At 40.7% G+C, this 72,089-nt stretch overlaps 1 protein-coding gene, 3 pseudogenes and 2 gene segments (V, D, J or C); 2 read left to right on the forward strand and 4 right to left on the reverse strand.

Annotated features, from left to right (window-relative positions):
* Window positions 1-20,928: 20,928 nt before the first annotated feature.
* Window positions 20,929-22,724, reverse strand: LOC148096591 (Ig kappa-b4 chain C region pseudogene; annotated as a pseudogene). Its single transcript, XR_015717145.1, has 3 exons — window positions 22,658-22,724; window positions 22,365-22,472; window positions 20,929-21,413 (listed from the first exon to the last, which is right to left on the reverse strand). The product of XR_015717145.1 is annotated as an Ig kappa-b4 chain C region pseudogene (transcript).
* A 6,412-nt stretch (window positions 22,725-29,136) lies between these two features.
* Window positions 29,137-31,885, reverse strand: LOC148096592 (uncharacterized). The gene is made up of 4 exons (XM_087835444.1): window positions 31,852-31,885; window positions 31,524-31,778; window positions 30,783-30,890; window positions 29,137-29,521 (listed from the first exon to the last, which is right to left on the reverse strand). The coding sequence occupies exons 1-4, from the start codon at window positions 31,883-31,885 to the stop codon at window positions 29,196-29,198; spliced, it is 723 nt and encodes a 240-aa protein (XP_087691570.1). The 3' UTR covers window positions 29,137-29,195.
* A 4,494-nt stretch (window positions 31,886-36,379) lies between these two features.
* LOC148096593 (immunoglobulin kappa variable 6D-21-like) lies at window positions 36,380-36,945 on the forward strand. The segment is given in 2 exon segments: window positions 36,380-36,449; window positions 36,638-36,945. Coding segments are annotated over 2 exon segments (360 nt in total).
* Window positions 36,946-46,826: 9,881 nt separating this feature from the next.
* LOC148096594 (Ig kappa-b4 chain C region pseudogene) lies at window positions 46,827-48,197 on the reverse strand (annotated as a pseudogene). Its single transcript, XR_015717146.1, has 3 exons — window positions 48,189-48,197; window positions 47,943-48,024; window positions 46,827-47,250 (listed from the first exon to the last, which is right to left on the reverse strand). The product of XR_015717146.1 is annotated as an Ig kappa-b4 chain C region pseudogene (transcript).
* Window positions 48,198-50,077: 1,880 nt separating this feature from the next.
* On the forward strand, window positions 50,078-50,673 carry LOC148096595 (Ig kappa chain V region GOM-like). The segment is given in 2 exon segments: window positions 50,078-50,157; window positions 50,339-50,673. Coding segments are annotated over 2 exon segments (360 nt in total).
* An 8,351-nt stretch (window positions 50,674-59,024) lies between these two features.
* LOC148096596 (Ig kappa-b4 chain C region pseudogene) overlaps window positions 59,025-72,089 on the reverse strand; it is a 47,285-nt pseudogene continuing 34,220 nt past the window's right edge. Inside the window, exon 2 of the transcript XR_015717062.1 lies at window positions 59,025-59,489. The product of XR_015717062.1 is annotated as an Ig kappa-b4 chain C region pseudogene, transcript variant X3 (transcript). The remainder of the gene's footprint in view (window positions 59,490-72,089) is intronic.

The following is a 72,089-nucleotide window of genomic DNA, read 5'->3' on the forward strand; positions in this document are numbered from 1 at the left end:
AATCATCACATTCTCTGTAAGATTAAAGTCAACTATTGAACGGCGTATATTTTGAAGTAAAGGCTTTAAAACCAAGTTAGTACAAACATCACTAATGTCACATAACTTTCCCGACATGTGGCCAACAGCAATGTTTTAATGTTCTTCATTATAAAAACATTTGCGCATAAATAAGTGACATAATTTTCAGTACTTACTTCTGAAAGTTTACTCTTCGGCGGCTCCGCTTGTGCCGTTTATTTCGGCAAAATTATCCACACCACCGCCGCGCTATGAGATCTGGGATATGTTGGGCCATGAAGGCTACACCGACCCATCCCTAAAATTCAGGGACGCATTTGAGGGCCGCATTTCGAGCAGCCTTCGTCGTGTCGCTGTGACGTAATCGGCCTTAAAATGCGGCCTTTAAGGCTGCAGACCCGGTCATTGGTACTTCCTGGCTTGTTAAGTTACTAGGTAACAAAAGCTCAACACTGCCCCTAGCGTCCTGGAGCACTTCCGTTGTGTTTTGGAATTTGCATGTGCTTTGGAGTTTGCAAGTGTTTTGGAGTTTGTACGTGCTTTGTCTCTAGGGGCCACCGTATTTGTGAGTAGATAAGTACAGTATTTCTTTTCTTTTTTTTATGTGAACAAAATCAGATTGTGTCTTACAAGGATAAATGTGTGTGATTTTATCTTCAGGCAACACTGTCTTATAGTTAGCATGTTTTTTTTGTGGCATTTTCAGCATTTTTCCCATCATTGGATAGTAAAACAGTGAAGACAGACAGGAAAGTGGGAAAGACACACATTAAAGGGCCACAGGTTAGACTCAAATCCAGGCTGCTGCCCCCTCCCATGACCCACTGAGCTAAACTGGCACCCTGCACAGTCCTGATTGACCAACACTTGGATTGGGGTGAGGAAATCTCCCTTCCAAAAAAATTGTTCTTTTGAAATAAATTACAGTGGACATTGTGAAAAACTGATTAACTGATAAACAGCATCAACAATTTGAGCCAAGTAGCTGTTGTATGCTCCAACGTGTCCAGAATTCTGCTGCCCGTATTATTACTAGGACTTCCTCTACCCACTACATCTCCCCAATCCTGAAGCAGCTTCACTGGCTCCCGGTTAAATTTCGCATCCATTTTAAAATAATCATTTATACATTTAAGGTTATTCATTCTTATTATTATTATTATTACCAGTTAACCTAACCACAGTATCTGCATGTCTTTGGATGTGGAAGGAAACCGGAGAGAGCCCACAGAAACACTGGAGGAACCTGCAACCTCCACAAAGAAAGTCCCCAGCCTGGATGAACCCAGGACCATCCTGCTGTTAAAGCAATAAGTGTTAAAGCTATAATGAGAATCACACAATGATTTTTCCTAAGCTTTGCTGTCATGTCTTAAATAAAATAAATGACCTCACTGCGGGTTAGCATAATACTCGATAAAACACAAACTGGAAAAACACAGTATTTATGACATGGAAGTGAAGTCTCCCTGTAGTCTTCCAAAGAATATAAGAGCATATTTTAATTTTAATTTAATTACATTTTAATTGCAGCAGCTTCTTCAAACTTCTTTCCTGTGGTAGAAAGGTGATTACTTGGGTTAAGATACCCCCCACCAAAAAAATTAAACCAAAACAAAAATGAAAGGAAAGAAAAAAGCTTGAAATATTCCCAAAATTAACTGTGATAAACTGATAGATCCACTTATAAATGATTCTTCAGATCAACTGAATCTGTCTTACAGTCAGATGATTTCCATAGAGAGGCACTTTGCATCAGCAGCACCATGCTCCAGTGCTCTGGGAGAGTTTATAGTCCTGAGAGTTGAACACTGGATGACTGACAGCTGTCCTTCATCACAACAGAAGCCACAGAAATCCTCCTCATCAAAAACATGACTTTGATCTGCGTCCTCATCTGGACTCTCCTCTGCTGCTGCTTCACAGGTAAAGTCCAGAGAATCAAACTCCTCTCCTCTATCAACATCTGTCCCTCTGAAATGAAGCCCACAAAACCATGAAGCTGCTTTATGTTTTTGTCTCTGTGTCCTCAGAGTCCAGAGGACAGATCACAGTGACTCAGCCTGGAGCAGTGAGCTCTGCTGTGGGAGCAACTGTGAGCATCAAGTGTAGGACCAGTCAGGATGTTCATAGCAATCATTTACACTGGTACCAACAGAAAGATGGAGGAGTTCCTAAACTGCTCATTTACCTTGTTAGCAATTGACAATCAGGGATTCCAGCTCGTTTTACAGGCAGTGGATCAAACTCTGACTTCACTCTGACCATCAGTGGAGTCCAGGCTGAAGATGCAGCAGTTTATCCTAACACTATCCTAACAGTCAGTGGGTGTTCACACAGTGAAAAACAGTCGTACAAAAACCTCCCTCAGTCAGACTGAACAGAAACTGCAGCTGCAGCTGGAAGATACTGCAGAGACTGATACAGTTCACTGAAGATAAAGGCAGAGGTGGAAGAAGAACAGCACATAAGCAGCAGTATCTACAGAACAGTGTGGAATATTCCAAGGGAGACAGGATAGATGTATCTTCTTCCATGAAATAACCTTTTGTCATTTCTTAGTATTTGAACACAAAGATAACAAAATGAACAAAAAACAAGACTAGATGCGCCTATAACTGAAGAAGAGGTCAGAGCTGTGATCTCATCAATGAAAAATGGGAAATCGCCAGGCTTGGATGGCTTCCCGATTGAGTACTATAAGAAATATATTGATATTTTAGCTCCAGTCTTGCATAAAGTTTACCTTGAGGCACTAGAAATAAGCTCCTTACCGAGTACATTTAATGATGCACTAATCTCCCTTATTCCTAAAAAGGATAGGCATATATCAGACCAAGTGTGGAGTTTTGGTTTTGGCATTGGTGGGGACGAATGATTCAACCACCGAACTCTGCCCCGTTTCTTTTTGTTCTCCTTTTTGTCTTTGCTTCTCCATAAAAAAGGAGAAATATACTTGTCTACATATGCTATTCTACATGCTTTTAAACCATTTAAAATTACAATTCATAGTTTTATATGTGAATTATATAATGTTAAATTACTATTAAACAAAAGTATTTTATACTTTAGTTTACTTCAGCCATATTCCATATAAATCAGGTATCATACAAAAATAAAAATAGCTTCAAATACAGTCATGACAATAAAAGAATATGACTTTAAGGACTTAATAACGTCTCTTATACATTAGCACTGTATAGGAATTTCTTTTACTTATGTATTAATCACATTATTTTAACAAGTCTCACACTCATACAGTAAGACAAATGGTGGGGGTCTAGTAAGGAAGTTGGGGGAAGCAGACAGCTCCACAGGAAGAGTCTTTTGTCTCTTCGAGGACTCTGGGAGGTAGCAAGAGAGTGTGAACCTTAAGGTGTGAAACAGCTGTGTACTGCCTTTTGTTCCTGAAGAAGGTATTTAACTGAGAGCCATGTTAGGCTCAGAGAGACTCTGCAGACCGTCTGCCCCGCGGTCATGTAGGCTCTCCACAAGCTTGGTTGTCAGTTCTTTGTGTGTTTGGATTAAAGAATGTTAGCTACCGCTCACCGCTCGTCTGCAGGCTTTATTTAAGTGGAAAACTTCCACAACAGCACTAAGGGAACACTGAATGACCTGCTGGTTTTTGTCCATAAAACTACTCATCTAAGATTACCACAAAGTAAAAGATCTCTCAGCAAAATTATGCAACGTTTTAGGCACTATTGCCCCGATCAAATCAATGCTTCAAACAACTCAATGTCCACTATGTGAAGGAGCCAAAACACACGCCTGCTCCTCTCGTTAAAGTTAAATGTCACCATTATTACTGTCTGTCCGGAAACAGGCCGGGGGTGTCCAAATTCAAAGACTGCGTCCACCTGAGGACCCGGTGTTTTGTCTAGAAGTAACTGTCTGCCAAAAACTGACTTCTGGTATTTGCCAAAAACTGATTGCTTGTATTTAAACTGCTATAAATAAGTTGTTGGTCTATAATATGTGAAACATATGTCACATGTATCCCTCATGAATGATATCAAGTCATCTTTAGCAACAAACAACATTCCTGTAACAAGGTAGAAGCTGTATTCAGTTTTTGGCAGGGACTTTTATGTATCCTTTATTTATGGAGTTAAAAAAGTTCTTGTTGACTTTACAAAGGTCTCTTTTAAGAGTAATCTGGCCAAGAGGACAGGTGAAATTGCAGTAAATGCAAAAATAATTGTGTAAACATAATTTAAGTGGACAAAAGGAAGCTGATTGATTATAATGTAAGTACAATAACACGGTTACAAATCTACTTGAGAAACAGGTAATTTTTTCATTTTATATATAACCCTTTGTAATACCTGTTCATCAAAGTCTATTTAGCATCATACGTAACAACATTACACATAAAAAACACACACAAACATTGGAAATCACTTTTTGGCACAACGCCGGCTCAGATATATAAAGTTTACACAGCTACATTCTCGCCTGAAAATATGTTAAAAGTTTATTTTGCGACCCAGAAATAGTAATAAGAGTAATATTTAAACTAAGTAGCCATTGTTGGAAACTGGAATTGGCTGGGCCAATCTGGGATATGGTTTTTCAATTTTGTTGTCCGGGTGGAAAATCGGGAGAAACTGGGGAGAATGGTGGCTCCGGGAGATTTTTGGGAGGGGCACTGAAATTCGGGATTCTTCCGGAAAAATCGGGAGTGTTGGCATGTATGTCCTAGCATAGCCTGTAACGTTATTATGACGGACACATTTTATGAGTGAGCTTGACTTTAAGTGACTTACAGGTTTCTTTGAAAAATACTTTCTTATATCCAGGTTCTTCCTTTTTGCTGCCGTCCTCCTCTCCTCGCAGCGCATGTTTGCCGCTGCTAAAACTAAACAGAGCTCCCTGAGAGGCACAGCCAATCACATTGGCCATATTTATCACATAATGTAGGACTCCAGTAGATAACGTAATTTAACTCTTTCTGCACCGCTGGGTGAATGAGATGTTGACAGATCGTGTTTTTTTTCTTTCTATCGGGTTTGTTTTTCTTTACTCGAAGAGATCAAATTATTGGTGGGGACAATCGCTGGGTATTGGTGGGGACACGTCCCCTCTGTCCATGCCAAATCTACGCCCTTGTATCAGACCCAGCAAATTACCAGCCAGTAAGCCTTTTAGGAGTTGATTGCAAAAGGTTTTGGCCTTCCACTTAGATCAAATATTACCAGATATCATCAATGGTGATCAGGTTGGTTTTATTAAGAATAGGTCTTCAGGTGATAACATTAGAAGACTTCTATTATTATTTCAAGCTAGCCCCAGTTGCGGCCTTCTCGCTTGATGTCGAGAAGGCTTTTGACCGGGTTGAATGGGGCTTCCTTATGACAACCCTTGCAAGGTTTAGGTTTGGGCCTGGATTTTGTAACTGGGAGATTTGAGATTTGAAACTAAATCAATGCAGAGTCAAGAGTTACCCCAAGAGTCCAGACTAGTGATGGTAAATTTGATTCTTTTTACTGAATCGAGTTTGAATGAGTCACTTACCAAAATGAATCGGGTTTTTGGAGTCACTGAGTCAGTTTCCCAGAGAGTGCAAAAAATTTACATTTTCACTCAAACTTAATTTGTTTCTCTTTTCATGTAAATCCTACTACTAAGATGAGTGACTGAAAAAGAAAAACAACTATTTTTATAGAGCAAAAAAGAGCAAAAAAAAAAAATTAAGATTACTAAAGGGAACATTCATTTTATTTATTTTTTATTTTATTTTATTAGTATTTTCCTCAAATGTGTCAAATAGCTATGGAGAGCATCCTCACACAGAACATCACATCCTGGTTTGGGAACAGCTGTGTGAAGGACCAAAAAGCTCTTCAGAGAGTGATCCATAAAGCAGAACGCTGCTGCAGGATTGCTCTCCCCCCGCTTCAGGACACCTACACCAGGAGATGCCGGACTAGAGCAGCGCAGATACTGAAGGACCCGTCCCATCCTGGAAACAAACTGTTCCAACTTCTGCAATCTGGAAGAAGGTTCTGCATCATCCGGGTGAGGACAGAGAGACTCAAGAGGAGCTTCTATCCCAAAGCCATCCGGACCCTAAACCATAACTGTTGTTTTTTTCCCACAATTTTAATTATAAGCGGGATATATTTCTACTAATGAAATTAGCTTGCAAACAGCAACAGGGATGAGTCAGTGAGTCAGTTGGGGTTGTGAATCATGATTCATGAGGCAGTAAAGTGATTCTCGAGTATTGAACGATTCGTTCATGATTCGCACATCACTAGTCCAGACAGACAATTTAAATGTGATTAAATGGTGCAAAGGACACAAATCTGTCCAGGTTAAGTTAAGTTCAACACCAAACCATTCTTCAAAAAATACTTATATTCAATAACATGTGAGCTGATCGATCCAAGTCCCTGTGTGAGTCAGTCAGATGATTTCCATAGAGAGGCACTTTGCATCAGCAGCACCATGCTCCAGTGCTCTGGGAGAGTTTATAGTCCTGAGAGTTGAACACTGGATGACTGACAGCTGTCCTTCATCACAACAGAAGCCACAGAAATCCTCCTCATCAAAAACATGACTTTGATCTGCGTCCTCATCTGGACTCTCCTCTGCTGCTGCTTCACAGGTAAAGTCCAGAGAATCAAACTCCTCTCCTCTATCAACATCTGTCCCTCTGAAATGAAGCCCACAAAACCATGAAGCTGCTTTATGTTTTTGTCTCTGTGTCCTCAGAGTCCAGAGGACAGATCACAGTGACTCAGCCTGGAGCAGTGAGCTCTGCTGTGGGAGCAACTGTGAACATCAAGTGTACGACCAGTCAGAATGTTTATAACAGCGACCGTTTAGCCTGGTACCAACAGAAAGATGGAGGAGTTCCTAAACTACTCATTTACTATGCTAGCAGTCGACAATCAGGGATTCCAGCTCGTTTTACAGGCAGTGGATCAAACTCTGACTTCACTCTGACCATCAGTGGAGTCCAGGCTGAAGATGCAGCAGTTTATTACTGTGTAGGTCAGCATTATATCAACAGTCAGCATCTGTTCACACAGTGAAAAACAGTCGTACAAAAACCTCCCTCAGTCAGACTGAACAGAAACTGAAGTGACTGCTGCAGCTGGAAGATACTGCAGAGACTGATACAGTTCACTGAGGACACACACACACACACACACACACACACACACACACACACACACACACACACACACACACACACACACACACACACACACAGAGTGATAGAGTGAAAATGTTATTGTTGCTAAACAAAAAAGAATTTGGAAATCTATCTGTATCTCAGTCAATCAAATTTTGACCTTTGACCTCTGCTTCATAGCAGCTCAAATACATGTGAACCAATTCCTGAATATTGCTCAAATACATGTGAACCATGTGGCGTGAGGGACTGTAGCCTATAAGTTCTTATTGTTAAATGATAGTTATGAGATGGTGTGTTTCAGGTGATTTTACAGAAAAACACCAAAATAATGTACTGCATTACTTTAAAAAAGTACTCTGCATAATAGAATACTTTAAGATACCTACCTCAACACTGATCACGGCATTTGACTCATTCTTATATTGCGCTTTTCTACTCCACCTGAGAACTCAAACTGCTTTATATAACAAGCTACAACATGCTAAAACATTCATTAAACAGCATGCAATGACTTTGCATGAATAACGGCGGTGTCGCTCAATATTCTCAGTAATAAAATCATAATCTCTAAGTTCTTATCAATTCCCCTTCGCACTTATTCTTTAACATAAACTTCGCTTAACTTCATGTATTCAAAGTGACTTAATTCTACTGACTCATATTGACTTTCTACAGAGAGCACACTGGTTTCCAATAAGAATCCTGGAAATCATTATTTAGAGTTTAATATTGACATCACCACAAAAGTAAGACAAACACTCGATTCTTATTTAATGTAGATTTTTTTTATTCTTTAAAACTTTAAACAAACTTTAAACTTTAAACAAAACAATGAAAAATGAGAGAAGAAATTGGAAAAAAAAAAAAAAGCTACAGAATGCAGTGTGAAAGTAAGACCAGCATAAAAGTCACATATAGTTCAGGACTGGGAACACTGGTCTCTCCTGAGTGGCTCTGAGACCAGAGTGTGGGAGCCCTGGGTGGCCTCACAGGTCACAGAGCCCACCTTCATCCAGTGGTCTGCAGGGAGCCTCAGGGTGCTGCTCCAGCTGTAGAGGCCGTCGTTCTCCTGCACCACGGGGCTCCTGCTCTCCTCCCAGCTGATGCTGCCACTGCCATCCACCTTCCAGGACAGCCTCCAGTCTGAGGGGAAGCCCTTGTTGGCCAGACACATGAGCGTGGCCTTCCCCTGTTTCAGCTCCTCACTGGAGGGACCCAGCACCTTCAGGGCGGGGCGGGTATCACCTAGGAAACACCAATCAGCTTAGAGGACAAGAACCACAATTTGAATTTCTCCGTTAAGAAGTTTCTGTCAGGTGTTTTTTCTGCTCCACCAGTCATTAACTCACACATTGTTTCACTTCCCTTTAAGAAACCTCTCATGCATATCAGCACAGAGAATCATCACACAGTTTGACCTGAAATATGTTCAAACTACACTGGAAATAAAAGAAGCAGATGTGGAAACATTTACAAAACAAGTTTAGCTTCAAAATCATCAGTTATCTATAACACATCACTTGTTGGAGATAAGAAACTTAATAGCACTACTTGAATGATGTGGATTAATTGTTTTTACTGCTTACATGATTTTAATGACATTTGAAATGATATCTGCTACAACAGAAACACCAGACGTGCTGCACACTGTCAAATGCCCATCTTCAAATAAATAACTGCAAAGTGGGGTGTGCGTAATTTTTCAGCCCCCTGAGTCAATACTTTGTTGAACCACCTTTTGCTGCAGTTACAGCTGCCAGTCTTTTAGGGTCTGTCTCTACCAGCTTTGCACATCTACAGACTGAAATTCTTCTTTGTAAAACAGCTCCAGCTCAGTCAGATTAGATGGGCAGCGTTTGTGAACAGCAGTTTTCAGATCTTGCCACAGATTCTCGATTGGATTTAGATCTGGACTTTGACTGGGCCGTTCTAACACATGGATACGTTTTGTTTTAAACCATCCCATTGTTGCCCTGGCTTTATGTTTAGGGTCGTCGTCCTGCTGGAAGGTGAACCTCCGCCCCAGTCTCAAGTCTTTTGCAGACTCCAAGAGGTTTTCTTCGAAGATGGCCCTGTATTTGGCTCCATCCATCTTCCCATCAACTCTGACCAGCTTCCCTGTCCCTGCTGAAGAGAAGCCCCCCCAGAGCATGATGCTGCCACCACCATATTTGACAGCAGGGATGGTGTGTTCAGAGTGATGAGCAGTGTTAGTTTTCCGCCCCACATAGCGTTTTGTATTTTGGCCATTTTGGTTTCATCTGACCAGAGCAGCTTCTTCCACATGTTTGCTGTGTCCCCCACATGGCTTGTGGCAAACTGCAAACGGGACTTCTTATGGTTTTCTGTTAACAATGGCTTTCTTCTTGCCACTCTTCCATAAAGGCCAACTTTGTGCAGTGCACGACTAATAGTTGTCCTATGGACAGATTCCCCCACCTGAGCTGTAGATCTCTGCAGCTCGTCCAGAGTCACCATGGCCCTCTTGGCTGCATTTCTGATCAGCGCTCTCCTCGTTCGGCCTGTGAGTTTAGGTGGACGGCCTTGTCTTGGTAGGTTTACAGTTGTGCCACACTCCTTCCATTTCTGAATGATTGCTTGAACAGTGCTCCGTGGGATGTTCAAGGCTTGGGAAATCTTTTTGTAGCCTAAGCCTGCTTTAAATGTCTCAATAACTTTTTCCCTGACCTGTCTGGTGTGTTCTTTGGACTTCATGGTGTTGTTGCTCCCAATATTCTCTTAGACAACCTCTGAGGCCGTCACAGAGCAGCTGTATTTGTACTGACATTAGATTACACACAGGTGCACTCTATTTAGTCATTAGCACTCATCAGGCAATGTCTATGAACAACTGACTGCACTCAGACCAAAGGGGGCTGAATAATTACGCACACCCCACTTTGCAGTTATTTATTTGTAAAAAATGTTTGGAATCATGTATGATTTTCGTTCCACTTCTCACGTGTTCACCACTTTGTGTTGGTCTTTCACGTGGAATTCCAATAACATTGATTCATGTTTGTGGCTGTAATGTGACAAAATGTGGAAAAGCCACTGTAACACCACACAGTTTACACGAGACAATTTTATTTCTTATATGAATGTTATTTATTTTAACTGTCACAAACAGGATGTGACAAATGATAATAATAACAACTGTACTGCATTAAAACATTCACAGCAGGTGGGATATCCAATCTTTAAGTGATGACGTATGAACCCTGCTTCTGGATCCAAACTATTCTGCATTTTTTAAGGCTGTTGTGTTTTTAACATGTCTGTTCTCTAAAACCCAAAAGATGAATTATGGATTTGATCAACTGGTCTCTGAATGTAATTGACACCCTTTCTCAACGAGAAGTCTGGGCTCATGATAAGAACCATGATAACAGGGTCCTTGCTGATCGGAGCTGGCTTGGCCCTGACTTATCGAAGAATTAAGAAAGCGGACCAGCTGTTCCAACCCCCACAAGGCTGCCCGCTGGGGTTGAAACGATGGGACGAGGCGTGAGTTTCTCAAAATGGGCTCATTGAGTGCAGCACGGATAAGATCTTGGAGAAGCTTACGGCTGCCGTGAACACTCAGAATAAGTTCTGAGCACAAACTGGATCACATCTTGGAGAAGCTCACTGCGGTCGTGAGTGCCGCCATTGCGTGCAATAGGTCGGCAGCCTTAACATGAAATTTCCCCTTGTGGGACTAATAAAGGTATCTTATCTTATCTTATCTTACATTTTAACTGTCATGGTCCGGGTGAGTGCGGGGTTTTTCCACTGCTGGGCTCCACCTTCAGGCGGAGACTCCCATCAGCCTTCACACCTGACTGCAATCAAGTCACCAGCATTTAAGACCAGCACTCACAACAGACCTCTGCCAGATCTTCAGCTAACCCACGTTAGTTCTAGGCCGCCAAGCTCTTGAGAGTTTCCCTAACATCTGCATTTCTACTCAGTGTTTTCTCTCTGTCTTAGTACCTGCCTGGCTGTCACGCTTTACAAACAGGAGAGATGCATCTCTGTCTGGACACTGGGTTTCTGCTATCAGGTTGCACTCCCTTCATCGTGGCCCTTCATCTGCCTCCCTGCCAGGGCCGTTGCTCCAAGTATATTCAGCCTCCCCCGGACCCCCTAGACACCCTCCTTGCACGACGTCTGCGCCTGCAATGCATAAGCCATAACCATCATAGTTTAATCAAATGGCTGTGATTCACTAGACTGCCACTGACTGGCTGTCTCTTCACTTTTCTTTTTTTTCTGTGCCTGTCCCGTTTGGCTCTTTTGCCATCAGAATTATTGTCTAAAGGCGAAGAAAGATGCCCAGCGGATTTACTTTACCAAATTGACCATCCCAGCCTTGCTGCAATGGTCCATTTGATTCACCTTTTATTGTTTATTTTATTTTCACTTGCTGAATATGGGACAGACTTGACTGGGGGAAAAAAGAGGAGAAAGAAAGAGGGAAAGAAAAACAGCTGAGAAGAGGGACGGGGGAGAAAAACCAACAGAATAAGCAGAAAAAAAATACATATATCGATCAACTGGATCACCTGTTGAGAAAGAAAAAAGAAAACAAGCAGAAGAAACATAACAACATAATAAACAACATCACGATGATCTATGGGAATATAACAGTAAATACTAAATATTAAACATTATTGTGCAGCACGTAAGATCGACAGCACACAGTGTGCTTTGCTGTAGGAGCCAAAAAGGGTGTAGTTTGTGTGTGTGAGCACCCGTGTGTACACTTGTGACCATGGACGCGCTTGTTTTTTAAAAGGTTCCTTCATGTAATGATCTGCTAGAGGGTGTGGGGGGCCACAGCCCCGTCCTCCAGGGCATGAAGCAGGTATGGAGGAGATCAAGACTCCAGAGGCCCCCAGAACACAAGAGACCAAGGAAGACCAACAGAGGGGCAGCTGCGCCACTGTCCCAGAAAGAGCTGAGGAGAGTCCCAGATGAGGGGTCACTCAGCAGCTGCGGAGCAGAAGCCAGTGGGGTTTGCAGTGATGTGCCCGTGAGCTCCGCCGGCAGCCAGCTGTGCCAGAGTGACCAAGCCCCAGGCCGAGAGGCCGGGGGCACCCCACCTCCGAAGTGGCCCGAGAGAGCCCCAGGCTCCAGGCCCCGATAAGCAGCCGCCAAGGAGTGAGCCGGTGTGTACCTGGACGCCCATCCCCGGACACAAAATACCACCAACGCACCGATGTCTCAGGGAGTCCGCCCCCGGCAGGGGAAGTGGTGGGGGGAGATAGGCCTCCAAATCTTGGAGGACCTGAGATGTCCCCAGAGAGGTGGCGTCTGATACCCAACCTGACATATAGACACAGACATACAGGCACACACAGATACAAACATCCATTCCCACCCTCATGCTCTCATATGCACTTACTCCACACTCAACCAACGTGGAGACAGACATAGAGAGACACTGTACACACAATCACACTCCCCAAGCGTACTCTACGAACCGGGTCTAGGTACCCTTGCCCCTGGAGGGGGGGAACTGCACCCAGACCCAGGTGGTGTTACCCTTTTCCCTGCGGTGGGGAGAAGCAGACCGCCCCGACTCCGCAGCAGCAGGGAGGCCCCACATTCCAGACCCCAGTCGGACGGCCAACTCCTCCTTCTAGCCCCCCCGCTCCAGCAGAACGCACATCCCTCCACCCGCTCATTGTAGTGTTGATGCATGTGTGTTCTAAGGTGCATTTAAAACCCAGGAGGGCATGGAGCTACCTGCCAGAGAGCAGCAGGTAAGCGCATAGTCCCCCCTGATAGCCCTCAATGTCTACGTGTATTTAAAATTGAGAGGTGGGCAACGATTCCAGGGGTGAGGTGTACACCCTGATAGTAATTTGGATTCCGTGTAGCGTGCCCACCCCCAAGATCCTATATGTATGTGTAATGAGAGTGTGAGTAATGTGAATGTCTAAGTTGTGGGATAAAATTGAGGCAGAGGCAGCCAGAAGGGGACGGGGACTGGGGGGGGGGGGGGGGGGGGGGGTTACCTCCTCTGCACCCTGGTGACACACCCCTACTCCAAGGCCCTGCATGTGTGGGTGGTTGTGGTGGAGCGGGAAGAGGGAGGCAGCTGGAGATGGGGAGGGAAGGAAGGGAGGGGCAAGTGACCTCTCCCTTGGGGCAAGTGACCCCTCCCTTGGGCCAGCTCCGCCGCTGACCCCAGTAGGCACCCCCATACTCCGCGACCCGCCAGGGAAAGGGGGCCCAGGCCCATCCAAACCGGTGCCCAGTGAAGCAGCGCCGCCCGGCCCCACAGAGCCCGGGACAGTCCACCCAACCCCACCACAGAGAAAACTGCACCCACCCCATCATCCACTCATCTTCCAGACTACATAAGACAATAGACGCCCAGGCTGAGATCTTCCTCCACCTCTCCTGTATCTCCCCCTCCTGCAGAGAGAGTTCCTGAAGAGAGGAAAGCTCCTGCAAGATGTGACAACCTCCCCCACCAGTTGAAGAGCCCCCCAGGTGGCTCGACGCACCGGCGGCACCCTGTGCCAGGGCTGGGCGCCCATACACCCACCCGCCCACAACCCCGGCAACACACCAACCAGGACCCAAGCCCCCGAGGCCCGGCCAGGGCCCCAGGCCAGAGCCGGAGCGCCCCCAGAACCTCACGCCTGCCCCGGACCCACCCAGAGGCAGCCAGGCTACCAGATCAGTAACCCACATCTGTCAGCACAGACCCTCCCCTAGCCCCGCTGCATGCAGCCACGAGGAAACCATCACCTAAGAGCCAACAGAGCCCCTAATTGGCCATGACCGCTACCCCGGGTTGAGCCCCCCAAGGAAGATGCTCCTGGGGAATCCCCCGACGCCCTAATCCTGTCCCTACCCCCTGTCTCTTCTCATTATAGTGACTCTGTGTAACTCCACCCAGGCCGCTGCCCCTTTTTCCCTCCCCAGGATCTGTACTTAAACTCTTGCATCTAGTCATAGCACACTGTCTGAGATTCAGGTTTCATAGTTCACAGTTCATAGCCTTTATAGTTCCTGCATTGTAATTAAACTAGGCACTGTAAATAAAGCACTGTTTTCACGTCAGTTTTGCCTACTGTTTTGTGATGACCCTCCTCCGAGATCCCCCCCTATCAAAGGGAAATACACCGCTCTGAAGGTGCTGCTGCGGCGCTACTCCCCCTCCGATGCAGAGCGGGCTGAGAAACTCCTCTCTCTCTCTGGCCTGGGTGATGGTACCGCTCTCGAGCTCATGGAGAGCACGCTGTCCTTGCTAGGAACGGATAACGGTGGATTCCTCTTCACTCACGTCTTCTTTGAGCTGGCCTTGACAACTCCCCGCTGCTGGGTGCGAAGGATTCCCAGTCACTTGCAGAAGAAGTGGATCACATTCTCCTGGCTACCAGGAGCTTTGGCATCCAGACGATAATTCCCGACTCTCCCGCGCCCCCACCGATTCTCCCGGGGGCCTCCAACTCATCGATAGTGGCTAGGAATGCGGTGTCATGGAAAAGGGTTGTGTTTTTACCATCAGCGTGACAGCGCTGTGCCACCTTTGCAGTTTTAAGGCCCAGGGAAATGAGCCCGCCCGTGCTCTGTAGCGGCCGTGACCGCTGGCGATAAGGACAGGCTGCACTTCATGGAGGACTCATGCTCGGGGAGACGTTTTCTGGTTGACTCCGGCTCCCAGAAGAGCCTCGGGAAGGCTCGTGTCGTCTTTGCATACCTCCACAATGGTATATTATTTAATCTTAAAAAAAAAAGGAGATTTCCCGCGTACCACCAGAGAGAGCCCAAGCACCACTTGTGGTATGTGTACCACAGTTTGAGAAAGACTGCCTAGATCATGCACAGAACCAGTTAAAATGATAATATTGCTGAGCATTACACACTACATCACAAATCAGAAAATAACATGTTGAGGACATGAAAGTCGAGTCGTTCCCATCTCACAGGTTGTCCTGTTATTCTACAAAACCTTTTAACAAGTGATATCTGCGCTGTGGTCATGTTTAACTTTCCAACCTGTGGTCAGCATCATGCATCAATGTGAATCACTGCAAGGTTTTTTGTACTGAGTGAGTTTTTAAAAACTAAAAATAACTTTTACAAATTGTTCCTTTTCTTTCAATTTTTTAAATGTCTTTCACTTTTGAGTCCATGTTTACATGCACAGGTGTAGTTTGAAAAACATTGACTTTTCTATTTATTCTGGCCTATTTTTTACATGTGAACAGCACTTTAATTTGTTGACAGGTCATTTTCTAAAACTTCTTTCAGGGTGAAGATTCTCAGAAACTCTGTTCATGTGTTTGTGAGTAGATAAGTACAGTATTTCTTTTCTTTTTTTATGTGAACAAAATCAGATTGTGTCTTACAAGGACAAATGTGTGTGCTTTTATCTTCAGGCAACACTGTCTTATAGTTAGCATGTTCTTTTTTTTTCAGCATTTTTCCCATCATTGGATAGTAAAACAGTGAAGACAGACAGGAAAGTGGGAAAGACACACATTAAAGGGCCACAGGTTAGACTCAAATCCAGGCTGCTGCCCCCTCCCATGACCCACTGAGCTAAACTGGCACCCTGCACAGTCCTGATTGGCCAACACTTGGATTGGGGTGAGGAAATCTCCTTTCCAAAAAAATCGTTCTTTTGAAATAAATTACAGTGGACATTGTGAAAAACTGATTAACTGATGAACAGCATCAACTATTTGGACCAAGTAGCTGTTGTATTCAGTCAGTTCATTTCCATAGAGAGGCACTTTGCATCAGCAGCACCATGCTCCAGTGCTCTGGGAGAGTTTATAGTCCTGAGAGTTGAACACTGGATGACTGACAGCTGTCCTTCATCACAACAGAAGCCACAGAAATCCTCCTCATCAAAAACATGACTTTGATCTGCGTCCTCATCTGGACTCTCCTCTGCTGCTGCTTCACAGGTAAAGTCCAGAGAATCAAACTCCTCTCCTCTATCAACATCTGTCCCTCTGAAATGAAGCCCACAAAACCATGAAGCTGCTTTATGTTTTTGTCTCTGTGTCCTCAGAGTCCAGAGGACAGATCACAGTGACTCAGCCTGGAGCAGTGAGCTCTGCTGTGGGAGGAACTGTGAACATCAAGTGTACGACCAGTCAGAATGTTCATAGCTCCAACCTTTTAGCCTGGTACCAACAAAAAGATGGAGGAATTCCTAAACGTCTCATTTACTATGCTAGCAGTCGAGATTCAGGGATTCCAGCTCGTTTTACAGGCAGTGGATCAAACTCTGACTTCACTCTGACCATCAGTGGAGTCCAGGCTGAAGATGCAGCAGTTTATTACTGTCAGAGTTTTCATGTTATCAACAGTCAGTATGTGTTCACACAGTGAAAAACAGTCGTACAAAAACCTCCCTCAGTCAGACTGAACAGAAACTGAAGTGACTGCTGCAGCTGGAAGATACTGCAGAGACTGATACAGTTCACTGAGGACACACACAGACACACACACACACACACACACACACACACACACACACACACACACACACACACACACACACACACACACACACACACACGGCATTGTCAGTGACTCAGTACAATAAATCCCTATGACAGTAGCTTTCTCATCTTTCAACTAAAATATTGTGTTCAAACCAGTAAATTAATTAAATCTTCACTTTTCTAGTCTTGTTTCAGTGATACTATAATTGTGTTTTGACTTTAAAAAAAACCTACTGTTGATTACGGCCGACCTGGACTGGAGACAGAATCAGAATCAATCAACTGAACATCCCATCTCGTCACTTGTGAACATGATAAAATGTCCACGTAATCATAAACTTAATTCAATTATGGAGTCGTACATCTGGACTAAGTAAGTTTTCTCTCAGGATGTTAGGCTGCCCGTAAACATGTTCTCTTGTCTCTTTCTTTTGAATCTGTGTTTTGTTGAATGTTCTTAATTAAGGTAAGGCACATTTTCCTGATGTTACCAACTTCCACCACAAGGTGGCAGCATCATAAAGAACAGCAGTTACTACTTCCAGATTTCACCAAGTGCATCTTGGTCTATGGCAGGGGTCTCCAACTCCAGGCCTCGAGGGCCGGTGTCCTGCAGGTTTTAGATGTGTACTTGATCCAACACAGCTGATTTAAATTACATCCTCAACATGTCTTGAAGTTCTCCAGAGGCCCGGTAATGAATTAATCATTTGATTCACGTGTGCTGACCCAGGGTGTTATCTAAAACCTGCAGGACACCGGCCCTCGAGGCCTGGAGTTGGACATCAGAGTTTCTGTGTGTTTGTTGTTGTGTTTTGTCACTCCTTGGTGGCTGCTTGTCGGGGCCTGGAGCCTGGGGCTCGCTCGGGCCCCTTTGGGGGTGGGGTGCCCTCGGCCTCTCGGCCTGGGGCTCGGTCACTCTGGTACTTATAAACAGTACATTTGCATAATGACTGGAACCAGCCCACTGAAGGAACAATGGGCTGTGAGGCCAGTTCCTTAATCATAATTAATTACTGTTTATAAGTTTGGGGAAACCTGCAGTCAGCTGAGACTGAAGAAGTCACTTGGATGAGTAACGAAACGTTTCTCCCAGAAAACGCTACGTCCAGATGAACAGAATCAACTTTTGGAGCTTCCCAACACTGCAGACACTACATCACGAAACAGAAAGTGACATGTTCAGGGCATGAAACCGAAGTCTTTCAGTCTCACAGGTTGTCCTCTTATAAAAATATCAAATGAAAACAGATGAATGATTCTGAGCTGTGGTCATGTTTAACTTTTGCATCCTGCATCAATGTGAATCACTGCAAGTTTTTTTGTACTGACTTTTACAAAACTCTAAATTAGGTTTTGCAAATTGTACCTTTCCTCTGATTTTTTTTAATGTCTTTCATTTTTGACGCCGTGTTCAAATGTGCAGGTTCTTTTTTGGGGGAAACTTTTCTGTTCTGTCCTGTTGCTTACATGTAAGCGGTTCTTTGATTTGCTGACAGGTAAGTTTCTAAAACTTCTTTCAGGGTGAAGATTCTCTGAAACTGTGTTCATGTGTTTGAGTAGACAAGTACATCATTTCTTTTCTTCTTTTTTTTAAGTGAACAAGTGGAAATCAGATTTTGTCTTAAAAGGACGAATGTCTGTGTCTTTATCTTCAGACATTGTTTGCATGTTTTGTTGGCATTTGGCAACACTTGGGGTTATATCACAAAGTACTGCTCTGGTTTGATCATGAAACATTTTCTTGCCTTTCTCAGTCAATGGACATGTTTTTGTAAAAGATTGCAGAAAATACCCAAATTTAAAAATCCTAAAACACAAGAAAGAAAACATTTCATACTCAAAAGTATTTCTGTACAAAATATAAACAACATTTCAAACCAATTATTTTTTTTAATTGATTCATGACCTGATCAAGATAAAGACAACTTAACTATTCAAAGAAGAAAAAGGAAATATCATTTCCAAATAATCAGTTTTTTGAAATAATTTACAGTGAACATTGTGAAAAACTGATTAACTGATAAACAGCATCAACAATTTGAGCCAACTGCTTGTTGTATTCAGTCAGATGATTTCCATAGAGAGGCACTTTGCATCAGCAGCACCATGCTCCAGTGCTCTGGGAGAGTTTATAGTCCTGAGAGTTGAACACTGGATGACTGACAGCTGTCCTTCATCACAACAGAAGCCACAGAAATCCTCCTCATCAAAAACATGACTTTGATCTGCGTCCTCATCTGGACTCTCCTCTGCTGCTGCTTCACAGGTAAAGTCCAGAGAATCAAACTCCTCTCCTCTATCAACATCTGTCCCTCTGAAATGAAGCCCACAAAACCATGAAGCTGCTTTATGTTTTTGTCTCTGTGTCCTCAGAGTCCAGAGGACAGATCACAGTGACTCAGCCTGGAGCAGTGAGCTCTGCTGTGGGAGCAACTGTGAGCATCAAGTGTACGACCAGTCAGGATGTTCGTGTTTATAACAACAACCACTATTTAGCCTGGTACCAACAGAAAGATGGAGGAGTTCCTAAACTGCTCATTTACTATGCTAGCACTCGACAATCAGGGATTCCAGATCGTTTTACAGGCAGTGGATCAAACTCTGACTTCACTCTGACCATCAGTGGAGTCCAGGCTGAAGATGCAGCAGTTTATTACTGTCAGAGTTTTCACTATCCTAACAGTCAAGCTGTGTTCACACAGTGAAAAACAGTCGTACAAAAACCTCCCTCAGTCAGACTGAACAGAAACTGAAGTGACTGCTGCAGCTGGAAGATACTGCAGAGACTGATACAGTTCACTGAGGACACACACACACACACACACACACACGTGCACACATTTTTTGCATAGCAAGGAAAAGTTGGAGAAAGTCTCGAGAAACAATCTCTCATCTTGCAAAAATTTATTTCTCTGAAACGAAGCTGACAAAACCATGATGTGTACGATTATGATAAAGAAAGCTGAGCAGTGTATTGAAAAAAGCTTGGCTATGACCTTTGAGCTCAGCTTGAAAATAGATCTGTGAAGGTTCTCAGTCATCCAGGTTCTCGTACTCTAAGGAGCCACCAAACCTACAAAATGTCTTTGGGGGCAAGACATCGTTCCCTCAATGAGGATGACAGTGTGGAAATAAGTGTGCAGTCAGTTATTAATACTAGTCTTCTATCTGGGTGTGTTTCTGAATATTCTGAACATGCTGTAGTGGAGATTGATTTCTAAACTGGTCTTTATTTTAAAGATGAGGAAAAAAACATTTTTCAGCTTTTAGCTAGTGGAGTACAAACCCAAGTGCAAAACCACCGTGTAAAATAACAAAAGGATTCATACAATTTGTATTAATTTGTGTTCATGAGTTCATTAACAAAATGTCAGATTTTCCAGTCTGATAACTCAGTCAGTGTAATGTACTATAGTCCATGTTTAGCTCGTGTGTTTTAAAGGAGATCGGAGCTGCTATGAAATCACAACAGATATATTTATATAGCGCTTTTCAAGGCTTTACAATTCCACTATTCATTCACTCTCACTCACTGGTGGAGGCAGCTACAGGTGTAGCCACAGCTGCCCTGGGGCAGACTGAGAGAAGCGAGGCTGCCATATCGCGCCATCGGCCCCTCTGGCCATCACCAGGTGAAGTGAAGTGTCTTGCCCAAGGACACAACGACAGAGATTGTCCGAGCCGGGGCTTGAACTGCCAACTCTTGAGCCACCATAGCCCACAGTTCAGGTTTGTGTCGTAGTGTTATCCACCCTCGTTTCTGTTTGTAGTTCACCCATCGTAAATAAAACGCTGACTCACATCAAGCCAGTTATTACATTTTGGGTTCTTTTCTCCCACACACCACACGACTGCCGCCGCAGCCGTGACGCAATCTTTCTATTGGATATTAAGTATCGGAATTTCAGGAGCGGGACCACGCCTCCAAACACGCTGCGTCCCTGTGATTGGTGGAGAATACAAAAGGCTGCTATGATTTAATTGTAGAAATACAGATTGGCTACCTAAGTGGAGATGACATATAAGATGCCATGCTGTCTGTGTGTGTAATAAAATATGGGTGAAATAACTGCATCAAGACTAAAAATAAGCAAATATACATTACATATGGGATTCACTGTATAGTCAACAATTTCAAATTATATAACACTCATTGTTATTTTGGTTTTGTTTATTAAATGTTTATATTTTAAGGTGTATTTGTTAAAGTCGAGTACTCAAAGAACATGTTTACTCATTAACATTTATTCTTTTTAGAACAGACACTAGACACAAGAGGATGAATGCAGAGGTATTTGTTATAATTATTTTAATTATGAAATGGAAATTTTTCTATTGTTTTTTTTTTAATATGAAAAGTAAAAGTAACAAAGAGATAAAGGATGATACGACACACAAGCAGAGATCAGTACCCCAAGAAAAACTGCATCAAAGACTCAGTGATTGACATCAGGACTGGGAACACTGGTCTCTCCTGAGTGGCTCTGAGACCAGAGTGTGGGAGCCCTGGGTGGCCTCACAGGTCACAGAGCCCACCTTCATCCAGTGGTCTGCAGGGAGCCTCAGGGTGCTGCTCCAGCTGTAGAGGCCGTCGTTCTCCTGCACCACGGGGCTCCTGCTCTCCTCCCAGCTGATGCTGCCACTGCCATCCACCTTCCAGGACAGCCTCCAGTCTGAGGGGAAGCCCTTGTTGGCCACACACATGAGCGTGACCTTCCCCTGTTTCAGCTCCTCACTGGAGGGACCCAGCACCTTCAGGGCGGGGCGGGTATCACCTAGGAAACACCAATCAGCTTAGAGGACAAGAACCACAATTTGAATTTCTCCGTTAAGTAGTTTCTGTCAGGTGTTTTTTCTGCTCCACCAGTCATTAACTCACACATTGTTTCACTTCCCTTTAAGAAACCTCTCATGCATATCAGCACAGAGAGAATCATCACACAGTTTGAGCTGAAATATGTTCAAACTACACTGGAAATAAAAGAAGCAGATGTGGAAACATTTACAGCAGAAGTTTGGCTTTAAAATGATTAGAAGTCTGAATTATAAATAACTGATGAAGTGGAAACAAAGACAGTCCCCCGTGTCATTACACCAAAAATGTTCGTCGTTTAGACATTCTATTGACAAAGTCATACAACTTACCATATATATATATATATATATATATATATATATATATATATATATATAGGGTTATCTAGACTAAAATACTAAATTTTGCACTACAAGGGCCTGATTTCCACTTACGCGGACAATTTAAAACTAATGTCTTCATATGTGACTCTCATTTTTCTTAGAAACAAAAATCAGGTTAAGGAAAATCTGGTAATTCTTTGTTTTTACATTCATTGGGTTCCAATCAGCCCAAATATCAAAGAGAAATTAAAAATGCATCCCATGGAAGAGTTCGGGTCTTAGGAGGTTAAACATCCTATTTTTGGTTAACAAAGAAAACGTTCATTGTTCAAATAACAGTTGATGTTGTGAAAATTCTGAAACTAATACCAGGATAAATAACTTTTTTCTTCTCTATAATAAAAGTTATTTCTATTTCAGTTTGACAGAAATGGAGATAAAAAAAAATATTGACGTTGCAGAGCTAATCTGAATTAGCCCTGTTAAAGAGGGCAAACATGTTTCCTGAAACAATTTAAAATAAAAAACACATTTCTAACAAGTAATAAAAAACTAATATTTATTAATAAACAGTTTAATTAACTTACTTCCAACATCCAGTCTGGTTCCTCCACCAAAAGTCCACCACAGTGATACAAACTCATTGAGCCGTCGTACAAAAACCTCTGACTGTAGAGAGACACGGCTCTCTGACTCTGAAACAAACAAACTCAACTAAATCATTCACTGTTTGCACAGCAGCCATGACTCAGCTGATACAAATATTAGTTTAAATACAGTTAAATCCAAACATGTTCGGATGATGACACATTTTTACAATTTTACTTTGTACATCAACAGTAACAGACTTAAACACTTCAGACTTGACTGAAATCCAGACCTTCAAGGCCCATAAAACTGCTTATCCACGTCGAGTTTTGTATCAGCTGTTTAGGAATCTCAGCCATATTTAGACATCGTCCCACATTTTCAGAGGCACACGATTAATTGGACAAACCAAGATAATTGTTAATAAAACTGTTTTTAATATTTGGATGAAAATCCTCTGTAGACCATCACTACCTAATGCCTTGAATACATGGAGATCACCAAATGCTGTGTCCTTCTTTGAGATGCTCTACCAGGCCTTTACTGAAGCCATCTTCAATTTCAATTTCTGATCTGACCATTGAAGAATATCCTATTTCTTTGCCAGAGGAAGTCGTGGGTGTTTTTACAGTTTTCTTTGAGCCATTATCCATTTGCACTGTGAAGGGTCGTCCAGTGATTGTGCAGCACTTGGTTGAATGTGAGCAGAGAGTAAAGATGTGTACACTTCATCCTGCTACCTGTATCAGCATCCACATCATCAATAAACACTAGTGCCCCAGCTACACTGGCAGCCAGTGTCAGTGCCAAAACCTTGGCTCCACCCTCTTTGACAGGTGATGTGATTTTCTTCAGATCAGTTTTTCTCCTTTGTAATCCAATCGTGCTGAAAAAACGTCATCTTGGAACTGTTCCTGCTCTTTTAAATGTTTAACTGGCGAAGTCTAATCCAGTCCTCCAGTTCTTCGGGGTAACCAGTGGTTTGCAACCAGTAACAGTTTCCTTTCATGAACATGACTCTTGATCTCCTGACAGTATACTTTGAGTATGATACAACTACCTGAGTTGGCTGTAGCTCAGAAGCATCTGTCCAGTGCATCTGAGTCTGAATGTTTGTAAGTGTTACATAGAAAGCACCTACATAAGAAAAGCATAGAAACAATTCTTGTATTTCTTTGTGGGTGAATGAGACACGTTGTGTAAAGAGTAGCCCAAAGCTCAGATAGAGCTCTGAGTGCTCAGACTACAACACAAAAGCACTGTAAAAGAACCGGTCCATGTCCCTCCCAAAGAGTGTTTTAGACCCATCAATGGCTCCATAGTTACATCAGGAGAAGACTTAACGTCGACCCCACCCCCAAAACTTCTTTTTTCTCAAAACATGTTGGCCGATTGAAATGACACCTATGAATTTACATTGTGATGACTGCTTATGTAATCTTGTTAGAGTTAGTGTGAAAAAACACAAACAAAGGGATGAACTGAAAAAAGAAGCTTTATTTGCTAAAACACAAAACTCTGAAAATAGGAACAAGGAGTAAAGTGGGAGTAGTGTGGGCCTCAAGGAAACACGGAAACACATCAGGATAACGAGGGGACGGGCAACAGATGGGAACACAGGACGAACAAATGAGACATAATGAGATGAGGGGGAAGCAAAACTATATACAATACACGTGAGACAAGGACTACCAAAATAAAACAGGAAACACAACATAGAGACAGAGAGCGAGGGACAGCAAGGGGGTAACATTATGGGCTGGAGAGAAGACACAGACGAGACCAAGACAACCAGGACACGAAAGGGAACAGACTAAATAAATAGAAATATAAACAATTAAAGTAGGAAGCACAAATCAAGACTAAGAAACAAAATCACCACAATAATAAATAACCGAGGTCCAAAAAAAAAACAAAAACACTGGGTCAAAGACACAGGACACTCCTGAATAGTAGCGCTTGACAAGATCATCAGGCAGGTGTGTGATTGCCAGCAGGTGTGTGATTGCCAGCAGGTGTTTGTGGCCCAGAAGTGGAAACTCTTCTCAAAGTCCTGATGCTGCACAAAGACGAGAACACCAGAATACACACACACAGTGATAGTGGAGGCAGAGAGCTGGTGGAGGAGAGAATGGCAGAAATAGCAGGTCAGACTGACTAGGACAGAAGGACCATGACAGTCTGCACGGAAAATCTACAGGGGTGTCGAACTCCAGGCCTCGAGGGCCGGTGTCCTGCAGGTTTTAGATCTCACCCTGGGTCAACACACCTGGATCACATGATTAGTTCATTGCCAAGAATCTGGAGAACTTCAAGACATGTTAAGGAGGTCATTTAGCTATTTAAATCAGCTGTGTTGGATCAAGGATACATCTAAAACCAGTAGGACACCGACCCTCGAGGCCTGGAGTTCGACGCCTGTGATCTACACCTTCAACTTTCTTCAGATGTTAAACAGGAACCAAACCAAAACTTTAATTAGAAAAGTGAGAGGAATAAACTACATAACAGAGCAGATAAGAGACATGGAAACACTGGGGAGGCTATAATACTACTAATACTACTAATAATAATAATAACAAAATCACCACAAGGTCCAACGTGAGCAAGACCTGAAACATATCACGAGGATAACTGTAAAGTCAAAACAGGAATCTAAAAGCAAACACAAGACTCAAACAAAGTTCATAAGCACTAGCACAGTAATGAAATCAAAGCAGGATTAAAAGTGCAACTCTGGGAACATGAAAAACTCAACATTGATCATCTTCTCTCATCACAAGAAGGTGGTCCAAAAAATATAACCAGTATTCCTGTTCCTTTAAATCAGGGGTCTCAAACTTGAGCTGTGAGCCACTGCTGACACTGTGATCTCGTTGAAGGGCCAATTTAGTCTTCAAGTAGTCAAAAAACACCAACCAAACAAGAAAACACCACAAATATTTCTGAAAATGTAGTGTTTTTTTATTTTTTTATTTTTTAATTTTTTAAACACATTGGTGCTGTCTTTCTGGTTGTTTTAAAGAACTTATTGTAACATTGCACTCAACAGCACACAAACCCTCCCTAACAAAAAAAGGAACTTCAAGGGCCAAATTGTGTTGTAATTCTTCATGTTAGTAAAGATGATGAAGAATTAAAGGTGATTTTGTGGTTGGTTCTACTCCACTTTTAAATGCACAGAATTCAAGGGCCCTTTGCACATCTCATTAAAAATGATAATAAAATTTTCTTTGTACCTGAAAAATGCATCACTGACAAAGAATTATTTAACAATTTATGATTAAATATTCAAGGATCTGTTTTCACAGTGATGAAAGGGCTCTATTCTGTTTATTTGTACTGAAAAACTAAACTTTTTCATTTCAGAAGCTGATGAAAGTAAAACTGTGCAAAGAACAAATAATTACATGTCCTTGATTCAGATGATTTCCATAGAGAGGCACTTTGCATCAGCAGCACCATGCTCCAGTGCTCTGGGAGAGTTTATAGTCCTGAGAGTTGAACACTGGATGACTGACAGCTGTCCTTCATCACAACAGAAGCCACAGAAATCCTCCTCATCAAAAACATGACTTTGATCTGCGTCCTCATCTGGACTCTCCTCTGCTGCTGCTTCACAGGTAAAGTCCAGAGAATCAAACTCCTCTCCTCTATCAACATCTGTCCCTCTGAAATGAAGCCCACAAAACCATGAAGCTGCTTTATGTTTTTGTCTCTGTGTCCTCAGAGTCCAGAGGACAGATCACAGTGACTCAGCCTGGAGCAGTGAGCTCTGCTGTGGGAGCAACTGTGAACATCAAGTGTAGGACCAGTCAGGATGTTCATGGCAACAGCTACTTACACTGGTACCAACAGAAAGATGGAGGAGTTCCTAAACTGCTCATTTATGTTGCTAGCAATCGACAATCAGGGATTCCAGCTCGTTTTACAGGCAGTGGATCAAACTCTGACTTCACTCTGACCATCAGTGGAGTCCAGGCTGAAGATGCAGCAGTTTATTACTGTCAGAGTTTTCATGTTATCAACAGTCAGTATGTGTTCACACAGTGAAAAACAGTCGTACAAAAACCTCCCTCAGTCAGACTGAACAGAAACTGAAGTGACTGCTGCAGCTGGAAGATACTGCAGAGACTGATACAGTTCACTGAGGACACACACACACACACACACACATGGTGAAAATGTCATTGTTGCTAAAGGAAAAAAAAGTTGGAAATATATCATTTTTTTTAACAAATCATTTATGACCTTTGACCTCTGCTTCATACGAGCTCAAATAAATCTCAATTTCTAAATATCGATCATTATTAAAAATCACATTTCTTTAAGAAAAAAAATCTAACACTAAATTCGCCAAAAGTCAGTGAGTCATAATTATCTGCACAATTTAGCAAATACTTCAAATAGAAACTTTAAGTCCAAATCAGTCAAATGATCAAATTTCATCTTTTCTTTCTCAGGTTTTTAGATTTTCTCTTTTTTGCTGTTCAACACTGCCATGGTCCAAAGACCTGTTGACTTCCTATTTATGTTTTTTGATTATTAATATGATTTGTTTCATCTATTTTGTGTTTTCCAGTCGCATCTCTTCGTCCCTCTGTTCCTTATGTTCTGTCAACCCGTGTCTCAGAGCTATTCTCTGGTTTCCTGTTTTATTTGGATTCTGCGTTCTGTGTGAGTGTATTCGTCATGTCTGATTAGGTTCAGCAGTGTCTGCCTTCTGTGGTGTATTCCCTCGTTACCCTCTGTGTATATTAGTATGTGTTCTAATAATAGCACTGACACATGTTCACATTCCTCAAATTGAGTTATTAATATTTAAACAGGTTATAGTCAAAGGTCAGCTGCCAATCTCAGAGTTAACCAACTCTGACTTTAAACTTCGGAGTTCAAACTGCTTTGTTCCTGAAAGCAGTTGAAAAAACTGAGTTGAGATGGAATCTTGAGCTCTCAGTTTGAGAACAGATGAAGGTAAATTTATTGAACCATTTACCTCGACTTAAGCACATACCTGTGTACTGAACAGCCCTCGTCAGTGGATCCCAACACCAGTATTTGACCGTAACAGGTGAGCCTCAACTTTAATTTGTAAAGAGACAAGACACCATGAGAACTGACATTACAATACTTTGATTTTACAAAAGTCAGCGTCTTTCAGTTCAAAGTTTGATAGGCAGCTATTGCACATTTAAAACAAAAAAAATAAAACAACAACAACACAAACACAACGCAGCAACAAGAAACTATGCAGTATCTTATAACTGAATACTTAAACATGAATGCACAACAACCTTTCAAAAGAACATTTCTAGATGATTTGTTATTTTCCTTCCAATACTTGAAACATTTTCTGAACATCACTTCTTGGTGCATGGCTTGTTGCATGCATACCCCACCTGTCTTAACGGGACTATAAATACAACTATATACAATGAACAGTCACATTTGTAAAAACAAAAACCTTTTATACTAAACACTTTTAAAATGTACAATTTTGAAGAAGCCCAGGTTCAATCCCATTTAATAACACTTAGAATAACACAACTTCATCCCAAAAGGCCACAGGTTTTAACCACAGCTTTCCAGCATCAGTTCATGTAAATGCAGCTACAGCTTTCCAAATCCCAGGGATCCTTTTAATGCAGTGTTCATAAGATCTTTAAATTGAAATCGTCTCGGAAGATACAGGGATAAGCTGCACATCGATGCGTATGGGATGTGCCGCATCCCCGACTCCTGATCATAAAAGTCTATGTTGCAGGACCCCAGTGGGGGAAGTAAGTCAGCCCCAGTTATAAAGACCAGCAGCTCTTCAGACGTGTGGTCCACCTCTTGCTCTGTTAAAATACATACAACTAGTAAATAAAGCGTAATGTGTAGGTTCATGAATAAAAGATTTATAATCAGTTACACTGTTATGTAGAGCGGTTGCATTAATGACAATTTAGGAGTCAGAAACAGGTTGTTAGACAAAACCAATATTGCGAAGCATCCTATAATGAAAAAGCAAAGCAATCCTGCCCTCCTAAGACACAGGACATTAATTTGTGTCCTCTGAGTCGGAGACCTGTATGTCAAGAACCCTTGACAGGTATTCATATATCTAAATGACAAGAGAAAGAAAATATGTGTGTCGTCGTTAGGACAAGGATTTATGTTGGTGTGAGAGACTGTAGCCTACAAGTTCATATTGTTAAATGACAGTTATGACATGTTGTGTTTCAGGTGATTTTACAGAAAAAAAACACCAAAATAACGTACTGAATACTTTTAACAAAAAAACTCTGTATGTTAAATGACTTCTTAAAATACCTACCCCAACACTGATCAGGAGAATAGACTGATTCTTATACAGAGCTTTTCTACTCCACCTGCGCAGTCAGTGTTTTATACAACAAACTGCAACATGCTGAAACATTTCATTACACAGCATGCAATGAATTTGCATATATGTAATGTCTTTAATATCCTGCTTAGCAATGGCAGTGTCTCTCAATTCCCCTTCGCACTTACTCTTTAACATAAACTTTGCTGAACTTCATGTATTGAAAGTGGTTTAATTCTACTGACTCATACTGACTACAGATAGCACACTGGTTTCCAATAAGAACCCTGGAAATCATTATTTAGAGTTTAAAATTGACATCACCACAAAAGTAAGACAAACACTCGGTTCTTATTTAATGTAGATATTTTTTTATTCTTTAAAACTTTAAAAACCAACTTTAAACAAAGCAATGATAAATGAGAGAAGAAATTCGATTTTTTTCAAAGCTACAGAGCGCAGACTGAAAGTAAGACCAGCATGAAAGTCACAGTTATTCAGGTCAGGACTGGGAACACTGGTCTCTCCTGAGTGGCTCTGAGACCAGAGTGTGGGAGCCCTGGGTGGCCTCACAGGTCACAGAGCCCACCTTCATCCAGTGGTCTGCAGGGAGCCTCAGGGTGCTGCTCCAGCTGTAGAGGCCGTCGTTCTCCTGCACCACGGGGCTCCTGCTCTCCTCCCAGCTGATGCTGCCACTGCCATCCACCTTCCAGGACAGCCTCCAGTCTGAGGGGAAGCCCTTGTTGGCCAGACACATGAGCGTGGCCTTCCCCTGTTTCAGCTCCTCACTGGAGGGGGGCAGAACCGTCAGGGTGGGGCGGGTATCACCTAGGAAACACCAATCAGCTTAGAGGACAAGAACCACAATTTGAATTTCTCCATTAAGAAGTTTCTGTCAGGTGTTTTTTCTGCTCCACCAGTCATTAACTCACACATTGTTTCACTTCCCTTTAAGAAACCTCTCATGCATATCAGCACAGAGAGAATCATCACACAGTTTGAGCTGAAATATGTTCAAACTACACTGGAAATAAAAGAAGCAGATGTGGAAACATTTACAAAACAAGTTTAGCCTCAAAATCATCAGTTCTGTGTAACGTGTTAGAGATAAGAAACCAAACTGCACTGCTTGCTTCATGTGGATTTTTTTTTACTACTTATATGATTTTAAATGACATTTGAAATTATATCTGATACAATAGAAACACCAGACATGTTGCACATTGTCAAATGCTTATCCTTAACTTTTGTAAATAGAATAAGCAGAAGTGGCAACAATTGTAACAGATGTTAAGCTACAAAATCCTCAGTTCTGTAAAATACACTAGTTGTCTACTTACCTCATGTGGGCTTCAATCATTTATTGTAGTGGTTCTATGATTTTATGATGATACGTAAAATCTACATTTTTTCTGACACAGTAAAAACACCAGTGATCTTTATCTTCACTCTGTCCAGTTTTCCTTAAGGACAGTAACATTTAATTTATCCTAACAAAAAATGTAATTTACAAATAGAAAAAAAATCACAGGATGATTCTATTTCATTTTATTTACACATCACATTGTCTTTATGTCAGAAATGTCGACATCAAATCTGAGCAAAGCTGATTAAGTTACCCTCTATGTATAATGGTAATATAATATAACCTCTACAGGAATGTTATAAAGCTAACATTCACACTTAGACAATGTTTCTTTAAAAACAGTATAAACTTACTTCCAACATCCAGTCTGGTTCCTCCACCAAAAGTCCACCACAGTGATACAAACTCATTGAGGCGCCGTACAAAAACCTCTGACTGTAGAGAGACACGGCTCTCTGACTCTAACAGACTGGATTAAAACTAAAAGCTCTCAAGACTTAACCAGATGTATGTAAATGTAAAATATCCTCAAGTCCACTCTGATGTTTTATATCATTTGTTAATATTCATTTTAACATTTATTCTGAAGCTAACTTTGTTTCTTCATGAAAATTTATGTAAAAATTATTTTACTGAGTTTTTTTCTGGCACACTGAACAGAAAAGTCAAGATAACCACAAGAAAGAAATCTGTTAAAGTAAAAGAGGTTTAAGTTTGACTTACTTCCAACATCCAGTCTGGTTCCTCCACCGAACGTGAACCACAGTGATACAAACTCATTGAGGCGCCGTACAAAAACCTCTGACTGTAGAGAGACACGGCTCTCTGACTCTGAAACAAACAAATTCACCAATATGAATTCTTTAAATCATAATTTCATGACATATTATTATTATAATTATGAAATAAAAATGAATCAAACACAATAAAACAATTTGCATTTATTTTAGAGTTTGCAAAACTCTCTATTCCTGAATTTCTGACACAGTTTTGGTCCTCAGTAACCAAAAGGTTATGGCTGTGATATATTGTGTATTTTAGAGTTTGAAAAAATCTAAAGTAGTGCTGTCAGCGTTAATCTTGTTAAAATGACGTTAACGCCATAACCACATTAAGATCAAACCTGCACCATTCTTTTGGTCCACTGCAGTGTAGCAGTCAAAAGAAAAGTGAAGTGGCCACAAATGGCCAGGATAGAGCCCAGAGGGTTAATGCGTAAAATGTATAAAAATATTATTGATTACAGGGTAATACATTAATGTTAATAGCAACTAAGCTTTTTACTTTGAAGTAAGAAGTATAAACAATGCTGTTACTGTCACAGGACCGAGTGGTCTGTACTGAACTGAACTCTGCGCAGAAACCCAGAGCAGAGACAGCAGATGGTTTAACAATATTTTATTAGGCCTAAGCGCTCCAAATGTAGCAAGGACAAAAAAGAAACAATAAGACGTAGAGTTTGACGTGGCGAGGGAACGGGGCCTGAGATGCAGAGTGGAGCTGTGCAGTCACATTGCAGTAGGGGACACAGAGTGTTGAGAGGGGAGTGACGAGAATCCAGGGAGCTGAGTGGCGTGGCGAGGCTGACCTGAGATCCAGGGTTTTCAGATGGAGTGTGATGGGAGGAGGGCAGGCAGGTGAAGCACAGAGTGATTTTCAAAATGATTGCTTGGTATCCTGAGTCCGGTAGTAGAGCGTGAGCCAAGATGAATCCAGCAACTGCAGCACAAGAAAGTCTTGTTAACAAGATAAATCACAGAGAAAACTTGACGCATAAGAGCCGGTTACCAACATGGGTTGATGACGAACTGGCAGTGAACGAACATCAACGTGTGGCTTAAATCCCTCTGGCTTGATTGCCTGCAATTGGCTCCAGGTGTGCAGGAGCTGTGGGAGGTGGCCCGTGCCCAGGGGCGGATCCCAGGTAGGTTCAGGAGCCTTATGGAAATTGCAGCCACCCACCGCAGACCATGACAGTTACATTTACACTTGAATGTTTTACTTTAAGTATGGAAATGGAAACAGGTCGGCAACACAACAGCCCATGATCAAATAGTTGTGGGGGGTCGACAGCTTAACAGTTGATACAGATGTAACTCTGGGGGCAACCAGGAGGCCTGTGGTGGCGAACTGCATACAAAGCGGTGACGTCGTCGGTGAGGCCATGGCAGAAAAGCCCCCAGTGGCTTGGCTACACACACTCTGCGTAGCTGCAAAGCATTGGCTTGGCAGGCGTCGGGCACGCTGAATGTCACGGCAGCATGAGAGCCACGAATAGTGGAGCTGCTGGCGAAGGATTCGTAACTGATAGAACTGCGGGTGAGCAGTCACGAAGACCTCTAATGGAGACAAAGCCAAACCAGACAGACATTAACATAATGACGGGACAGGAGAAGTGAACCTAATACAACGAACAAAGAACACAAGACTCAAAATTGAAATAAAACAAAACAAAATAAAATAAAACAGGGAAAACGGCCAAAAAATACAATAAACAACGAAATAGCACAAAACACTGGGTCTCATAGAAGGAGGAAGAAATGTTCTTTTTGAAATAATTTACAGTGAACATCATCAACAGCATCATCAGATCGATCCCACTCCCTGTTGCAGTCATTTCCATAGAGAGGCACTTTGCATCAGCAGCACCATGCTCCAGTGCTCTGGGAGAGTTTATAGTCCTGAGAGTTGAACACTGGATGACTGACAGCTGTCCTTCATCACAACAGAAGCCACAGAAATCCTCCTCATCAAAAACATGACTTTGATCTGCGTCCTCATCTGGACTCTCCTCTGCTGCTGCTTCACAGGTAAAGTCCAGAGAATCAAACTCCTCTCCTCTATCAACATCTGTCCCTCTGAAATGAAGCCCACAAAACCATGAAGCTGCTTTATGTTTTTGTCTCTGTGTCCTCAGAGTCCAGAGGACAATATACAGTGACTCAGCCTGGAGCAGTGAGCTCTGCTGTGGGAGGAACTGTGAACATCAAGTGTAGGACCAGTCATGATGTTCATGGCAACAACCATATGTTTTGGTACCAACAGAAGGATGGAGGAGTTCCTAAACCTTTAATAAAATATGTCAATCAGCTATTATCGGGGATTCCAGCTCGTTTTACAGGCAGTGGATCAAACTCTGACTTCACTCTGACCATCAGTGGAGTCCAGGCTGAAGATGCAGCAGTTTATTACTGTAAAAGCTGGCACTATCCTAACAGTCAGTGGGTTGTCACACAGTGAAAAACAGTTGTACAAAAACCTCCCTCAGTCAGACTGAACAGAAACTGAAGTGACTGCTGCAGCTGGAAGATACTGCAGAGACTGATACAGTTCACTGAGGACACACACACACACACACACACTTTACCATATTCTCCATGTTCTTTAAAGCAACCATGAAATGATTTCAATATTTTAAACTCTGTTACAATATCCATGAATGAATGAATCTCCACAAAATGAAAGACAGTCTTTCTAATGGAAAGTCCAAAGACAGCAAGACAACACATGAGTGACCAACTAACCCTACTATACCAACATGAACATGCAGTATGTAAAAGACAAAACGTATAAAATTTGATTAATGTACATTTTAAAGATGCAACACTCCATCTTCATTTCCAAGTTAAGTACTTATGGTGTGAGAGGAATTGTAATGAACTGGTTAAGCAGTTACTTAGATAACAGGTTTCAGTGTGTGCAGTGTTTAGTTAATTCATCTGAAAGAATGAAAATAGACTGTGGGGTCCCTCGAGGTTCTGTTTTAGGACCAAAACCTTTTAATTTATATATAAACAACATTTGTGATGTGTCGAAAATGTTAAATTTTGTTTTGTTTGCAGACGACACAAATTGTTTGTGCTCCAGAGAAAACTTGAAAGAATAAAATTATGGTTATTGAAATGAAAAAACTAAAAAAATGGTTTGATGTAAATAAGTTATCGCTGAATTTGGAAAAAAGTTTATGATATTCGGAAACCGTGTAAAGGAAGAAGAGATAGTATTATCCATAGATGGAGTTTTCACTGAAAGAGTTACAGAACAGTTTTCTGGGTGTATTAGTGGATGACAAGTTAACATGGAAATTTCATGTTGAACATATCAAAATAAATATGGCCAAAAATATTTATATCCTGGGTAATGTTAGATATATATTAGATTACAAGACAATGCAAATATTATATTTTTCATAATTTTTACCCTGTTTGAGTTATTGTGTTGAAGTATGGGGGAATACATATGTGACTAATTTAACAGCACTATACTTATTACAGAAGAGAGCGCTTCGAATTATGCATAATGTTAAATATAGAGAACAAACTAATAGTTTATAAAATCGAAATTATTAAAACTTGAATTTATAGTGATATTACAGACATTAATTATTATGTTTAGAGCAAAAAGAGTAGAATAGAGTTTTATTTTAAGCATCAGTTTGCTCGGACCACACAAAGGCAAATATGCTGCAGCTCCTCACTGGAGGGGGGCAGAACCGTCAGGGTGGGGCGGGTATCACCTAGGAACCACCAATCAGCTTAGAGGACAGGAACCAAAATTTGATTTTCTCCATTAAGAAGTTTCTGTCAGGTGTTTTTTCTGCTCCACCAGTCATTAACTCACACATTGTTTCACTTAACTTTAAGAAACCTCTCATGCATATCAGCACAGAGAGAATCATCACACAGTTTGAGCTGAAATATGTTCAAACTACACTGCAAATAAAAGAAGCAGAAGTCGAAACATTTACAGTAGCTTTAAAATGACTACAAGTCTGAGTTATGGATGATATATACAAACATACATACATATATATATATATAAAAAAAACCTAAACACCCAGCACGCCCCTGTGGGCGGTTTATCCTTCAAGCTCGGGTCCTCTACCAGAGGCCTGGGAACTTGAGGGTCCTGCAGTATCTTAGCTGTTCCCAGGACTGCGCTCTTCTGGACAGAGATCTCCGATGTTGTTCCCGGGATCTGCTGGAGCCACTCGCCTAGCTTGGGAGTCACCGCACCTAGTACTCCGATTACCACGGGGACCACCATTACCTTCACCCTCCACATCTTCTCCAGCTCTTCTCTGAGCCCTTGGTATTTCTCCAGCTTCTCGTGTTCCTTCTTCCTGATATTGCTGTCATTCGGAACCGCTACATCGATCACTACGGCCGTCTTCTTCTGTTTGTCTACCACCACTATGTCCGGTTGGTTAGCCATCTGCAAGTCCATCTGCATCTGGAAGTCCCACAGGATCTTAGCTCGGTCATTCTCCACCACTCTTGGGGGCGTCTCCCATTTTGACCTCAGGACTTCCAGGCCATACTCGGCACAGGTGTTTCTGTACACTATGCCGGCCACTTGGTTATGGCGTTCCATGTGTGCCCTGCCTGCTAGCATCTTGCACCCTGCTGTTATGTGCTCGATTGTTTCAGGAGCATCTTTACACAGCCTCCACCTGGGGTCTTGCCTGGTGTGATAGACCCCAGCCTCTACGGATCTTATGCTCAGAGCTTGTTCTTGTGCTGCCATGATTAGTGCCTCTGTGCTGCCTCTCAGTTCAGCTTTGTCCAGCCACTTGTAGGATTTCTGGATATCAGCCTCCCCTATCTGCCGGTGGTACATACCGTGCAGGGGCCTGTCCTTCCATGATGGTTCCTCGTCTCCCTCCTCTTTCTTGGGTTTCTGCTGCCTGAGGTATTCACTGAGCACTTGGTCAGTTGGGGCCATCTTACTGATGTATTCTTGGATGTTCGTTGTCTCATCCTGGACTGTGGTGCTGACACTCACCAGCCCCCTTTCCTTCCACTTAGCGTACAGCCTCAGGGTGCTGGAATTGGGGTGAAAGCCTCCATGCATGGTAGGGAGCTTTCTTGTCTTGATGTCAGCATTCATATATATATATATATATATATATATATATATATATATATATATATATATATATATATATATATATAAAAATGCATTTATGTATATGTTTCAATAATGATTTATATTCATAACAACCAAAGCATGAGCATCACACACTCTCTGAAAGTAAATGATGGAAGAATGTGGAAAAGAAAAATTGGTCAATTTTAACCTTTTAAATGCAAATTGACAAAACATTGTGGAGATTTGGATACTTAAGTAAATATACATGTTCCTGCAAAGTAAAACAAAAAAGCACTGCACTAACTAAAGGACGAACGTGTCACATGACAGAGGATGACATGATGAGGAAAGATGACTGACTGTGTGTTTGCATATGTGTCCTGCCTCTCTGCTCACAGCTGTTAAGAGGCCAGTGTTGATCAGTGGCTGTCCAGGCCTTTCAGAGCCACTCACACACCAGCAGCACAATGATGATGTCACTGACTCTACTGCTGGCCACCCTGGGGCTCCTTGTTCAGGGTGAGACTCTCTGTCTTTGCTTCAGCATGCAGCCAGGTTCACCACAATGATGTTCTGCTATGATGGAGAAACTCTGAAACCAGCAGCACTGACCTTCTTCCATCTGTTCTCCATGTTAGAGAAATGATCCTCTAATGTTTGGATGTTGATCATCTTTCTCTAAACTTCTCTTCTTTTCATGTTTTCAGGTTCATCAGGAGAACAAGTCCTGACTCAGACTCCTAAAGCTCAGTCTGTTGTTCCAGGACAGACTGTCTCTGTCAGATGTAAAGCCAGTTCAAGTGTTGGCGGCTGCCTCAACTGGTACCTTCAAAAGGACGGAGAATCTCCCAAACTCTTAATTTATTCTGCTACCAGCCGTCAGTCTGGAGTTTCTGATCGTTTCAGTGGAAGTGGATCTGGGACTGACTTCACTCTGACTATCAGCAGAGTTCAGGCTGAAGATGCAGGAGTTTATTACTGTCAGCAGTGTAGCAGCTTCCCGTTCACACAGTGATACAACGCCGTACAAAAACCTCCCTCAGCTGGAGAGGAACTGAGAAAAACAGCTGCTCAGAAACACACATTATTTTACATTGATAAAATATTTTGATTATTTTAAAAATAGTTTTTAAATTTTGTTATAATAACATTTTATAAATGTTAATCTCATCAGTTCCTCATGCTCAAAATAAAATGTTATTGCTGCAATTAATTATCTGTAAAACAGAGAATATCGATACGAGCAACGATTGAAAGCAATCAATTAAATATTTGATCTTTGAATTATGAAAGCTAAAAACCAAAAGACTAATGACTAATTCATCCTGCTTTAAGTTCTACAGAAACAAATATTTATGATTATCATGTAATCATCTTTAAAGCAAAAACTTCAGGCAACGTGTCTCTGAAGTGCTTAGGTACATGCTCTATATTATATATTACTACATTTGAATTTAATTTATCAGTACATACTGACAGTTATAAATGTTTACACTAACACAGCTGATTTGAGAGTATTTATGTTCTATTTTAAATTATTGTTAGCATTACTGTCAGCAATGAAAATGGGATCATAGTAATTCACTGTAAGACAACATGAGATACAGACTGTTTTCTCTCTGCTCCTGTTTTTGGTAAAGTTCTCCATGCAAATGATACCATGTACTTTAATTATGTCACTGAATCTCTTTATTAATATAGTTTTAATGTGATGATCAGAATCAAATGCAGGACAAAGAACTGCTTCAGGATGAGAAATTATGAAGAGCAGCTGGTTTATCGACCGCTGACGTGACCCAAACAGCTCGAGTCACATTAGATGTGGACATAAGAACACATTCAACCTTTTTACTACACCTGATGTTTAACAATCTGCCCTGTTGGAACTTTTCATGGTTTTCTTCCCCCTTTTGCTTCCGTCTGTCCTTTTAGGAGGAGCTACATCCCCTTTATTAAAAGCTTTATTAAAAGACCAGCAGTAGCCTTGTGGCATCTCATCTCATCCTCTCATTCTTTGAGCCATAAATTTAGGGACTGTAACAGGATCAACAGATGTTCACATTGTAAAGCATTTTTTATACTTTTTTAAATTTTGTGATCATTTTGGCTGTTTTATAACTTGTGACGTGGATTTTTGCAGGAAATCTTCTTTTTGGTCGAGTTTTTTGAAATCTGGTGTCTTTTACTTTTACGTGTCATCCGTACTCTGTTGATGCATTTTGCACCCTGTCGACACCTTTGTGGACAAAAATGTACACGAACAGAATCTGGCATTAAATCCTCATACAACAATATTTTTCAGCTTTTTTTGTTTTTCATAAATAACTTAATAATTATGCAATCAAATCAGTTTTGTTGCTCAACTTTGACATGTCCAGGACACTAATAAACACCAATGTACCATCCTATTTATTATATGGAACATTTTAAGTTTTTTCAATAAAGATTAAACTGTTTAAAGTGGCATTTAAAGGTGTAACACCCGTCCCACGTTCTATTGAGAGGGGCCCTGGGTTCCTGTTGTTACTTTCCTATTGATACTCCCTTTTTAATGCTTATGGTATAAAATATGCAACAAAACTACACTATATGGAAACAAACCACACACAAGCAGGTCAATTATAAAGTTAACTCCACTTTAGTGAATGCTTAATTAACAACACAAAAGAAAATAAGTCAAATCAATAAAGTTTGTTAAACAATGGTAAGGTATCTACCTCAACAGAAACAAAATAATCAAATAATATTGTGGGCCCACACGCACTCTCACCAAACACACACACACCTCAAGTGCTACATACTTTCTGCTAGCAAACCCCTCGTTGCAGGCCTGAGTCGTGGCTCGGGTGCGTTGGGACCTAAAACAATATGGTCGCTTCACTTGTTGCCAAGCAGTAAAAATAAAAAAAGCACGTGCAAACAACAGTACTCACACCTCCAGGCAGTTCAAGGGAATAACGGGGAAACTGGGTCACGGCTACCAGCAGGCCGCGGCAGCAGCACTCACAGTCGTCCTTTCCACGTGCTCCCACGTGAACACATAACTTCAGCACACCAGCAGAAGGGACCTCTCTCACACGCCAGCAAGACGTCCGTCTCCTCCTACTGAATCACACAACCCCGCTAAATGCCAGTTCACATGCGATAACATTCAATCTTAGCATTAGCTTAATAGAGATTGAAAATGTGACGTCATTCGAGGGTAAAACCGCAAAGAATTCTGGGAACTCGTGGCAAGAGGTACTAGCGCACGCAGGCTTTCAATTGAAATCAGTTACACAGCGATAAAAAGAAACACAAAAAACTGTCAAGAAGCTGTTGTATTATTAACTGCAATAGCCGGTCGCATGACAGCCACGGGAAGCCGACGGGTAAAGAGATCGTTTTTTTTATCGGATTACGTCGTTGAAGAGAAATTATTCGAGCCATGTTTCTGAAGTAAAAAGAGGCGACAGATGGCCTGGATTGCAGCCATTCAAAGACCAAATATAACGTCCCAGAACACTCCAGCTCACAGGTTAGTCTGCTCCAAGCATTTCCACAAAGATCAGTGTTTTGTAGTAGTTAATACGTCATTTTTCATAACATAATTGGTGATATAGGTTACAAGCAAGTCTGGCGCTGAACAGAAATTGTGGCGCTATGCTATCACTAATTGCCCAGTACGATTACAGCATACAATATTATTGTCACTGCTACATTTCTGTAATGCGAACCAGAAATTATTTCCACTAATAATTAATTACCGTTGAGCTCAAAGGTCCTATTAATAAACGGTTAACGAATGTGTATTTATGAAGACGATTTGTGAGACTGGTAAACTTATGATACATAAGATGGTCTTTCGTTCTACACGGTGCATTTCATGGTCCTGTACCCATCCGTCGGTAAACTGTACCTGGGCTTGTTGCAGTGACCTGAAGTTACTAAACTTCATGAGTGTATGCACTCACTCCAAGAACCGTATAATTATAAATATGAGCGTGGTGAAAGTTGGGCAGCACGTCTTTTGTCCCTCTGTGTGCTCGTAAGGGTATAACCCTTTCACTCCTTTGATTTTTTCCTCGTATCTTTTCTTTGCCTTTTCATCAAGTCTGTCTTTGTACGGACCGGCATTGTTCTCCTTCGTTTTGTACATAACTTTTTTGGGGGGGCAAAGAAAAAGCAAGAAGGTACTGTAACCAGAGAATGAACGTTTTGCGGTGCTGCAAATGCTTGCATTTGATGCGGTACTTTGATTGTTTTGCCACGAGTTACCGGCATGCAATGCGCGAAAGTCACGTGGTCTGTCAATCTCTATTAATAAAACAGAGCAGAACAAGAGCTTAGCGAATATGCTAGGCTACGCTAGCGGCTATGTTAGCAGTTATGTTAGCAATTATGCTAGCGGCTAATCGCGGTTAGCAGTTAGCCCGTTTTACACAATAACATTGGGTACAAGTGTCAGACAAAATTCACATTTACCTCACAGTAGGGTACAACAGTTCTCGACTCAGTTAACTATCCGTCAACCCGAAAATACGTCTGTCGCCTTCTATGAACTCTGCGTTCACTCGACACTGTTCAGCTCTCGTCTCCCTCGCTTCCTGCAGAGTGCACACGGCTCCCCACTTACTCCCACCCAGTGTTGCCAAATCCTTAGTAAGAAAAATCGCTATTGGCTGTCCTAAAAGTCGCTAGAAGTCACCAAATGACGTCATCACCTAATTTGCATAATCTGTCATGCTAATATAATTGTAACCTACGTTGTTGGAGAGAGAAATAACATCGTGGACGAGACATAAAGTGAGTAAAAAACGTCCTAAATCCATTTAGAGTTTATTTAGAACTACAAATTAAATTTCTTTTAGCAATTATTGTTTTTTTAATGTCACAATTCCAACCCTGCTCCTTTATCCGGGCCTGGACCGGCAAAAGTGACCCGAAATTGGCACTCTGGTGGAGTTACTTTGTGTGTGTGTGTTTATAAGTAGTTTTAAACCTTGTGATCCACAAAACAGCATAACAGTAAAAGAACTGACTGCGTTACAGTCAGTGCGGGAGCAGCGGCTTCGCTCATGCGCGATTCATTTGCGTTTGGACGCACAGGTGTGAACATCACCTGCCCTGATAGCAGCTGGGGGAGGACTATCCTCCACCCGTGAGCGCTTTGGCACGGGTGAGGCGCCCACGGCAGCACCGCTGCTTGTTGAGAGTAAGAGCGATACGCGTTTTCACGTCAGAAAGTCGTCATAAATAAGTCTCCAATAACACCAGAAAAAGTCGCCAGATTTGTCGCTAGTCGCTTTTTAGAAAAAGAGTCGCTAAGGGGGTCTGAAAACTCGCTAAATATAGCGACAAAGTCGCTAAGTTGGCAACACTGCTCCCACCCATCTACCTGAGACTACTTCAGGGTTCACTGGAGCTGTAGTACATATCAATAACATATCAAAAATAATGACATAAACCTCAAAATACAAATAAAAAGGTTGTGCATTTAACTGACACACATCACATACTTTGCAGGCATTTGTATACATTCTTGAACACATTAAACATTTGCGATTAACTATCAATATTAATGAGCAAATTTAAATAATGAGCTACTTATATAGCCAGGGCTACAAAGGGTTAAAACTGTGAAAATTATTTAAATTGGAAAAGGCCTCAATTTATTTTTGAAAAAAAAGGAGAAAAAATATTGCAATATGAGGACTTTATGGCAATTTTTTTGCATGTACATTTTTGTATATGAAGGTGTCGACATGGTGGAAAATTTGATGAGGGCACAAAGGTTAAATAAAAAGAGACATTCAGAAAAATAATTTCCACTTAAATAAGTCTAACTGGATACTGAAATGAGCACCTTTGTTTTTGTCAATATCATGAAGTGGTTGATTCATCGACAAACAACATCCCTGCTGCAGTCAGTCAGATGATTTCCATAGAGAGGCACTTTGCATCAGCAGCACCATGCTCCAGTGCTCTGGGAGAGTTTATAGTCCTGAGAGTTGAACACTGGATGACTGACAGCTGTCCTTCATCACAACAGAAGCCACAGAAATCCTCCTCATCAAAAACATGACTTTGATCTGCGTCCTCATCTGGACTCTCCTCTGCTGCTGCTTCACAGGTAAAGTCCAGAGAATCAAACTCCTCTCCTCTATCAACATCTGTCCCTCTGAAATGAAGCCCACAAAACCATGAAGCTGCTTTATGTTTTTGTCTCTGTGTCCTCAGAGTCCAGAGCACAGATCACAGTGACTCAGCCTGGAGCAGTGAGCTCTGCTGTGGGAGCAACTGTGAGCATCAAGTGTACGACCAGTCAGAATATTTATGTTTATAGCAACTACCACTATTTATCCTGGTACCAACAGAAAGATGGAAGAGTTCCCAAACTGCTCATTACCTTTATTAGCACTCGAGTATCAGGGATTCCAGCTCGTTTTACAGGCAGTGGATCAAACTCTGACTTCACTCTGACCATCAGTGGAGTCCAGGCTGAAGATGCAGCAGTTTATTACTGTCAGAGTTTTCACTATCCTAACAGTCAGCGTGTGTTCACACAGTGAAAAACAGTCGTACAAAAACCTCCCTCAGTCAGACTGAACAGAAACTGAAGTGACTGCTGCAGCTGGAAGATACTGCAGAGACTGATACAGTTCACTGAGGACACACACACACACACACACACACACACACACACACACACACAAAATCTTCATAGCGGTTTATCTCTTTATGAGTTTGTATTATTGTCCAATTTACTAAAGACAAGCTGAGAGAAAGTGTTACAAGTAATCCACTTCATGACCTTTCACCTCACCTCTTCTGCTTCACACATATTTCAGATACCTCCAGTCCCATATAAAAAAGTCATTATCACACAATCAGATTTGGCCAAAAATAATTTTGCCTTCCTAAACTTTCTCATCATACTATCGTAACTTTACACCATCTGTAGTGTCAGAAAGGAAATACAAATAAAATCTTTGCCGTCTCCTTTAAGGACACAAATCTACAGGTTTCAATGCAGACAGCAGTAGCAGGGATTCAAATGCAAGATCTCACGAGAGTACAGTGAAGTTCCTATAATCATACCTCCTAAATAATTTGGTATTATAATCAGTTGTTCTTTGTTGTTGTTCACTAAATCATGTAAAACTTAGGACTTTCATATTTCTACCCCTTTACATAATTTTGTGACATGTGACAAAGGAAGTAACCGTTGGACACTTTGACTACAAGGACATTTGTAGTTACTTTGTGTTACCTGGCTACTTTGTATAGCAAAGGTCTTGTGACAGCCAGAGGCGGAGCCAGACATTTGAAACACCCGGGGCTTAGCCCTAAAGAGTAGTATGCATGTGGGATTTATTTTATTTTATTTATTTGTTTTGGGGGGGACACCTTAAGCTAGGTTTTTAATTAAGCAGCAAGGCAGAACAAAGTCGGGCTGTATCAAGACACAGGGACTAAACCCCAATTCAACCAGACCAAGAACTGATCCGGAATTAAAACAGGACTACAACAGTTCAAAATCAGGACTACTGAGGACTTAACCAAGACAGAACCAGAATCAGAACTAGATGATAGTAGCACTAAAAATCATCATAGACCTGCACTACACTTATTTTTTAATTCTACCAAAGAGCACTATTTAGATTGAGAAAAGTTTATATAATTATTTAGCCTCGTTGTGCAAACAAGCTGCATAACTTAATAAATATAGAATTTGAAAAATAACAAACCTAAAAAGAAACACTAGGTACGAGATACATGAGTACCTATGATACGGTGATACTTTTTGTAAACGACCATTTGACTAACATGTGTGTCTCACCTGCTCTTGTTCCATCTCTGTACTGTCCTCATTCTCCTCTCTCTCCCTCTTTGTGCTGACAATCATCAAATATACAGTTGAAACCAGATATTTACAAACTCTTCAGATAAAAACACTTTTTTAATTGTAACATCAAATCAGACTAAATGTTTGGTTTTTTAGGTTGATAAATATAAAAACATATCTGTTAACTTTAAGAGTAAAGAGAGAAATTGTCTGTATTTCTTAATTGTAAATGGCACCAAATTGTATTCAAATTGAGCCACATTTATGGAGCTCCACAATTCTTTTCCAGGTGTTTTGGTTGACATCTCTTGATTTTCCCATGTCAAAGAAACAGGCTCTGTGTTTTGCCTTATATGCATCCACAGCTGTGCCACCAATTTACTCACATGGACTCTGCTAACCAATCAGAAGCTTCTTCAGCTCAGAATGGAATGTCTGGAGTTTCTTATTAATTAACAATAAACTTAGTGTATATGTACTCCTACATTTGATGAAAGTGATTAAAAAAATAGACAGCTCTGTCTCTCTTTATTCTGACATTTAACTAATTCAAAAGATATTTTATTAAAGATATTTATTTAACCAAAACAAAACAAGTTTACTCTAAATTGATGTTGTACAGTAAAAAAATGTTCTTGTGTTTTCCATAAAGTGTAAATATCTGGTTTCAACTGTGAATATACTGCTGTGTATTGAAGTTCCTCTTGTTTTGCACAGAAATATACTGAACAACATACAAAGCGTAATATATAAAATACTACCTGAGTTTTTTCTTTGAAAGAAGCTCCTCATGTCCATTCTTGTATATCAGTGCATTACTGAAACTGATTTGTTTAGCCGTGGAGGGAAACAACTGAAAATATGAAATAAACACACATGTAAGCTAAGACTCTCTAAAGAAACAGCATTGTTGTTGTTCGGCTTTTCATTTAGCCATTTGTTGATTCACTTGAAGAGTAAGTAACGTAATATGGGTTAAGTGATCAGTTTGTTATCAATCTTTTGTGATTCACCATCATATTTACATTATTTGTACAGTACGAATGATTTGCTTTGGTACCTGCTCAAACTTCAGTTCTCCTCTGTCTGCCTGGCTGCGCTTCTCTAACAGCGCACTCGCAGGCAGCAGCTGCCCCGCCCGCTTAGTGCCTGAGCTCGGATCATACCAATATTAGGGGGGATTTACGCACAGTGGTAAATTACCACAGTGTGCACTATGTGCTTCGAATATTGTGTGTGGTTTTTGTTTTATACAGTTGTCAGCCAGGCATCTAACTATGAAAAAATTACACTCCAAAAGACCGCGGGCTTCTGAATAAACAACCTGGGCTTAAGCCCAGTAAGCCACCCCCCCGCACCGCCACTGGTGACAGTCAATAGGCTGGCCTAGTTTTCTTGTTGTCTGTCTCTTTCAGGTGTCTAGTAGGTGGAGCTGACCCAATTTAGGATGCAGCACACCTGAGCAGGTGTGAGCCTGGCCCAGTTGTAATATAAAGACTGACTGAACTTCCGCTTGCTGCAGCAGTACAGGTGGAAAAGGACATGGTCAAGATCATCCAACAAAAGCTATTTTCCAACCCTGCTGGGGAAAAGAGAAACGAGAAATGAAGAGCTTTGGGTGGAAAGCGATGAACTCAAATTGCTTTAAATAGTTTATTTTGATGCACATGCTGTTTTCTTTGCAAATTTGCATTATGGGATTGTTTTTTGTTTTTTCTGCAGTATATAAAAATTGGTGTATCTCAAAAATAAAACTATAAAGACACTCAAAATAAATTTCCTGTTGTTGTAAACTATTGTTTGCAACTTTTTTTTGTATTTAAAGTTTTGAGGGATAAACCTCTTAAATTTCTCCAAGTAGAAATATATGTAAAAAACAAAACAAAAACGATTTTCAATTTTTTTGTAGTTTATTGCACTTTTTTTTGCAATTTATGTAGTTACTATGGGCTTAATGCATACATATTATTAAAATTCGGGCTATAACTGTTGTATTGATGTATAGCAACTTGAAATGCTCCCAAAAATGGCTCCACAGCATGTAAAAATATAAAAATAAGCTCTGGCGGACTTGGTTCTATGGTCGGTCTTAAAGGGTTAATAAACCAAAAGACAGAAATCAGATTATAGGATCTGTGGTGTTGTTTATTTATATTATGGTACTTATTATGCTGCTTTTTAAAGTTTTGTCCTAGAAAAACATTTTATACATACCATTGAAAGCCTTCACATCATTCACGTTATGATGGTGGATATCTGTGTGATATAATGACACAATCATCCATCTGTTTCCCACATTACATGTGTGCTGAAAGTGCTAATTAGTGATCATCTTATAGTTACTTTGCATCTTCATTAACTAAATCAGCGGACCCCAACCCCCGGCCCTCTGACCAATACCAGTCCATGAGTTGTTTGGTACCAGGCCGCGAGAGTTGAGGCTCGGGTGTAAAAGTTTTGGTTTTCAGGGTGTTTATTGTTCACTTGGTTACCCTGGGTCTTTGTTGTATTTATCCAAGACACTTTAAAGGCAAGTCCCTGAAAATATCTTTGGACATAAACCAGTCCGACCGCTAAACTAAATAACATAATGCATGTTGGAAATTACAATGTTATGATAACTGATTTGGTTAAATTGATTTGGTTGATGTTTCATCTTTCACTTTGTTATTCTCCTGGTGTTTCGTTTGTTCAACTGTAAGAACTAAAGTTCAAAAGACAGATCCTATAATTGTTTTCAGTAAAGCCAAGCAGTGCCTTCATGATCCAATGATCTTCAACATTACATTTTAAGAACATTTTTCTAACTTATGCTTTGCTCCAGTGGTGGATGGATTTTAAAGTCCTTTGACTTTTACTCATCTCTGTAAAACTAATATTCATATTACCTTTACTGAACAGGAGCTTTACTCTGATAGTTTTAATACATTATTCTCCCCAAAATGTTTATTAGTTTCATATTTTAAATTACACATGATAGATAATAAAACAATAATCTACTTGAAAACAGTTTTAATTTCAACACAAATATTTTTATTATATGGAAAAAACATATTTGAGATGGATTTTTTAAATTTGATCTGAGAACAAACAGAAATGAAGAAAAAGAGAGTTACAGCATTTAAAGAGCAGCAAGAGGCTGAAAACACAGTCCCAGGCAGTCAGGTCAGGACTGGGAACACTGGTCTCTCCTGAGTGGCTCTGAGACCAGAGTGTGGGAGCCCTGGGTGGCCTCACAGGTCACAGAGCCCACCTTCATCCAGTGGTCTGCAGGGAGCCTCAGGGTGCTGCTCCAGCTGTAGAGGCCGTCGTTCTGCAGCACCACGGGGCTCCTGCTCTCCTCCCAGCTGATGCTGCCACTGCCATCCACCTTCCAGGACAGCCTCCAGTCTGAGGGGAAGCCCTTGTTGGCCACACACATGAGCGTGGCCTTCCCCTGCTGCAGCTCCTCACTGGAGGGACCCAGCACCTTCAGGGCGGGGCGGGTATCACCTAGGAAACACCAATCAGCTTAGAGGACAGGAACCACAATTTGATTTTCTCCGTTAAGAAGTTTCTGTCAGGTGTTTTTTCTGCTCCACCAGTCATTAACTGACACATTGTTTCACTTCCCTTTAAGAAACCTCTCATGCATATCAGCACAGAGAGAATCATCACACAGTTTGAGCTGAAATATGTTCAAACTACACTGGAAATAAAAGAAGCAGATGTGGAAACATTTACAGCAGTTTGGCTTTAAAATGATTAGAAGTCTAAATCATGGATGACTGAAGAAATGAGTGGACACAAGCACAGAGCAGCTACTCATTCATATAGATTTGAAATGTTATTGAACAGCTCACATGATTTCAAACTAAATCTGAAACATCTGACACGATAAAAACATCAGAAAGCAAACTTTGACTCATCCAAACAGCAGCTGATGTGGTGGAAATTTACAAACTAATCATAAGATGATGAAGTTTACTCTTGTCTACAAATATTTTACTGTGACAGAAATGTAGATTAAACAAGAGAAACTCGCAGAGCTCATCTGAATTAGTCCAGTAAAAAGGACAAACATCAAAAACGAAATTATTTTAATTAAAAAAATAAAATACTTTTGTCTCATCTAAGCAGCCTAACAAGTAGTTATAAAAGAAAATGATAAAACATTTAATAATAAACACAATTAATTAACTTACTTCCAACATCCAGTCTGGTTCCTCCACCGAACGTGAACCACAGTGATACAAACTCATTGAGGCGCCGTACAAAAACCTCTGACTGTAGAGAGACACGGCTCTCTGACTCTAACAGACTGAACTAAACCTACAAGCCCTCAAAATACAACTTCATCATCAGAACTAGAAATAATTAATACTATGAAACATCACAGATTTTCATTAGAAAATGTTATGAGTTGTTGAATATGCCTTTTAAAAGCAAACTTTGTTCATAGGCCAGAAAATATTATAAAATTATAAAGTAATGATTCGTTAATATAAATTGTTTCCTAGTATGCTGAATATTAAAGGAAATGAAAGGAATGAAAAAAATATATATTTAAAAAAGCTCTAAGGCTGACTTACTTCCAAATTCCAGTCTGGTTCCTCCACCAAAAGTCCACCACAGTGATACAAACTCATTGAGGCGCCGTACAAAAACCTCTGACTGTAGAGAGACACGGCTCTCTGACTCTGAAACAAACAAACTCAACAAAATCATTCACTCCTTCCTTTTCAGTTTTACCAACTGATCTAAGAAAAACTGAAATTATTGCAGTGCTACATATTTAAAGAAGATATTTTTATTTATATATATATATATATATATATATATATATATATATATATATATATATATATATATATATATATATATATATAAGAGTTTTGAAAATGGGACTTCTTCCTCTGATGATATCAAATCAATCAATAATGAAATCATCAATTTAAACTTGATTGATTTAAAATTGATAAAACTTGATTTAATTTGTGTCAGTATAAACTGAGACCTTTTTTTTCATTTTTCACATGATATACAGTGTAGGTTAATTGTGATACATCCATAAATACTGAAAAATACATAAAGACATATTTGCCTCCAATAAACTGAAATATATATACATTTAAAAAATATTCTAGTGTCTAGTTGCCACTGAAAGGAACATCTTCAGTGCTCTTTGGCACTGATTGTCAAAGACTTTGAACTCGTCTGGAGGGATGAAGCCCTTTCTCCCAAATCATGCAGACGGAGAGCTCTGTCTAACACATCGGCCCAAAATCTCCTCGACATTTAGATTAAGCTCTAATGATTGTAAAAACATAATTTCACATAATTTCCATCCTCATTAAAGCATTAACTGATCCCTAGTGTCAGGGGCTGAGACCCTGTGTTTTAAGGTTATTTAGTATTTTTGATTTCTTAGGTTATATTAAAATATGTTACGTTCTTGTGGTGTTATTCTTAGTTAGGGTTTAATTGAAGTGTAGCCTAGTTGTGTTACCACCTAAGTCTCCTTGTTTGTGAGTCTTTTCCTGTCTTCTGTGTTAGTCTATCATATGTTATCATGTCTATGTCTCTCCAAGTTTCCTGTTTTACTTTGAAGAGTCTAGTATTCCCATGTTCATAGTGTTTTGTTTTACTTCCCGTGTAACATTGTAACCCAGTGTTAATTTGGGTATCTGATATTGTGTGATATTTAGTATATATGTATGTATCTACATTGGGTGTTCGGTTATAAATTGTTCTTCAATGATTTTGAGCTTTTTTTCATTGATATTGAATTGCGGTTGCGAACAAGACCCCGAGGTACTTGAACTCCTCCACTTGGGGCAGGAACTCATCCTCGACCCGGAGTGGGCATTCCACCCTTTTCTGGCTGAGAACCATGGCCTCAGATTTGGAGGTGCTGATCCTCATTCCCGCTGCTTCACACCTCTCTGCGTAACAGGATGGATGATTTACAGTTGCTTTACGACAGTCGACTGGGGTAGTACAACCTAGCAGGAGGGGTTACTAGCTCACATGGCTTGTAGCTGTGCCAGAGAGCAAGCTTGGGTGAGCTAGCGGGGAATATTTCCATCTGCAGCAGCCTTAAAAAGACTATTGTTCGTTCTCCTGCCTTGTAAAAATCTGTTTCTTATGTATATTATATTGTTCCATGTGTTATCATGGGGGAAGGGCACTGTATTGACTGAAAGATGCTGAACGTGTCACCTGACACAGGATGACATGATGAGGAAAGATGACTGACTCTGTGTGTTTGCATATGTGTCCTGCCTCTCTGCTCACAGCTGTTAAGAGGCCAGTGTTGATCAGTGGCTGTCCAGGCCTTTCAGAGCCACTCACACACCAGCAGCACAATGATGATGTCACTGACTCTACTGCTGGCCACCCTGGGGCTCCTTGTTCAGGGTGAGACTCTCTGTCTTTGCTTCAGCATGCAGCCAGGTTCACCACAATGATGTTCTGCTATGATGGAGAAACTCTGAAACCAGCAGCACTGACCTTCTTCCATATGTTCTCCATGTTAGACAAATGATCCTCTAATGTTTGATCATCTTTCTCTAAACTTCTCTTCTTTTCATGTTTTCAGGTTCATCAGCAGAAATCGTCCTGACTCAGACTCCTAAAGCTCAGTCTGTTGTTCCAGGACAGACTGTCTCTATCAGATGTAAATCCAGCACATCTATAGGTGATGACATTGACTGGTACCTTCAGAAATCTGGAAAAGCTCCTAAACTCCTGATAGCTGATACTACATATCGTCAGTCTGGAGTTCCAGATCGTTTTCAGGCAACAGCAGTTCAGACTGACTTCACTCTGATCATCAGTGGAGTTCAAACTGAAGATGCAGGAGTTTATTACTGTCAGCAGCACAACAGCTACCCGTTCACACAGTGATACAACGCCGTACAAAAACCTCAAACAGCTGAAGAGGAACTGATCACCAGCTGTAGTTACACAAAATACCATGAAATATGCAATCTTAAATAAAATGTCATAACAATCTGATCAGATGGGTTAACAAAAACAACATTGAAATAATTTCATTTCAGATTTGAAATATTTGTTTTTTTCCATATATTTCACATTTGGTGTATTAAAACCATCTGAACTGAATTTTATTTTATTTTTATTTATTTTATATCTTTCAAACATTTTTATCAAATGCTTTTTTTAAAAAAACTTTCCAACTCTTTCCTACTCTGTGTTTTGAAAAAAACAGTTTTTTTTAATTTAAGTTTTCATCAATGTATCCAATATTTAATAATTCAGTACAGAGTCAAATATAAAGCATTTTTAAAGACATAAATGAATCATTACTGGCCTTTGCTTAAATATTTCTAGTTTACATTTTTGTGTCAAAACACATGACTAAAGTTATGAGTTCAAATGAAATATGCACAACTAAAGTTGATTTATTAAATATTAACAGCAGCTGTTTTTTCTAAATCCCTTTATAAAGGCGATGCCCTGCTCTTTGATACCAAGACTGAAGTATCTTTATTGTTTGGACTTTTTAAATTCAAATATTCAGAGAGAACCATGAGGAAATAATCTGAATAAAAATAAAATAAAAGTGGATGTGAGATGTTTGTAAACAGTCCTTAAAACATAAACAATGACCTGTGATGACTGAATTTTTCCTTTAGAACTAATAATTTAACCACTGTTACTATCGTACATAAAGTCAAACGTTTTGCACATATGAAAGATATTTATTATTTCAAAGTCTTAAAGCAGCCATCTACATCGACATTATGGATGAATCTGGAGCGTGACATTGTTAGAAACTGCAGACTGAAAACAGGAGTGTAAAACAATACTTCAACTGGGAACACTGGTCTCTCCTCAATAACTCTAGTGTCAGGAGGCCTTTGTTGACCTCACAGAGCCCACCTTCATCCGCAGGTTTACATTGAATTCAGTGAACTGTCTTTCTGCAGCACACTGGGACTCCAGAAGTTTCTGTCAGGTGTTTTTTAAATGTTTTTATCTGCTCCGACAGTCACTCGTTCTCACTTTGTTTCACTTCCCTCTCATTCATCACATCATCAAGTTTGTATTACTTGGAAACAGGTAAAGATAAGAAGTCTTTATTAGTACTTCACGTAGCTTCCAGTCATTCTTTTTTGAATTACTTGTTTCCAATATGTCCAGGTTTAATGTTGAATAGAATGATTTAATTCACTCCACCAGTAAAAGTGTCACAATCCAGGTGGGATTGGATTTTGTTTTCTTCTATACTTGGAAACAGGAAAAGATAAAAAGTCTTTATTTGTGCAACTTTTTTGTATTTACAGTTTTGAGGGATAAGCCTCGTAAATTTCTCTAACTAGAAATATATGTTAAAAAAAAAAAAAAGATTTTCAATTTTTTTGTAGTTTATTGCACCTTTTTGCAGTTTATGTAATTACTATGCACTCAATGCAGACATATTATTAAAATCTGGGCTATAATGGTTGTATTGATGTATAGCAACTTGAAATGCTCCCAAAAATGGCTCCACAACATGTAAAAATATAATATAAGCTCTGGCGGACTTGGTTCTATGGTAGGTCTTAAAGGGTTAAGACACTCCTTAATACAATTCAGAGTGTTACACAGGTTACATTTTTCAAAAGCTAAACTAGCTAAAATATTTCCGAACATAGACCCAACACAGACTTCCCCTTGGTGGCAATTTTTGGTTGTTTCTTTGGTGTAGCGACTTCTTCTGACCCTCTGTTTACAGAAGAAGGGTCATTGCCTTTTTGTCATTATTAGCGAGATGCCTGGTTTTATTTAAATGGAAGTCTACTGCTGCTCCATCACACCACCACTGGATAAGGGATGTTATGCAAAATGTCAAACTGGAAAAAATCAGATGTACTCTCAACGGATCCATCAGCAAACACAACATTCTTTCTCCCGGTCCTATCCCCCAGTCATGTCTGTCCCGTTTGTAAAATAAATACAAAATTATAATAAAGGTCAATCAAATGGACCAATATGGCAAGGCCATGATGATCCACTTGGTAAAATAAATCCGCTTGGCATCTTTCTTGGCCTTAAGACAACAATTCTGATGGCTAAAGATCCAAACGGGACACACAAAAACCACAACATGGGACCCTCTGTTAACATACAACATAAACAATCTACCTGGTCTGGAACTGGAACCTTGAATGTCTTTGTTTGCCCTAGAACAGTTCTGTAAAAACAATTTATTTTATTGTTGTGTATGTGTGTGTGTGTGTTTTGTTTTGGGTTTTTTGTTTGTTTGTTTCCCTTTTCCTGTCTTGATATTATCTGTCTTCATCATCTGTAAGGATTGTTGTTTTGTGGTTATCTGTAAAATAATAAGAATGCTGTGTATAATAATTGGTAAACTACAAATAAAGAGTAAAAAATGCTGGATCACAGACTCAGCCCCTGACAGTGGGCCTGTTTCAGAGCAACGTGAGTGGAGCTGTGAGTTCTGCTAGTGGGCGACCCCGCTGAATTTCCTGGCAGTTGCAAGCGGCCGGAGTTACTTCATAACTGGATTTAGCAGAGAGAAGATGACTGGATGGATCGTATGTTGGGTGGTGAGAAAATTGCTAGAAAGTTTTCCGGGGCTTCAGTCGGGCTTCAGTCTCTTGGAAGCGCCACCATGACATTGAGTATGTTTGAATTTCTTGGATTGCCGGAGGGAACAACGATGAAGAAGAGCTGGGTGTTCTTTGTCTGATGTTTCTGGCAGATAAGGTATTCGCTGAGAACGAACTTTATTTACACATAAAAGAGAACAAACAACTTGTAGAACTGGGGGAACGTATAAGAACCGGAGGGAGGATGTTTAGAGCCTTGGTCCCGCTCCTGAAAATCATATACTTTACTTCCAATTAAGGAAGGACATCCTGGTACAAACTAACCTGAGGAAGGATCTAGAGATATGCAGAATGGAAGTACTGTCAGAAAGAATGAAATGCACAGATTCAAAAAATAAGATGACAGAAAAAGCCATTTGATATTAACTGCATATTTGTATTTCTAATGCACATAATTACAAACATGAAACACTGTGCAAAACAACAGCATAAAAACAAACAAACCAAAAAATCCATTGACTGTGCTGGAGTCAGTCAGATGATTTCCATAGAGAGGCACTTTGCATCAGCAGCACCATGCTCCAGTGCTCTGGGAGAGTTTATAGTCCTGAGAGTTGAACACTGGATGACTGACAGCTGTCCTTCATCACAACAGAAGCCACAGAAATCCTCCTCATCAAAAACATGACTTTGATCTGCGTCCTCATCTGGACTCTCCTCTGCTGCTGCTTCACAGGTAAAGTCCAGAGAATCAAACTCCTCTCCTCTATCAACATCTGTCCCTCTGAAATGAAGCCCACAAAACCATGAAGCTGCTTTATGTTTTTGTCTCTGTGTCCTCAGAGTCCAGAGGACAGATCACAGTGACTCAGCCTGGAGCAGTGAGCTCTGCTGTGGGAGGATCTGTGAACATCAAGTGTACGACCAGTCAGGATGTTCACTACAGCAGGCCATATCACTATTTAGCCTGGTACCAACAGAAAGATGGAGGAGTTCCTAAACTGCTCATTTACCTTGCTAGCACTCGATATTCCACAGGGATTCCAGATCGTTTTACAGGCAGTGGATCAAACTCTGACTTCACTCTGACCATCAGTGGAGTCCAGGCTGAAGATGCAGCAGTTTATTACTGTCAGAGTTACCACAGACCATATGTGTTCACACAGTGAAAAACAGTCGTACAAAAACCTCCCTCAGTCAGACTGAACAGAAACTGAAGTGACTGCTGCAGCTGGAAGATACTGCAGAGACTGATACAGTTCACTGAGGACACACACACACACACACACACACACACACACACACACCCTGAAATTTAAATTTAAATTTATTTAGTTTAACCACCAATTAGTAAATGCAACAGCCTAAAAAGAAAAATAATAATAAAAAATAAAAATATACAAATTGATTTGCTGCTATAAAAGCTCACTTTTTATTTTATTTTAACTGTCATGACTTTAAAGTGAATGGTTGCACAAAAAAAGCTAAATGTGATTTTTATTTGACATACAGTGGCTTACAAAAGTATTCAAACTTTCCCACATTTTGTCACATTACAGCCACAAACATGGATCAATGTTATTGGAATTCCACGTGAAAGACCAACACAAAGTGGTGAACACGTGAGAAGTGGAACGAAAATCATACATGATTCCAAACATTTTTTACAAATAAATAACTGCAAAGTCGGGTGTGCGTAATTATTCAGCCCCCTGAGTCAATACTTTGTTGAACCACCTTTTGCTGCAGTTACAGCTGCCAGTCTTTTAGGGTCTGTCTCTACCAGCTTTGCACATCTACAGACTGAAATCTTTGCCCATTCTTCTTTGCATCTGGACTTTGACTGGGCCATTCTAACACATGGATATGTTTTGTTTTAAACCATCCCATTGTTGCCCTGGCTTTATGTTTAGGGTCGTTGTCCTGCTGGAAGGTGAACCTCTGCCCCAGTCTCAAGTCTTCTGCAGACTCCAAGAGGTTTTCTTCCAAGGTTGCCCTGTATTTGACTACATCCATCTTCCCATCAACTCTGACCAGCTTCCCTGTCCCTGCTGAAGAGAAGCACCCCCAGAGCATGATGCTGCCACCACCATATTTGACAGTGGGGATGGTGTGTTCAGAGTGATGTGCAGTGTTAGTTTTCTGCCACACATAGCGTTTTGCATTTTGGTCTCATCTGACCAGAGCAGCTTCTTCCACATGATGATGAGGGAAATACGAGGCACATAATACAAGAAACTAGACTTAAGGGGGTAATTAAAGACCAACAATGAGAACATAATTCACAATACAAAGTGACAAAAAACACAGGAAACTCAAAACACTTCAGTCAAAAGCCCAGGACCCTGACAAGAACAGTGTCTAAGAGCAGCCACTGGAGAACCATGACGGCATCTATTACAGCAGCCTGGGTTAAGAGTGGAACATTTATTCCTCAGATGATTATGGACTGATGTTAAAAAAGAAAGCATACCACAAATTATTTTAGGTTATTAGTTCAAAATAAGGCAACATTTTTATGTTCTGCTGGAATACACATCATCAGGCTGTCATGTGAAGATCCAACAGTTAGGAATTGAAATGCATTTCACTGCAAATATTTCAGGTAATTCTTTTTATCTCTGGCTTTGGGAAAAAATCGTTACGTATCCTTCATCTGTTTTGTGATGTCAACACACAAGCATATTCATACACATTTTAAACTATAACTCATGATGATGCAATTAAAAAAAATATCTTGATAGGTCTCACGCTCACTCAAGCTTCACTTTTGCACATTTAAACTCCTTTTCCTAGATAAAATTCCAAGCTATATCTTGAAGTTTTGAAAACAACATTATTTTAGACACTAAACATGTTTGTTTGTTTGTTTTAGTGAAGCTGCACCTTAATTGAGTGTGCAATCCTGGAAACTCAACGAGTTGTGCTGGTTCATGGTGGGTTTTGGCACTTTTACACCAGCATGCAGGCAAAGGAAGAAAAGCCACACATGGGACGCTGTCTTTGAAAAATGAGCTGGATCCAGCCACACGGCTGGGAAAGCCGTGGGAGGGTGCAGCCCGTAGTCTCAGTGGAAACTCCAATTTTGAATGTATGGTAATGAAAATATGGGATAGAATGCATGGAGTGTGTTGTGAGAAAGAAAATGAGATGTTGAAAAAGAAAAGAATCAAACCGGCTGATGTCCGTTAGATGTGCGTTGAAAGGAGATGTGTGGAAATGTGGATGGAGGAAGCAGAGAGATGGGAGAGAGAGGCAGCTTTTAAAGAGAGGACTTTTTTGTGAGAAAAGGGAGGTGGGGGGAAGACAGGTCCTGTTGAATCCGCAGCTCCAATTCACAAATACGCTGGCCATAATTCACCACCCTTTTTTTGTAATGTATTTTTTTCATAGGCAGAAATGAAAACCACTCTGATCAGGAGTACTGTCCTCCCCAATGACCAAAACCACTGCCGCAAGAATAACAGCTCCAGAACCGACCTCAGTCCCTCCAAAAGCAAGACCAACTGCCACCGTGTAATAATGAAAGACCTCCACCTCGACCTCAACTCCAAGAAAGAGAACACACCCTAGCGAGACGCCATAACAGTGCTGGACAACGGCCCATGGCAGTCCTTCAAGGATAAAGTGCACGTGGCTAAAATATGTGCCTGCAAACAAAGCAGAGGTGAGTCCGCTGAGGATTTCATCCATCGCCTGATGACAACTTTGGAGGCCAACAGTGGCATTGTTAAGCCTAACGACCAGGATGGAGCAAACGCCACCCCCTATGAAAGTCACCTCTGTGGGGTTATTTATCGAGGACTGAGACCAGATGTAGCACCTGAGGTCCAGCAGCTCTACGTAGGGGGAGAGGTCCAACGAAGGCTGGCCGAATTACTCCAAAATGCTCGCTATGCCCAAGGAAGGCTGCACACAAAGGAAGTGGCAAAAGAAGTAAAACACAGTCCTGACCCCCACCATGCAGCAGGGACACCGTACAGCACTGCACCAAAAAGAAACACAGGCCAACGAGGGAGGAGGGGAAGAGACAGAGCTTCAGGCTGTGGTTTGCCCATGTCGCCATTAAAAAAGAGCAAGGTGAAACAATGCAGGCAACGAAGACCAGCTTACACTCATGAACATGCTCATATCTCTCATCAATGTTAAAACAGGAAAAACTTAACAGACACTAGCTATCAAATGAGTGTCAACTCTTTAATGAGCACATTGCAATGTGTTTATAGGATTAATCATAAAAAACTGCTTTATTTAATCATTTCATTCCTAACAAGTTCATCCTGCTGACGATTAACTCTCCAGGTTGCAGGACAACAGGTTAACTTTTTTTTTGTAATAAAAAAAAAAAAAAGAGAGAGAGAGAGAGAGAGAGAGACTCCAGTGATCAATGTGGTTGTATATATTATGTGTATACTATAGTAAAATTGTAAGATGCTTTCTGAACATGGGAACAACATGAGAGGTTTACTGTATGAAGGAAACTCTGTTTGTGACAATTGTAAACATGCATTTATGTTATCCTGTCAACTTAGTGGGTTAACAATTGACATGTAAATAAGTTGGTTGTCTCTATATGAGGGAAAGATGACTTGATTATAACAGAAGTGATCAGAAAGTTGCAGAGGGTTAAATGAGTCTAGACTGAGTTTCCTGTTTCTGATGTACGGGTGAAATTTTCTCCTAGACACGCACACACACCTGATTACATGTGAACAAACTCACTTTGTAAAATGCATGACGGCATTTCATATGTTTTTTTTATTTTGGGAAAAAAGCTAAATAAAATAATTGGGCATGTAACAAAAATTTGTGCAACAGTGCAAACCTTGGAGAGAAATTTCCATTCCAGGGATAAAACGTTGCAATGGGGAGTTTAAGAAATGTCTAACGGCAAACATGAGTGTTGTGTGAACTGTGTGGCTGCTAAAAAAAGCTGTCTGTGGATTCAGCAGGTGGAACTATGCCAGTTGACCCCAGACTCTCCAGAATTGTGTGATATCTCAGAGCACTTGTGGACAACCAGTAATTATGATTTGGGGGAAATGAACGAGCGTAGTGACTCCTTAGTCAGATTTCAAAAAAAGTAAGGTCAGAAGCAGTAAATGCAGCACAATGCACAACAACAAACTTTATTCAAATACTTATATTGTGTGCTGAACTCTACTTCTACTCAACTATATTCTGGATATTGTACGTTATCATGAGGCTGCATTTACAACATCTGTTTATATGCCCAGGATCTTGTCAATGGGCAGATACTGAACCCCTACCACCCTCAATGCATCTATCAGAGTTTGAGTGCGACTCTAAAAACAAAGCACCATGTGATGTGTGATGTGCATTTGTGTGTATTGGACTTTTAGTAAAAAGCACTAAAAATGTGCTAAATGAGTAAAGGCTATTTGCCATTTAGAGTTGATGAGTACTAGTATTTGTGTTATTTCTTCCTCTGTTCATGTTAATCCTGTTTGTACAGATGATACTCTGCTTTTTCAATCCACCCTGATAAAATCTTTAGTGTTTAGATTTTTACATTTTCAGAATGAGAGCAAAATGAAAGAAAATAATCTGAATTCAAATAAATTAAAAACAGATCTAAGAAAATAGTCAACATTCAAAAAAAATCCTTCAAAGTGATGATCTGACCAGTGTGACTGTAAAATACAATTTCTGAAGTAAATAAAGTGAAAGGACAAATGTCTAGGGAAGATGTTTATTATTTTAAAAACCTTGAAAACATCAAATTTATGAAAAGCAACAAACACATTAAGGATGAAGCGAGTGAGTGAGATTGTTAAAGAGCACAGACTGAAAGCAGGAGCATGAAACCAGTATCAGAGTCAGGTCAGGACTGGGAACACTGGTCTCTCCTCAGTGGCTCTGAGACCAGAGTGTGGGAGCCCTGGGTGGCCTCACAGGTCACAGAGCCCACCTTCATCCAGTGGTCTGCAGGGAGCCTCAGGGTGCTGCTCCAGCTGTAGAGGCCGTCGTTCTCCTGCACCACGGGGCTCCTGCTCTCCTCCCAGCTGATGCTGCCACTGCCATCCACCTTCCAGGACAGCCTCCAGTCTGAGGGGAAGCCCTTGTTGGCCAGACACATGAGCGTGGCCTTCCCCTGTTTCAGCTCCTCACTGGAGGGGGGCAGAACCGTCAGGGTGGGGCGGGTGTCACCTAGGAGACACCAATCAGCTTAGAGGACAGGAACCACAATTTGATTTTCTCCGTTAAGAAGTTTCTGTCAGGTTTTCTGCTCCACCAGTCATTAACTCACACATTGTTTCACTTCCCTTTAAGAAACCTCTCATGCATATCAGCACAGAGAGAATCATCACACAGTTTGACCTGAAATATGTTCACACTACACTGGAAATAAAAGAAGCAGATGTGGAAACATTTACAAAACAAGTTTAGCCTCAAAATCATCAGTTCTGTGTAACGTGTTAGAGATAAGAAACCAAACTGCACTGCTTGCTTCATGTGGATTTTTTTTACTGCTTATATGATTTTAAATGACATTTGAAATTATATCTGATACAATAGAAACACCAGACATGTTGCACATTGTCAAATGCTCATCCTTAACATTTGTAAATAGAATAAGCAGAAGTGGCAACAATTGTAACAGATGTTAAGCTACAAAATCCTCAGTTCTGTAAAATACACTAGTTGTCTACTTACCTCATGTGGGCTTCAATCATTTATTGTAGTGGTTCTATGATTTTATGATGATACGTAAAATCTACATTTTTTCTGACACAGTAAAAACACCAGTGATCTTTATCTTCACTCTGTCCAGTTTTCCTTAAGGACAGTAACATTTAATTTATCCTAACAAAAAATGTAATTTACAAATAGAAAAAAATCACAGGATGATTCTATTTCATTTTATTTACACATCACATTGTCTTTATGTCAGAAATGTCGACATCAAATCTGAGCAAAGCTGATTAAGTTACCCTCTATGTATAATGGTAATATAATATAACCTCTACAGGAATGTTATAAAGCTAACATTCACACTTAGACAATGTTTCTTTAAAAACAGTATAAACTTACTTCCAACATCCAGTCTGGTTCCTCCACCAAAAGTCCACCACAGTGATACAAACTCATTGAGGCGCCGTACAAAAACCTCTGACTGTAGAGAGACACGGCTCTCTGACTCTAACAGACTGGATTAAAACTAAAAGCTCTCAAGACTTAACCAGATGTATGTAAATGTAAAATATCCTCAAGTCCACTCTGATGTTTTATATCATTTGTTAATATTCATTTTAACATTTATTCTGAAGCTAACTTTGTTTCTTCATGAAAGTTTTTTTCTGGCACACTGAACAGAAAAGTCAAGATAACCACAAGAAAGAAATCTGTTAAAGTAAAAGAGGTTTAAGTTTGACTTACTTCCAACATCCAGTCTGGTTCCTCCACCGAACGTGTACCACAGTGATACAAACTCATTGAGGCGCCGTACAAAAACCTCTGACTGTAGAGAGACACGGCTCTCTGACTCTGAAACAAACAAATTCACCAATATGAATTCTTTAAATCATAATTTCATGACATATTATTATTATAATTATGAAAGAAAAATGAATGAAACACAATAAAACAATTTGCATTTATTTTAGAGTTTGCAAAACTCTGTTCCTGAATTTCTGACACAGTTTTGGTCCTCAGTAACCAAAAGGTTATGGCTGTGATATATTGTGTATTTTAGAGTTTGAAAAAATCTAAAATAGTGCTGTCAGTGTTAATCTTGTTAAAATGACGTTAACATCATAACCACATTAAGATCAAACCTGCGTCATTCTTTTGGTCCACTGCAGTGTAGCAGTCAAAAGAAAAGTGAAGTGGACACAAACGGCCAAGATATAGCCCAGAGGGTTAATGTGTAAAATGTATAAAAATATTATTGATTACAGGGTAATACATTAATGTTAATAGCAACTGTAAGCTTTTTACTTTGAAGTAAGAAGTATAAACAATGCTGTTACTGTCACGGGACCGAGTGGTCTGTACTGAACTGAACTCTGTGCAGAAACCCAGAGCAGAGACAGCAGATGGTTTAACAATATTTTATTAGGCTTAAGCACTCCAAATGTAGCAAGGACAAAAAAGAAACAATAAAACGTAGAGTTTGACGTGGCGAGGGAACGGGGCCTGAGATGCAGAGTGGAGCTGTGCAGTCACATTGCAGTAGGGGACACAGAGTGTTGAGAGGGGAGTGACGAGAATCCAGGGGAGCTGAGTGGCGTGGCAAGGCTGACCTGAGATCCGGGGTTTTCAGATGGAGTGTGATGGCAGGAGGGCAGGCAGGTGAAGCACAGAGTGATTTTCAAAATGATTGCTTGGTATCCTGAGTCCGGTAGTAGAGCGTGAGCCAAGATGAATCCAGCAACTGCAGCACAAGAAAGTCTTGTTAACAAGATAAATCACAGAGAAAACTTGAAGCATAAGAGCCGGTTACCAACATGGGTTGATGACGAACTGGCAGTGAACGAACATCAACGTGTGGCTTAAATCCCTCTGGCTTGATTGCCTGCAATTGGCTCCAGGTGTGCAGGAGCTGCAGGAGGTGGCCCGTGCCCAGGGGCGGATCCCAGGTAGGTTCAGGAGCCTTATGGAAATTGCAGCCACCCACCGCAGACCATGACAGTTACATTTACACTTACATTTTTTACTTTAAGTATGGAAATGGAAACAGGTCGGCAACACAATAGCCCATGATCAAATAGTTGTGGGGGGGGTCGACAGCTTAACAGTTGATACCGATGTAATTCTGGAGGCAACCAGGAGGCCTGTGGTGGCGAACTGCATACAAAGCGGTGATGTCGTCGGTGCCTCCAGTGGCTTGGCTACACACACTCTGCGTAGCTGCATAGCATTGGCTTGGCAGGCGTCGGGCACGCTGAATGTCACGGCAGCATGAGAGCCACGAATAGTGGAGCTGCTGGCGAAGGATTCGTAACTTATAGAACTGCAGGTGAGTAGTGACGAAGACCTCTAATGGAGACGAAGCCGAACCAGACAGACATTAACATAATGACGGGACAGGAGAAGTGAACCTAATACAACGAACAAAGAACACAAGACTCAAAATTAAAATAAAACAAAATAAAATAAAATAAAACAGGGAAAACGGCCAAAAAATACAATAAAAAACGAAATAGCACAAAACACTGGGTCTCATAGAAGGATGAAGAAATGTTCTTTTTGAAATAATTTACAGTGAACATCATTAACAGCATCATCAGATCGATCCCACTCCCTGTTGCAGTCATTTCCATAGAGGCACTTTGCATCAGCAGCACCATGCTCCAGTGCTCTGGGAGAGTTTATAGTCCTGAGAGTTGAACACTGGATGACTGACAGCTGTCCTTCATCACAACAGAAGCCACAGAAATCCTCCTCATCAAAAACATGACTTTGATCTGCGTCCTCATCTGGACTCTCCTCTGCTGCTGCTTCACAGGTAAAGTCCAGAGAATCAAACTCCTCTCCTCTATCAACATCTGTCCCTCTGAAATGAAGCCCACAAAACCATGAAGCTGCTTTATGTTTTTGTCTCTGTGTCCTCAGAGTCCAGAGGACAATATACAGTGACTCAGCCTGGAGCAGTGAGCTCTGCTGTGGGAGCAACTGTGAGCATCAAGTGTACGACCAGTCATACGGTAGATGGTGGGACAGACCTATATTGGTACCAACAGAAAGATGGAGGTGTTCCTAAACTTCTGATTTACTATGGCAATCGAGCATCAGGGATTCCAGATCGGTTTACAGGCAGTGGATCAAACAAAGACTTCACTCTGACCATCGATAGAGTCCAGGCTGAAGATGCAGCAGTTTATTACTGTAAGGGTGAATTCTGGCCAAACAGTCAGCTTCTGCTCACACAGTGAAAAACAGTCGTACAAAAACCTCCCTCAGTCAGACTGAACAGAAACTGAAGTGACTGCTGCTGAAGATACTACAGAGACTGATACAGTTCAGTGAAGATGAAGTGGCTTATTTGCCATTCCAACCATATGCAGTCTTACAGTACACAGTAAAATGAGACAATGTTCCTCCAAGACCATGCTGATACATATACCATATATAACAGAAAATCAACACAGGAATACATAAACTGCAAGTGTAAAAAAATTGAAAAAAACAAACAAAACAAAACAAAGAGAGTGCAACACCAGACAGAACAGAAAGATACAGACACAAGACAGTACAATAGAAAAGTGCAACAATGACAGAGGATTGTGCAAAAAATAACTTGATGTATGGAGATGTGCGTGTTTCTGTGTATGAGAATGTGCAGATAAGTGTATGGCGTGTATGAAGGTGTGTGTGTGTCAGATGAGTCACTGATGTTCAGGAGTCTGATGGCTTGGGGGAGGAAACTGTTTTGCATTCTGGCAGTGAGGGCCTGATTGTTCTGGTACCTCTTGCCAGAAGGCAGCAGGGTGAAGAGTGTATCTGCAGGGTGTGTGGGGCCCTTTGCAGCGCTTTACAGATGCAGCAGGTGCAGCAGGTGTCTGTGATGGAGGGAAGAGAGGCTCCAATGATCTTCTCAGCTGGTCTCACTATAGACAGAGATGGAAGACAAATATAACCAATACTTCTGCTAAAATTAAAACTGTGCTCTTTGTGTCTGCAACAGTGAGGAATATTCAAAGGGAGACAGGATGGACGTATCTTCTTCCTGTAAATAACCTTCTTTGTCATTTCTTAGCATTTCTCACCTGCTTTAAAACACAAGGCCTAAACAGATGAGCAGATGTCATGGACTTAGCTTATTATACATTTACATTAAGGAGCAGATGAATATAAGTAATTCAGTGTTCAGTGAGCGTAATGATATCATTATCAATCATTACTATGGAACACAGAAAAAAAACAACTAGATAACAGAACCACAAATCACAGTTCACTATCAGACCATTCAATGCCCTCTACATGTAATAATGTTAATATGAAGAGTGATACTCTGAGGAGGAAACAGCTGCAGCTGACTGACTCTGTGTGTTTGCATATGTGTCCTGCCTCTCTGCTTACAGCTGTTAAGAGGCCAGTGTTGATCAGTGGCTGTCCAGGCCTTTCAGAGCCACTCACACACCTGCAGCACAATGATGATGTCACTAACTCTACTGCTGGCCACCCTGGGGCTCCTTGTTCAGGGTGAGACTCTCTGTGAAAGCTTCAGCATGCAGCCAGCTCCACACTTCAAATTCAAGTAAATTTTCTCCAAGATGGATTTTTCTTAATAACTCTTCTCATCTCATTAATATTTTCAGGTTCATCACCTGAAATCATCCTGACTCAGACTCCTAAAGCTCAGTCTGTTGTTCCAGGACAGACTGTCTCTATCAGATGTAAAGCCAGTTCAAGTATGAGTAACTACCTGCACTGGTATCTTCAGAAACCTGCAGAAGCTCCTAAACTGCTCGTTTATTATGCAACCAGTTGTCAGTCTGGAATTCCTGATCGCTTCAGTTGAAGTCAGTCAGGAACTGATTTCACTCTGACCATCAGTGGAGTTCAGGCTGAAGACGCAGGAGTTTATTATTGTGGACAAAGTGGTTACAGCCGCCCGTTCACACAGTGAAAAACCATCGTACAAAAAACTCTCAACTGAAGAAAAACTGATCTGAAACAGCTGCAGAAAAGTAAAGCACTGAGATGAATCATTAATCCTGTTTTACAGTTTGAGATAATGAGTACACATCAACATCAAATGAAAGAAGACGTCTTCTTTCATTTAAGAAGACGTTAAATGAAAGAAGACGTCTTCTTTCATTTAAGAAGACGTCTTCTTTCATTTGATGAAAGAAGACATTTTGAAACAATTCACCACCAGTAGTGTCACCAAATAAAAGTGTAAGTGTTCACTGATTATGGACAAATTTCCAGAATAGATTGTCCCTATCTTCACAAAACTGCAGATGTAACTAAACACTTTGTTTAATCTGTTACAAATCATCATTCTGGAGTTTCTAACAGTTTTACTGCGAGTCAGTCTGGAGCTGTTTTTGACCCTCAGTGAAGATTCATGAGTTTTAGACAAACCTGATCCAAAGCAGTATGTGGAGAGAAACTATTAAGAGATCCATGGTGAACGCTTCATATTTAATGAAAACAATTCTAAAGAAAGGTGTTAATTTGTGTTTCCAAACAAAATCAGGTGTGTTTCATGAATGACAGAATATGGACCCACTTTAACATATGAAACAATCAGTTATTATATACTGTACACACAAATTCAAATCTCTCTGCTGTTAGAGTGAATTGTTAAATGTTGCCATTGTTGTACTTAAATTTGTAAACCTTGCCTTAAACTGTATGATCAAAGACATTTTTCTGTGATGTCCGGTTGGTTAGCCATCTGCAAGTCCGTCTGCATCTGGAAGTCCCACAGGATCTTAGCTCGGTCATTCTCCACCACCCTTGGGGGCGTCTCCCATTTTGACCTCAGGACTTCCAGGCCATACTTGGCACAGATGTTTCTGTATACTATGCCGGCCACTTGGTTATGGCGTTCCATGTATACCCTGCCTGCTAGGATCTTGCACCCTGCTGTTATGTGCTGGATTGTCTCAGGGGCATCTTTACACAGCCTCCACCTCACCTCCCCACCCCTGGTGGGGTCTTGCCTGGTGTGATAGACCCCAGCCTCTACGGATCTTATGCTCAGAGCTTGTTCCTGTGCTGCCATGGTTAGAGCCTCTGTGCTGTCTTTCAGTCCAATTTTATGCAGCCACTGGTAGGATTTCTGGATATCAGCCACTTCCTCTCTCTGCCGGTGGTACATACTGTGCAGGGGCCTGTCCTTCCATGATGGTGCCTCCTCTTCCTCTTCTTTCTTCAGTTTCTGCTGCCTGCTGAGCACGGAGTCAGTTGGGGCCATCTTACTGATGTATCTGTGGATGTTTGTTGCCATATATATATATATATGTATAGAGAGAGAGAGAGAGAGACAGACAGAGAGAGATCTTTTTTTTAAAGTACAAATTGTTTAAAAATAGGAAAATATAATGGTCTTAAAGCATGAAACAAACAAAAAATACAGCAAGAGTGGAGCTGAATAATGAGGTGTGGGAGCCCTGGGTGGCCTCACAGGTCACACTGTGAAATAGCAAGAAATGAATCTTCTATGTGCTGTGACAGAACATGAACAGTAAACCGATCACTCCCATTTTTTACTTTAAATTCACGTTTGGAGTCCAGCCAAACGTGGTAAAAGTGGTAAGCCCCGTTGAAGAACTGAAAAGCATAGTATTTATTTTGGCACACAGGCCGCGCTCATTGAAGGATATGATTTATATATATGACTGTTAAACAGAAGAAGTTGCAATCATTGCTAGAAAATAGCAATAGGGGGAAAAGGATTCAACCTGAAGAGACATAAACATGGCAAAGAAATGTGGTCGAATCTAAATCTCAAACACAAGCAAAGTGCCTTTTTGTTGCAGAAATTTTAACCAGCAAAAACAGGATGTTCAAGGCAAAATGTTCAGAAATCTGAGTCTGTCTCAAAAAATTGCCCCTGACTCCATGAACTCTTCCAGTCCATCTAACAGCTTTTGATTTAACATTGTTGAGTCTCTGTCTTTGTTCAAACTTAAGGCCCGTCTTAAATTATTCTAATTTATCTCTCCACTAGATGTCATGAATGATTTAATTATTCAGCAGAGGACAGCTGCAGCTGACTCTGTGTGTTTGCATATGTGTCCTGCCTCTCTGCTCACAGCTGTTAAGAGGCCAGTGTTGATCAGTGGCTGTCCAGGCCTTTCAGAGCCACTCACACACCAGCAGCACAATGATGATGTCACTGACTCTACTGCTGGCCACCCTGGGGCTCCTTGTTCAGGGTGAGACTCTCTGTCTTTGCTTCAGCATGCAGCCAGGTTCACCACAATGATGTTCTGCTATGATGGAGAAACTCTGAAACCAGCAGCACTGACCTTCTTCCATCTGTTCTCCATGTTAGAGAAATGATCCTCGAATGTTTGGATGTTGATCATCTTTCTCTAAACTTCTCCTATTTTTCATGTTTTCAGGTTCATCAGCAGAAATCATCCTGACTCAGACTCCTAAAGCTCAGTCTGTTGTTCCAGGACAGACTGTCTCTGTCAGATGTAAAGCCAGTTCAAGTGTTGGCACATGCCTCAACTGGTACCTTCAAAAGGACGGAGAATCTCCCAAACTCTTAATTTATTCTGCTACCAGCCGTCAGTCTGGAGTTTCTGATCGTTTCAGTGGAAGTGGATCTGGGACTGACTTCACTCTGACTATCAGCAGAGTTCAGGCTGAAGATGCAGGAGTTTATTACTGTCAGCACTGTAACACGTGGCCGTTCACACAGTGAAAAACAGTCGTACAAAAACCTCACACAGCTGGAGAGGAACTGAGAAAAAGAAAATCTGAACTGACAGCTGCTCAGAAACACACATTATTTTACATTGATAAAATATTTTGATAATTTTAAAAATAGTTTTTAAATTTTGTTATAATAACATTTTATAAATGTTAATCTCATCAGTTCCTCATGCTCAAAATAAAATGTTATTGCTGCAATTAATTATCTGTAAAACAGAGAATATCGATACGAGCAACGATTGAAAGCAATCAATTAAATATTTGATCTTTGAATTATGGAAGCTAGAAACTCAAAAGACTAATGACTAATTCATCCTGCTTTAAGTTCTACAGAAACAAATATTTATGATTATTATGTAATCGTCTTTAAAGCAAAAACTTCAGGCAACGTGTCTCTGAAGTGCTTAGGTACATGCTCTATATTATATATTACTACATTTGAATTTAATTTATCAGTACATACTGACAGTTATAAATATTTCCATTAACACAGCTGATTTGAGAGTATTTATGTTCTATTTTAAATTATTGTTAGCATTACTGTCAGCAATGAAAATGGGATCATAGTAATTCACTGTAAGACAACAAGAGATACAGACTGTTTTCTCTCTGCTCCTGTTTTTGGTAAAGTTCTCCATGCAAATGATACCATGTACTTTAATTATGTCACTGAATCTCTTTATTAATATAGTTTTAATGTGATGATCAGAATCAAATGCAGGACAAAGAACTGCTTCAGGATGAGAAATTATGAAGAGCAGCTGGTTTATCGACCGCTGACGTGACCCAAACAGCTCGACTCACATTAGATGTGGACATAAGAACACATTCAACCTTTTTACTACACCTGATGTTTAACAATCTGCCCTGTTGGGACTTTTCATGGTTTTCTTCCTCCTTTTGCTTCCGTCTGTCCTTTTGGGAGGAGCTACATCCCCTTTATTAAAAGCTTTATTAAAAGACCAATTCAATTCAATTCAATTCAATTTTATTTATATAGCGCCAAATCACAACAAAAGTCGCCTCAAGGCGCTTCATAGATACAGAGAAAAACCCAACAATCATATGACCCCCTATGAGCAAGCACTTTGGCGACAGTGGGAAGGAAAAACTCCCTTTTAACAGGAAGAAACCTCCGGCAGAATCAGGCTCAGGGAGGGGCGGCCATCTGCTGCGACCGGTTGGGGTGAGAGAAGGAAGACAGGATGAAAGACATGCTGTGGAAGAGAGACAGAGATTAATAACAGATACGATTCAATACAGAGAGGTCTATTAACACATAGTGAGTGAGAAAGGTGACTGGAAAGGAAAAACTCAATGCATCATGGGAATCCCCCGGCAGCCTACATCTATTGCAGCATAACTAAGGGAGGATTCAGGGTCACCTGGTCCAGCCCTAACTATATGCCTTAGCAAAAAGGAAAGTTTTAAGCCTAATCTTAAAAGTAGAGATAGTGTCTGTCTCCCGAATCCAAACTGGAAGCTGGTTCCACAGAAGAGGGGCCTGAAAACTGAAGGCTCTCCCTCCCATTCTACTTTTAAATACTCTAGGAACAACAAGTAGGCCTGCAGAGCGGGAGTGAAGTGCTCTAATAGGGTGATATGGTACTACAAGGTCATTAAGATAAGATGGGGCCTGATTATTTAAGACCTTGTATGTGAGGAGCAGGATTTTGAATTCAATTCTGGATTTAACAGGAAGCCAATGAAGGGAAGCCAAAACAGGAGAAATATGCTCTCTCTTTCTAGTCCCTGTCAGTACTCTTGCTGCAGCATTTTGGATTAACTGAAGGCTTTTCAGTGAGTTTTTTGGACATCCTGATAATAATGAATTGCAGTAGTCCAGCCTGGAAGTAATAAATGCATGAACTAGTTTTTCAGCGTCACTCTGAGACAGGATATTTCTAATTTTAGAGATGTTGCGCAAATGGAAGAACGCAGTCTTACATATTTTTTTAATATGTGCGTTGAAGGACATATCCTGGTCAAAAATGACTCCAAGGTTCCTCACAGTGTTACTGGAGGCCAAGGTAATGCCATCCAGAGTAAGAATCTGGTTAGATACCATATTTCTAAGCTTTTCAGCGCCGAGTACAATGACCTCAGTTTTGTCTGAGTTAAGAAGCAGAAAGTTATTGGCCATCCAAGTCTTTATGTCTTTAAGACATTCCTGCAGTTTAACTAATTGGTGTGTGTTATCTGGCTTCATGGACAGATAGAGCTGGGTGTCATCTGCATAGCAGTGAAAGTGTATGCTATGTCTTCTAATGATGCTGCCTAGGGGAAGCATGTATAATGTAAACAGAATTGGTCCTAGCACTGAACCCTGTGGAACTCCATAATTAACCTCAGTGTGTGAAGAGGACTCTCCATTTACATGCACAAACTGGAGTCTATTAGATAGATATGATACAAACCACTGCAGTGCAATACCTGTAATACCCACAGCATGTTCTAATCGCTCTAATAGGATATTATGGTCAACAGTATCGAATGCTGCACTAAGGTCAAGAAGGACAAGCACAGAGATGAGTCCACTGTCAGAGGCCATAAGAAGATCATTTGTAACCTTCACTAAAGCTGTTTCTGTGCTGTGATGAACTCTGAAACCTGACTGAAACTCTTCAAATAAACCATTCCTCTGCAGATGATCTGTTAGCTGTTTGACAACTACTCTTTCAAGGATTTTTGATATGAAAGGAAGGTTGGAGATTGGCCTATAATTAGCTAAGACTGCTGGGTCTAGAGATGGCTTTTTGAGTAAAGGTTTAACTGCAGCCACCTTGAAGGCCTGTGGTACATAGCCGATTATTAGAGATAGGTTGATCATATATAAGATCGAAGAATTAATCAATGGCAGGACTTCTTTGAGCAGTTTTGTAGGAATGGGGTCTAAAAGACACGTTGATGGTTTGGAGGAAGTAATTATTGAAGTTAACTCAGAAAGATCGATTGGAAAAAAAGAGTCTAACTTAACATCAATGGTACTAAGAGTAGCTGTAGATAATATTACATCTGTGGGATGATTATTGGTAATTTTTTCTCTAATGATAAAAATTTTATTTGTGAAGAAGTTCATGAAGTCATCACTAGTTAACGTTAAAGGGATGGTTGGCTCAAAAGAGCTCTGACTTTTTGTCAGCCTGGCTACAGTGCTGAAGAGAAACCTGGGGTTGTTCTTATTTTCTTCAATCAGTGATGAGTAGTAAGCTGTTCTTGCTTTGCGGAGGGCTTTCTTATAAAGCAACAAACTATTTCTCCAGGCTAAATGATGATCCTCTAAATTTGTGACACGCCATTTCCTCTCCAGATTACGAGTCATCTGCTTTAGGGTACGTGTTTGAGAATTATACCACGGGGTCAGGTACTTCTGATTAGAGACCTTAGTTTTCACTGGAGCTACAGTATCCAGAGTCGTACGTAGTGAGGAGGTGAAATTATTAACAAGATAATCGACCTCTGTTGGGGTAGCGTTCAGATAGCTGCTCTGCTCTGTGTTGGTACAGGGCATTGACGATGATAACAGTGGCTGGATTATATTCTTAAACTTAGTTACAGCGCTTTCAGAAAGACATCTACTTTGATAAAGTCCACTCTCCACTGCTGCGTAATCAATTATTGTAAATGTAAATGTTATCAAGAAATGATCAGACAGGAGAGGGTTTTCAGGAAACACTGTTAAATGTTCAGTTTCTATGCCATATGTTAAAACAAGATCTAGAGTGTGATTAAAGTGGTGGGTGGGTTCTTTTACATTTTGAGAGAAACAAATTGAGTCTAACAACAGATTACCAGCAGCAGCCTTGTGGCATCTCATCTCATCCTCTCATTCTTTGAGCCATAAATTTAGCGACTGTAACAGGATCAACAGATGTTTACATTTTAAAGCATTTTTTATACTTTTTTTAATGTTTTGATCATTTTGGTTGTGTTATAACTTGTGACGTGGATTTTTCCAGGAAATCTTCTTTTTGGTCGAGTTTTTTGAAATCTGGTGTCTTTTACTTTTACGTGTCATCCGTACTCTGTTGATGCATTTTGCACCCTGTCGACACCTTTGTGGACAAAAATGTACAAGAACAGAATCTGGCATTAAATCCTCATACAACAATATTTTTTCAGCTTTTTTTGTTTTTCATAAATAACTTAATAATTATGCAATCAAATCAGTTTTGTTGCTCAACTTTGACATGTCCAAGACACTAATAAACACCAATGTCCCATCCTATTTATTATATGGAAAATACTTAGTTTTTGAGAGTTTATTCAATAAAGATTAAACTTTTTAAAGTGGCATTTAAATGGTTAAAATTGTGAAAATTATTTAAACTGGAAAAGGGCTCAATTTATTTTTGAAAAAAAAATGAGAAAAAATATTGCCATATGAGGACTTTATGGCAAATT

This window comes from Neolamprologus brichardi, chromosome 22 (assembly GCF_056152115.1).
Source record: "Neolamprologus brichardi isolate AB-2024 chromosome 22, ASM5615211v1, whole genome shotgun sequence".
Taxonomy (NCBI): Eukaryota; Metazoa; Chordata; class Actinopteri; order Cichliformes; family Cichlidae; genus Neolamprologus; species Neolamprologus brichardi.

Bases quoted from the DNA above. Each gene is read 5' to 3' on its own strand.
- LOC148096592 (XM_087835444.1), bottom strand. From the start codon at position 31,885: ATGTTCGTTCACTGCCAGTTCGTCATCAACCCAT. The intron at 31,779-31,851 runs GTTGGTAACCGG...CTTGTGCTGCAG, and splicing joins CCAGTTCGTCATCAACCCAT to TTGCTGGATTCATCTTGGCT. The intron at 30,891-31,523 runs GTCAAACTCTAC...TGTTTGTTTCAG, and splicing joins AGGCCCCGTTCCCTCGCCAC to AGTCAGAGAGCCGTGTCTCT.